General features: G+C 45.4%; 6 protein-coding genes across 6 annotated transcripts in view; 5 read left to right on the forward strand and 1 right to left on the reverse strand.

The window, feature by feature from the left end:
• The window catches only part of LOC123346561 (olfactory receptor 6F1-like), a 927-nt gene extending 286 nt beyond the window's left edge, over positions 1–641 (forward strand). Inside the window, exon 1 of the mRNA XM_044984037.1 lies at positions 1–641. This exon is cut by the window's left edge and continues 286 nt beyond it. Coding sequence (XP_044839972.1) covers positions 1–641 — 641 coding nt within the window.
• Positions 642–15229: 14588 nt separating this feature from the next.
• LOC123346742 (olfactory receptor 1009-like) lies at positions 15230–16189 on the forward strand. The gene has a single exon (XM_044984206.1). The coding sequence runs from the start codon at positions 15230–15232 to the stop codon at positions 16187–16189; it is 960 nt and encodes a 319-aa protein (XP_044840141.1).
• Positions 16190–26671: 10482 nt separating this feature from the next.
• On the forward strand, positions 26672–33462 carry LOC123346743 (olfactory receptor 14A16-like). Its single transcript, XM_044984207.1, has 2 exons — positions 26672–26915; positions 32597–33462. Exons 1-2 carry the CDS (start codon positions 26672–26674, stop codon positions 33460–33462), a joined length of 1110 nt encoding a protein of 369 aa, XP_044840142.1.
• Positions 33463–39366: 5904 nt separating this feature from the next.
• Positions 39367–40369, forward strand: LOC123346367 (olfactory receptor 14A16-like). Its single transcript, XM_044983730.1, has one exon. The coding sequence runs from the start codon at positions 39367–39369 to the stop codon at positions 40324–40326; it is 960 nt and encodes a 319-aa protein (XP_044839665.1). The 3' UTR covers positions 40327–40369.
• Positions 40370–52213: 11844 nt separating this feature from the next.
• Positions 52214–53170, forward strand: LOC123346744 (olfactory receptor 14A16-like). The gene has a single exon (XM_044984208.1). The coding sequence runs from the start codon at positions 52214–52216 to the stop codon at positions 53168–53170; it is 957 nt and encodes a 318-aa protein (XP_044840143.1).
• A 7020-nt stretch (positions 53171–60190) lies between these two features.
• Positions 60191–61150, reverse strand: LOC123346745 (olfactory receptor 14A16-like). Its single transcript, XM_044984209.1, has one exon. It carries the CDS (start codon positions 61148–61150, stop codon positions 60191–60193), a length of 960 nt encoding a protein of 319 aa, XP_044840144.1.
• Between the last annotated feature and the right edge of the window lie 10034 nt (positions 61151–71184).

A 71184-nucleotide genomic window follows, 5' to 3' on the forward strand; every position in this document is an offset into this window, starting at 1 on the left:
GCTGCCTCCTGCAGATGTACTTTGTCTTCTCCCTAGGCTGCACTGATTTTCTACTCCTGGCCGTCATGGCCTATGATCGCTATTTGGCCATATGCCACCCATTGCGCTATAGCTCCATCATGAACAGCACCTTGTCCACTCAGTTGGCCATTGGCTCATGGGTAGGTGGCTTCCTGACTATTTCTGTACCAGCATTTCTGATCACTAGGTTGTCCTTCTGTGGCCCTAGAGTCATCAACCATTTCTTCTGTGACATAGATTCTTGGATAGAGCTCTCCTGCACAGACACGCGCCTCTTTGAGATGGTGTACATTACTATCTGTTTTACTGTCATCCTGGGCTCCTGTGCAGTGTCCCTGGTCTCCTACATTTACATCATCTCCACCATCCTGAGAATCCCATCTGCCCAAGGCCAGAAAAAGGCCTTTTCCACTTGCTCTGCCCATCTCACAGTTGTGGTTATATTGTACGGCTCTGCCATCTTCCTGTACGTTGAGCCTTCTAAACAGAACTCACTGGACATGAACAAAATTGTCTCTGTCTTCAATACTATTGTGACACCATTGCTTAACCCTTTCATTTACACTCTAAGGAATAAAGAAGTCAAGGAAATCTTGAGAAAGGCTTTCAGTGGGACGTGATATTATTGTCCAATGGCCTGGATATCATTGATTTAGGCAGTCAGCGAAAAGAAATCAAGTGAACCATCAAAGCCTACTAATATTAAATAAATCTTTTGAGGTATCTAAATAAAATCAAATAATAATAATAATGGACAATTTGGCCTAGAATTTGGAAAATATATTACTGGAACTGAGTCTCTTTTACAATAAGACAACTTTCAATTCTTTGGCAGTGTAAACAGGCCTTAAAATGGGTGTGACTGTAATTTACAAGCTCTTAAAGACCTCTTTACACTGCTGGAATGATGGAAAGGGGTCTTCTTTTCAATGAGGATCAGGCCCTCGTTCTTTGATTAGGGAAACAAGCCTGATATAATATATTTCTCCATTTTACCCAGAGCTCCACAAGCATGGAAATCACATTGCTTACAATCCAGAAAATGTTGATAAGACTCTCTGAACACATGGAGAAGACGTGGACGTGACTGGAACGCTGTGATAATACTTTGTCACATCTGTCAACAAGACAATGCACATTGGACAGCTTCATACTATTTTTCACATGATTTGACATCTTTCTAGCTGTTACAACATTTTGACAAGGATCTATGGTGCAGAAGCCAAAGGTATTTAGATGCTAAAATCAGGCTGGGACTTTCCAGGGAGTCTAAAGGAATTAGGCACCAAGACCTCATTCAATTTTGATGAGATTTGTGGCCCTAACTCTCTTAGGCACCTTTAAAAATTGCAACCTAAACAACAATAAAATATAATCATGGGTCCAGGTGTGGGTATTTTGACCTGTGATGTTGACAATTTGTGTTTTAACAGCTTATAAAGCTTAACTTTTTGAATATGAATGTCTATTGCCATTACATATTTTCCTGGCCACTTCTCCTCCCACCCCCACCGCCTATAATTTCCCATAACTGTGAAAATTAAAATGGATTAAAATTAAAAAAATACTTAAAAGTAAACAGTGATATTACCCATCGAATTCTGCCAAACTAATGTATATAACTTCACCCACTCAGGGTAAAATTTAAGTCCGTGGTGCTATTCATGTGAGTAAGATCATTACAGTCTGGCCTAGTGAACTCCAGAGATTTTCTGCTTTCTCCTATAATGTTTTTATACTGTGAATTTCATGTTGTCTTAATTAGACTGTAAACTGTTTGGGGTAGGGACTATTGTTTGGTTAATTACCTAGCACAATGGGGTCCTGGTCCACGAATGCATGACTGGGGCTCCCCAGCAAAGCTGGGATTGTCACTTGGAAATAGTTGCTGGGATTTTCAAAGGGGCATCCAATTCCCATTGTAAATCACCATCCAGTTAGTCAGCCCCTTTGGAAATCCCTTTTGAGAAGTTGAATAAACCTTTTCCCATCTGAAGGATGATCCTTCGCTGGTCTAACTTGTTACTGGCATAGCAGGTTCAAAGACAGATTGGGTACTGCCCTAATCCTATCCTACGCCAAACTGGTGAACAAGTATGAATAAGGAACAAGGGGTTAGGTGGTGGGCCAGAAGTGGGTGTGCCCATGGGTGGGACTCCTGCCATCCAACCCTCAGTCCACAAATTGAGTACACTGGAAACAATCCCTATGTATTGGACTACTCCTGCTCCATTGAAGAAATAAATGAAGATTCTTTCCTGAGGTCAATGGATGGAGGGCTATGTTTCAAAAGGAATTTAGGTGCCTAAAGATGTGCACGGACACTTAGACACCTAACTTCCATTGCAATCAATGAGAGTTAGGTGTCTAAATGCCTTTGAGGAACTGAGCCTTAATGGCAATTTCAAAAGTGCCTATTCAAGTTAGCCACCTACCATCCAATGGGAGTTAGGCACCTCATCAGTTTAGGTGCTTTGGAAAATCCCATTAGGCTGCATCTTTATGTGCCTAAACACCTTTGGAAATCTGGCCTCAGTGTTTCCAAGATCAAAGTGTGAGTGGGCACCTCGAGGTCTGGTTTCTATTGCTCCTGCAGACGATGTCTGGTGCATGAGGAGGGAATGATAGATACTTTGTGCTTTATTTTATTTTCCTGTGTTTCAAGACAGCGAAACACTTTCAAACTCGATTGACTCAGGGAAACAAATCTTCTGAAAAAGGAAAGGGGTTTTTTAGCACTTATTTTAAGAAAGTAAATGTAAAGCATCTTTAAGAAGGAAACACAGTGTCTACTAGATTGCAGCCCAGAGCAAGAAAATGAAAAACTGGCATCTACAGTCCTTGATTTTCCAGGTCAAATTGAGTCAGATCCCCAGCAGGTGTAAACTAGCATTACTCAATTCAAATCAGTGCTGATTTACACAAGGAGAGGATCCGGGCCATGTGGTTTGACCACGGTTGTGATTCTCTCAGCTCCTCTGAAAATCAGACACATACTGTGTACACATGGGGCAAGATTCTGATCAGTGGAGTTATACCTGTGTCAAACCAGTGCAACTGAGTGGATGATCTGGCTCTGATGCTCTGTTTTGTGTTAGATCCACTGATTTTTAGGGAGAATTTTCCACTGAACTAACAGCAGGGAAAGAAGACTATAAAATGGCTCCAATTATGCCAGCATGAGTCTGGGGGAGAGAGGGTGGGGGTGGGAGATATTTACCTGGAGTCACACAAATCAAAAACTTAGAAGTGAATCAGAAATGCAGGCCCAGAACCTCAAAGGTATTTAGGTACCTAAGTCCCACTGATTTCAAAGGGAATTAAGTGCCTAAATACCTTGAAGATCTGGGCCTCAGTTCTTAAATAGGTATCAAGTGGAGTGCCCCAAGGGTCGGTGCTGGGGCCGGTTTTATTCAATATCTTCATTAACGATCTGGAGGATGGTGTGGACTGCACCCTTAGCAAGTTTGCAGATGACACTAAACTGGAAGGAGTGGTTGATACACTGGAGGGTAGGGATAGGATACAGAGGGACCTAGACAAATTAGAGGATTGGGCCAAAAGAAATATGATGAGGTTCAACAAGGACAATTGCAGAGTCCTGCATTTAGGACGGAAGAATCCCATGCACTGCTACAGACTAGGGACCGAATGTCTGGGCAGCAGTTCTGCAGAAAAGGACCTAGGGGTTACGGTGGACGAAAAGCTGAATATGAGTCAACAGTGTGCCCTTGTTGCCAAGAAGGCTAATGGCAATTTGGGTTGTATAAGTAGGGGCATTTCCAGCAGATCGAGGGATGTGATCATTCCCCTCTACTCAGCACTGGTGAGGCCTCATTTGGAGTACTGTGTCCAGGTTTGGGCCCCACACTACAAGAAGGATGTGGAAAAATTGGAGAGAGTCCAGCAGAGGGCACATGACTTATGAGGAGAGGCTGAGGGAACTGGGATTGTTTAGTCTGCAGAAGAGAAGAATGAGGGGGGATTTAATAGCTGCTTTCAACTACCTGAAAGGGGGTTCCAAAGAAGATGGATCTAGACTGTTCTCAGTGGTACCTGATGACAGAACAAGAAGTAATAGTCTCAAGTTGCAGTGGGGGAGGTTTAGGTTGGATATTAGGGAAAAACTTTTTCACTAGGAGGGTGGTGAAGCTCTGGAATGGGTTACCTAGGGAGGTGGTGGAATCTCCTTCCTTAGAGGTTTTTAAGGTCAGGCTTGACAAAGCTCTGGCTGGGATGATTTAGTTGGGGATTGGTCCTGCTTTGAGCAGGGGGTTAGACTAAATGACCTCCTGAGGTCCCTTCCAACCCTGATATTCTATGATTCTATGATTCTATGACCATTCAAGCTGGAAATTCATTCTAGATGTGGCTATGGCAGTATTATAGCCATAGGTATCTCCAGCTGCCGATGTGCCTCTGATTTATACAATGTGAAAGAGTTTCATCAGGAGACAAGGAGACAGGCCTGCTCCAAAAGTGAAGGCCAAAAGTATAAGTGGTTCAAAAAAGAACTAGATAGGTTCATGGAGGATACAACCATCAATGGCTATTAGCCAAGATGGTTAGGGATGTAACCCCATGCTCTGGGTGTCCCTCGCCTCTTACTGCCAGAAGCTGGGACTGGATGAGAGAGGGTGGATCATTCAGAATGTCCCTGTTCTGTTCATTTCTTCTGAAGCATGTGGCAGTGGCTACAGTCAGAGACAGAATACTGGGCTAGATGGACCATTGGTCTGACCCAGTATGGCCATTCTTTTGCTCAAAATACCTTAAAACCCAGATATTAAATCACTTTCCTTAGAGATGGGAGACCTAACTTCCCATCTCTGCTCCCCGTCAGGCAGAGAGGGAAACTAATCAACGGTCTCCCACATTCCAAGTGAATGCCCTCACTGCTAAGTTAAAGGTACTGGGGAGGCACTAAGGTTCCCTGAGCTGCTTTGTGAATTTACACTTTTGTTCATCTCCGGGTGAAACCATTTGTTGAATTTCTGTCCAATTCACAAATAGTATGGGGTTGACCAAAGCTGCAATTTTCGGCTATTGTCTGAAAAATGTCTCCCAGCTCTATACAGGGTAGCTACTCCTTTGTCTCATCTCCTATTCTGTCCTGACATCTGACAGAGTCTATCTGCTCTTTTCACATCCCTTAACCTGTGTATCCACCTATCGGTGATGCCTAAGGATGGCCGGGTATTTCCCATGCTGTCTCCTCTGCTGCCCACTAGTGGTGATTAGATAGTATGGTTAGGCTCTTCAAAGGAGTGTCAGGGAGATGAAATGATTTGCTATTTGGGTTTCTAGCTCCTTAGGCTGCTTTGAAAATCTGAGCTTAAATACCTGCCTTTGTATTGACTGTCCCTGAGATTTGAATACCCAATTCACTCTGGCTCTTTTGAGACTCCAAGCCTCAGTGATCTCATTCTTATGCATTACAGAGTGTTGCTTAAGGGCTGACACAGCGCAATGTTACTAGGAAATTTTTACAGTGAGTGAACTTCAGGGATCTTGTCCCCGGAGAACAGGACAACATTTAATCAGCTCTCAAGAAATCAGCTCTTTGTCTTGGAGTCTGCCAAAGAAAGGCTCTTTGCTTCACTCTCACTGATAAACTTACATACCCTGAAGGGTTTCGCTGCTCTGGGTAAAGAATATTGGATCTCCTTGGATGCTGTATGCAGAGTCAGAGAGGGAGAGAGAGAGAGATTAGACAGAGAGATCAGTAAGAAGGTAGAAAACAGACTAAGAAAACAGAAAGAGGAGATCACAGGTCAGAATGATCTCACCAGATTTATAATCCACTTTTAAAGGGAGGTGAGTTGATTCACATTTTATTCCTTCTTAGTCTTTTTTTTACCCTTTCCATTGACTCTATGAGACTTCTGCCTGGATGCAGCAGTGTGTTCACAGGACATGGAGTCAGTTGCCGCACAGGGGCCCTGGTTGGCAACACATTGATTTGAATCACCCATCTCTCTCTCGGCAGCACTGAGACAATTGGGATCAGTCGGTGCATGTAGCAGTATTATCTATTTTTGGTGTGTGTGTGTGTGTGTGTGTGTGTGTGTGTGTGTGTGTGTGTGTGTGTGTGTGTGTGTGTGTGTGTGTGTGTGTGTGAAGGCAGTGTTTCTCAACCTATTTGATATGAGGGACCAGCTTGTTGCCTTTCTAAACTGTGTCAGGGGGATCTTAGGGACCAGCGCAGGCCCACAGACTGGTCATTGAGAAATACTGTTAGGAGGTGGCAAGGTTAGGGGCAGGACATTCTCTGGAGCAGGGGTTTAGCTTTAGAATTCACTTTGCACAGAATCTGCCTCTGTTGACATTCAGGTTTAGCACAAGGTCCGTCTCTCTGCTTAGGCATTTGTTTGATTGGCTTCATTGCCATTTTCACTAAAAATCAAGTTCAAAATAGCCACTCACTTCCCTGGGGACAGGATAGATTCTCTTCTGTATGAACAGCCTGATATTTAGATGTGCAGGATACTGAGTCAAAAGTCCCATTGGGTGAGATTTTCAAAGGAGCCAAACTGATTTATTTACCAAAGTCCCATTAATTTTCAAACAGACCCCACTTCCCAATTTAGGTCACTGTACCCAGAGGATGTTTGCTGGACACACACACGTATTATGATTTTTATTATTCTCCTTCACTATTACATAATGGGGATTTTAAAAAATAAAATAGATTCAAAACATACAAGATCTTTAAGCTTAAAAAGGGGAAGCTACTGTCTAAAATGTATCCCCAGGAGTCATCAATAAATCCTGATGCCAAACTGACTCTGTAGGTTTGGATAGTCTGGAGTTCTGTTAAACCCTCCGCAGAATTTCTGCTTTTTAGATGCTCAAGTACATTTGTTCTCCTTTGACTTTCCTTAAAATCCTCACAATGCCAGTGATTGCTGTCTGCCGGAGGTCACTGACCATGATGTCTCGCATTTCTAACATGTTCTTGTGCTGCTCATTTAAACCCTGAGGGTCACTTCAAGTGCTCCAATAATCACTGGGAACATCTTTGTTCTAATTTTCCAAAATATTTCCTCTTCATGGCAAAGTTCTTGATACTTTGACATGTTCTCTCTTTGTTTCTTTTTTATGTGTCTGTCTGCTGGTCTGGCAATATGAGTCAGCATGGGCTTGTTTGTCTTCTTTTCCACAACTATGTCCAGCCTCTTTGCTTGCACTGTTCGGTCTGTGACAATTGCCAGATCTCTTCATTCTCTAGAGCACTTTCAATTTGGTGGTTGTAATAGCGCATGATTTGTTTAAATCCATACGTGCCACCGAGGCTCCAAGGGAGACACTTGGCAACCGCATTGTATCCATTCATATCTTCTCTCCCAGCCAGGCTCCTGCAAGTGCTCAACACATGCTCCTCTGTCTCTTCATTTTTGGAACACATTCTGCAGTTTTGTCATTCAATTTTGCTTTGTGCATCATTAAGCCATACGCATGTGCTCTCCTAATCATGTTCTCTGTCTCTCTTTTGAGGTATTTTTTTTCAAGCCGCGAGTTTGTTAATCTTCTCTCACTAACGGGTTTGATCCCTCTCCACCACTGGCTGTCCATTAATTTCTTTGTAAATCTTTCAAACCTTTCTTTGGCAATTATCTTTCTCCTTTCTTTCATGCTTTCTTGGGCTGCGATGCAGCTCAGTCATCGCTTGTTATCGCGACCAGATGATCTTTAAATTGGTTGACTCTGCATATAATTTGATGTTATATTCTTCATTGTCAATTGCTTCCTCCACAGATAGCAGACCATTTCCTCCATCACATCATCAGATGTGAATCCTGTCCAAGTCTTGATTGATATTCAATGCTCTGTGCATCACCAGGAGCTTGGTTCTCCCTGTCACAATCTATCCTGGACATCTGTTCTTCAAACTTTTACTGAGGTGTTCAAGTGTTCTTAGAACTTTCAGCCAGAATCCATGCATTTTAGTCTGGGTGCTTTCCAAGTTTTCATTCCTCTCTGTACTTCATCTATTTCTTCCTTTGATATACCTATGTATTCCTCTATTGTGTGCTTTCAAAATTTTTCTCTCACATTTTTATCTAGTCTGCTGTCTGATTATGCTGTACATCCTCAGACCTGATATCATTCCAATAGCTCTGAAACTCCTGCACATTATTCATTGACTCTCTATTTTTTCCTGTTCTGCTTTTTAACTTTCATCAGATCAAAGAATCTCCTAGGGTCTCTCATGAAGAGTATGTTCTCTTGCTACTGACAAATTTGTTCTGAATATCTTCAAGTCGATGACTCTGAGCAATCAGCTTCTGTTTACATTGTTCCTTCACAACTCTCACATCCCTTTCATTCAGCTGATATTTCCCTCCAGGGCTATTCGCTTGTCTTTTCCCTTCAAATGATTTTTGTCAAATTCATCCAGTAGATTGGTATCTCAACACAAATACTTATTTTTTCTGGTTTATCCTTCATTTCCATGGAGCTTCTTGAATATAGGAAGTTTTCTGGTAGTTCATATCCTCAGATGCTTGATGTTAAAAGGAAGATCTGCTATTGGCAGCTGTAGCATAAATGATAGAATTCAGTTGGCTAGTACTTGTTGGCCTTACTGCTTCCTTGAGCGCTTCATTCAATACATGCATGATATCAACCAGTCTTTGCTGGTCTACAGATTTCATCCTTGGTAGCGTTGCTCAGTGCTCCATGTCTCTTACATTCTGTATGATCTCAATCAACAAATCATTTATATTTCCTGTACTTTCTTCAGGTGCTGTTTCACTCATATTTGTCTTCAATATTTCTTTCATTTGTGGCTGCTATTTGTCCTGTATCGTTGCTTCTACCAAATGTTACACACCACTAATCTCCTTTTTCAGGCTTTCAGTCTCCATTTGTGTAGATTCTCCTATTTGGAAAAAGCTCTCCGCTCTCTGCTGAATCTATGTTTGGTCATTTCTTTTTTCTGTATTGTTATTGTTTCTCTCCTTCCACATTGGAACATTCATTTTCTCCAGCTTCTCTCTTCCAGTTTTGCAAAAATTCATCACGATTGTCTTTCTTTAAAACAAAAACAAAAACAAACAAGCAAAAAAAATTAAAAGATCTGCTCTAGGAACAATTTTGTGGATGTTCTATGGCCTGTGTTATCCAGGAGGTCAGACTAGAGGATCACATGTATCCCTTCTGGCCTTAGAGTCTATAAATCTATGAGCCATCGGATCCCTTCTTGCTTTACACTACTAGCCCATTTCACTTTTGTTGACAATGATCTCCTATTTCTTAGGTTGTTTTGGCCATTGTATGACATTGACTTGGGGTAACCCACCACCACACAATAAACCCTGCTGGGTAACAAGCCTGTGGGCGAGCTAAGTTCTGATGATGTCCCTCTTTATGCTGTTCATAAAAATGATTGATTTGCCTGTATTCTTCATATTGGCTTGGTTTGGCAGGCTATACCAGCTGGGTGCCAAACCAGTATGTCTAGGCCTTGGGTTTATTATTAATTAATTATTGTTATTAATTAATATTATTATTGAAATCCTATGCATTTTAATAGGGATAAATCCAATAAGACAAAACAGATCTTCAATAGGGTTTTCAACAATATCCTCTAAACAAACCCTACAAAATCTAACAGACAAAGAGATTGTTTTTATAGAATTGGTCAGATCCCCAGATTGTGCAAATTGGCCATAGCTATGCTGGAGTCAAAGGCCCAGGTCCCCAGATGGTGTAAATCAGCTGTATATCCACTGCAGTCAGGGGGGCAGATTACAGAGCTAGCAGGCCAGAGAGAGAGAGAATGACTTTATAGCCTGATAGCAAAAGCACTTTCCCCCAATGCCGGAGACCCAGAATTCGGTCCCACTTCTCCAATGCCTCTTTAATTATTTAACCCCAGTGGAACAGCTGGAGGACAAGTGCTATTAGTAGTAACAGGGCTCAGATTTTTCTGGATGTGATAGCTGATGGATTTCTTCATCAAGCAGTTGAAGAGCCAACAAGGGGGGATGCCATTTTAGATTTGGTTTTTGTGAGTAGTGAGGACCTCATAGAAGAAATGGTTGTAGGGGACAACCTTGGTTCGAGTGATCATGAGTTAATTCAGTTCAAACTAGATGGAAGGATAAACAAAAATACATCTGGGACTAGGGTTTTTGATTTCAAAAGGGCTAACTTTAAAGAATTAAGGAAATTAGTTAGGCAAGTGGATTGTACTGAAGAACTTGTGGATCTAAAGTCAGAGGAGGCCTGGAATTACTTCAAGTCAAAGTTGCAGAAACTATCAGAAGCCTGCATCCCAAGGAAGGGGAAAAAATCATAGGCAGGAGTTGTAGACCAAGCTGGATGAGCAAGCATCTCAGAGAGGTGATTAAGAAAAAGCAGAAAGACTACAGGGAGTGGAAGATTGGCGGGATTAGCAATGAAAGCTACCTTATTGAGGTCAGAACATGCAGGGATGAAGTGAGAAAGGCTAAAAGCCATGTAGAGTTGGACCTTGCAAAGGGAATTAAAACCAATAGTAAAAGGTTCTATAGCCATATAAATAAGAAGAAAACAAAGAAAGAAGAAGTGGGACCGCTAAACACTGAGGATGGAGTGGAAGTTAAAGATAATCTAGGCATGGCACAATATCTAAATAAATACTTTGCCTCGGTCTTTAATAAGGCTAATGAGGAGCTTAGGGATAATGGAAGGATGACAATTGGGAATGAGGATATGAAGGTTGATATTACCACATCTGAGGTAGAAGCCAAACTCGGACAGCTTAATGGGACTAAATCGGAGGGCCCAGATAATCTTCATCCAAGAATATTAAAGGAACTGGCACATGAAATTGCAAGCCCATTAGCAAGAATTTTTAATGAATCGGTAAACTCAAGGGTTGTACCGTACGACTGGAGAATTGCTAACATAGTTCCTATTTTTAAGAAAGGAAAAAAGAGTGATCCGAGTAACTATAGGCCTGTTAGTTTGACATCTGTAGTATGTAAGGTCTTGGAAAAATTTTTGAAGGAGAGGGTAGTTAAGGACATTGAGGTCAATGGTAATTGGGACAAAATACAACATGGTTTCACAAAAGGTAGATCGTGCCAAACCAACCTGATCTCCTTCTTTGAGAAAGTAACAGATTTTTTAGACAAAGGAAATTCAGTGGATCTAATTTACCTCGATTTCAGTAAGGTATTTGACACGGTTCCACATGGGGAATTATTAGTTAAATTGGAAAAGATGGGGATAAATATGAAAATTGAAAGGTGGATAAGGATCTGGTTAAAGGGGAGACTACAACGGGTCATACTGAAAGGTGAACTGTCAGGCTGGAAGGAGGTTACTAGTGGAGTTCCTCAGGGATCAGTTTTGGGGCCAATTTTATTTAACCTTTTTATTACTGGCCTTGGCACAAAAAGCGTGAAGGTGCTAATAAAGTTTGCGGATGACACAAACCTGGGAGGTATTGCTAACACAGAGAAGGACCGGGATATCGTACAGGAAGATCTGGATGTCCTTGTAAACTGGAGTAATAGTAATAGAATGAAATTTAATAGTGAAAAGTGCAAGGTCATGCATTTAGGGATTAATAACAAGAATTTTAGTTATAAGTTGGGGATGCATCAGTTGGAAGTAACAGAGGAGGAGAAGGACCTCGGAGCATTGGTTGATCACAGGATGAGTATGAGCTGCCAATGTGATATGGCCATAAAAAAGGCTAATGTGGTTTTAGGATGCATCAGGCGAGGTATTTCCAGCAAAGATAAGGAGGTGTTAGTACCGTTATATAAAGCACCGGTGAGACCTCATCTGGAATACTGTGTGCAGTTCTGGTCTCCCATGTTTAAGAAGGATGAATTCAAACTGGAACAGGTTCAGAGACGGGCTACTAGGATGATTCGAGGAATGGAAAACCTGTCTTATGAAAGGAGACTGAAAGAGCTTGGCTTGTTTAGCCTAACCAAAAGAAGGTTGAGGGGGGATATGATTGCTCTTTATAAATATATCAGAGGGATTAATATTAGGGAGGGAGAAGAATTATTCAAGCTTAGTAACAATGTGGACACAAGAACAAATGGATATAAACTGGGCACTAAGACGTTTAGACTTGAAATTAGACGAAGGTTTCTAACCATTAGAGGAGTGAAGTTCTGGAACAGCCTTCCAAGGGGTGTAGTGGGGGCAAAAGACATATCTGGCTTTAAGACTAAGCTTGATAAATTTATGGAGGGGATGGTATGATGGGATAGCCTAATTTTGGCAATTAATTTGGCAATTGATCTTTGATTATCAGCAGGTAAGTATGCCCAGTGGTCCGTGATGGGATGTTAAATGGGTTGGGATCTGAGTTACTACAGAGAATTCTTTCCTGGGTGCTGGCTGGTGAGCCTTGCCCACATGCTCAGAGTTTAACTGATTGCCATATTTTGGGTCGGTAAGGAATTTTCCTCCAGGGCAGATTGGCAGAGGCCCTGGAGGTTTTTCGCCTTGCTCTGCAGCATGGGGCACGGGTCACTTTCTGGAGGATTCTCTGCAGCTTGAGGTCTTCAAACCACAATTTGGGGACTTCGATAACTCAGACATAGGTTAGGGGCATGGGCGCCAACTTATATGGGCTCTTGGAGCTAAAGCCCCAGGAATATTCATAATCAGGGGCTCTGCTCCACCAATATTTGGAAATATTAGATTTTTCCCCCTCCCCGGAGTTTCCCTGCTTGAATGTAAAGAGAGCACACAGCATGTCTCTCTCTCTCTCTCCTTTGCTGCTGCTGCCGGTAGCCTAAGGGCTGCAGCATTAACATAAGAGGAATGTGCTAAGCATTAACATAAGAGGAATGTGCTAACCATTGCTGAAGCACTCAGGAGGGGGAGGGGAGTGGAGGGGGCCTCCCCTCCCCTCCCGCCCGTACCTGGAGGAGACACAAACGGACCAGGAGACAGACATCATTCACCTTAGCAGCAGTTGGGACTTTCGTGAGTGTTTGACCCTATGATTTTTTATTATGTTTGAGTGTTTGACTCTATGATTCCCCCCTGCCCCAGCCCCAGCCCCCCAGTGAGGCACAGCAGGCTGCACAGGGGAGGCAGGAAGCCACATGTGAAGGCAATGCCCCCTCCCCCAGCACCCACCAACCCACCCACCACAGGAGGGATGGGAGAGGGATGCTTCCTAGACCTGAGCAGCTGGGGCTTGGGTGAATTTTATGACACCCTGCTCCCCCACCCCATAGCCAGCCACCACCCTGCCTACCCCACTTCTGCCCCATGCTGGGCAAGGGGCAGCCCCATCCCCCATCCACAGTGAAGTTATGGTGAGGGGCAACATGGAAGGCCACCTGTGCCCCCCCCCCCAGTACCCATCATAGGGGAGGGGAGTGAGCTTTCTGGACCTGAGAGGGGCTCCAGGAGCATGTGCAGAGTGTGTGTGCCATGGGGGGCAGGAGGGGACCCTCCCCTGGAGCTTGCTGCTGCCAGTGGTGGTGATGGGGAGTCCTCTCTGGCCCTAGCCCTGGGGCAGCCTGTCTGCACCCCAAGTTCCTCATCCTCAGCCCTGCCTCACTCCAAAGCCTGCACCCCCAGCACCGAGCACGCTCCTGCACTGTGAACCCCTTATCCCCAGCCCCACCCCAGAACCCTCACCTGAGGGGAAAAACATGCAACTTAAATTTGGTGGTCAGTTTGGAGTATCATTGTATTTAGCACAATATTTGATTACTTTACACCCTTCAAAGTATGTAACTGGTCGTATACAGGTGTTTTCTCTGAATACTGTCTGTGTGCCTCAGTTTCCCCAATGCATTTCTTAAGGCTCTAGATGGTGGGATAAGGGGGTGTGATTGTTGTAAAGCCCTAGAGGGCCAGTGTGATGCTGTCTGCACAGAGAATGGCTGACACCCTGTCTCCAGGCAACTGATGGCCTGGGCCACTCTCCTGCAAGGTGCCAACTGAAGGTGTTGGAGAACAAAGAGATCAGGTGGCCTCCTAATGCTTGGAAAAGAGACAAAGGCCAGAGGAGGGAGTGTCAGTGCCTGTGCAGACTTCCGGGAAGCGCATGGTGTGGAAGGGGATGCTGGGATGCTTTGGAACAACTCCATAGAAAGCCAGTCAGGACTCTGGGGGAGCCTCCTCTCTGAGCATACTGTCTCCAGGGCAAGAAGCTTACACCTTCTTGGGTCTGACCTCGGAGCATTCAGCATGCCCTTCCACACTGTGCACTTTCCGCAGTGAGTCTGCCCAGGCAGGTCCTGGGGCAACCAGAGGTCCCTGCACCCCAACTCCGCAGTCAGATGTGACTCTCAGCCAGACAGTAAAACAGAAGGTTTATTAGATGACAGGGATACAGTCTAAAACAGAGCTTGTAAGTACAGAAAACAGGACCCCTCAGTCAGGTCCATCTTGGGGGGTGGGGAGCCCAGACCCAAGTTCTGGGCCTCTCCCGATTTCCCCAGCCAGCTCCAAACTGACACTCCCTCATCTGGCCTTTGTGTCTCTTCCGGACAAGGAGGCCACCTGATCTCTTTGTCCCCAACACCGTCAGTTGGCACTTTGCAGGGGAAACTGAGGCACCCACACAGTATTCAGAGAAAACATTAAGAACATTCCCACTTTGTCACAACAGGTGCAACAAAATTTAATACTGTATATTAGGTATTAATAGGCAAGTGCTGCTTCTGACTTTCCACTTTTAATTGACCCTTGTAATCTTGTGGTGCTGACGCATTGTAGCTTCATTTTATATCAGCTTACAGGGTGAGAGCGGGGGGGGGGGGCACCACCATTTTGGGCCCCACCAAAAATTATATGAACCTGCCGCCTATGGTTAGGGGTTTGTTATAGAAGTGGATGGGTGGGATTCTGTGGCCTGCATTGTGCAGGAGGTCAGACTAGATGATCATAATGGTCCCTTCTGACCTTAAAGACTATGAGTCTATGAGCTTCAACAGGAGAGACTGAGGGAGCCCCATATCACACTGTCCCATTCTCCCTGCTGAGCAGGGTTTTTGTGAATCCCAGTGGGGCCTGATTCTGGGATTTAGTCACCTAAAGTGGCAGTTAGGGGCCTAAATCCATTGTGACTCTAGTCTATTTTGTCCATTGAAAACACACATTTGGAGTAGGGCCCTCTTTACATTCATCCTACTGATCGGATATTCACCACAGGCCACTTCAATTTACCTTTATGATATGTGTTCCTTTCATTCTTGCAGGTCACAGTTTTCCTGAAAAAATATTAATGGAAAATCAAACCACAGTGAGTGAATTTATCCTCCTGGGACTTTCCAGTGACCTACAGATGCAGATTTTCCTCTTCCTGCTGTTTTTAGTTATTTACCTAGTCACCCTAGTGGGGAATGTAATGATCATGCTGGTCATAAGGGCTGATCCTCACCTACACACCCCCATGCACTTCTTCCTCTTCCATTTATCCTTTGTTGATATCTGCTATTCCTCAGTCACGGTCCCTAATATGCTGATGGACTTCCGAGCAAAGCAAAAAACTATTTCTGTTGATGGATGCATTGCCCAGATGTTCTTCTTTTTCCTCCCAGCTGGTACAGAAATTTTCATTCTCTCAGCCATGGCGTATGACTGCTACGCAGCCATCTGTGACCCATTGCATTATGTGCAGACAATGAGCAAAGCGATCTGTGTTCAGCTGGTGATTGGTGCATGGACCATGGCCTTCTTAGGTGCCACAATTAACACAGTTTTTGCCCTCAAGTTGCATTTCTGTGGGCCCAATCAAATCAGCCATTTCAGCTGTGAGCTCCCTCTACTATTACAACTGTCCTGCACTGAGATTCTTATCAATCAAGTGCTGCTTCTCACTTCTACTGTGATACTTGGGTTGAGCTCCTTCTTCCTCACACTGATCTCCTACATTCACATCATCTCCAACATCCTGAGGATACGCTCTGCGGAGGGCAGGTGTAAAGCCTTCTCCACCTGCAGCTCCCACCTGATTGTGGTCAGCTTGTTGTATCTGACAGCTCTTTTCCAGTACATAAAACCCAGCTCGGTCTCCTCTGTGGTTCTGGATGAAATATTCTCCATCCAGTACAGCGTCCTGACCCCCATGTTAAACCCCATCATCTACAGCCTGAAAAACAAGGAGGTGAAAAGGGCTCTAGGAAAAATGTGGGGAAATTCAAGTTTCTCAAGTAGCGATGATGTTTTTATTGTTTATAAATAAGAACGCATGGAATGATGGATAACCATTGTTCTGGAGGTTTTTCCGCTCAGATATCTCACTGACCAAATCCTCAGTTGGGTCTCCTTCATCCAGGGTGAATGCTATAAACACCAGACTATACAGTCATTCACACCTTCTCGCTCTTTCTGTCTTCTTCTCATCCCAATCTCTCTTTAATCTGGGACACTGACCGCAATAGAGGTATGACTGATTGACACCAGCTGGGGATCTGGCCAATTCTGTACAAGAAAGATCTTTGTCTGTTACACTCTGTAGTTCTTCTAGGATATTTTCTTAAAAACCCATATTTAATATCTGTAGCATCTTATTGGATTGATCGCTGTTAAAATCGCTAGGGTTTTCTAATAATAGAAATCACTGGAGCCAATGGGTGTAATCCCTAGCTCGGGCTATATTCACAAAAGGATTTAGGCTTGAACAGGAGAGATTGAGAAAGATCCACATCAGGTATCCTATATCCCAGTGGGTAGGTCACCCACATGGGAAGGGGCATATCCCAGGCAACTATCCTAACCACTGGGATAAAAATTATGAATGGTCTCCTCCTCTTAATTCCTTCTTCATCTCCCCCACCCCCAGCTTCTTGTAACAACATCTTAGATGGGGTTAGAGGGTTCCCAGCTGAGAATCTCAAGCAGGAGGTGCCTCCCCACAGAGAATATAGGAACTGAACTCTATGACAGCAGCAAGGTTTTCAATACACCCCTCTCCTCGCCATCTCTCATTGGCTAGGGAACCACTTCTCAAGCTGGTTTGTTAAAATCCCTTTCTTAGATACTTACCTCTCCCCATTCATTGTGGAGGGAGTCTGGGCACTGAACTCAGGTTTTGTGCATCCCAGTGATTTTCTAGGCAAACAAAAGTTAGCTGAATTAATGCTCAGCTTTCCCTTTGAAAATCTAGCCCTTGGTATAAATTGACTGAGACCCATTAAGGCAATGAAGCTAGATGGGTTTACATCAAGTGGGATTCTGGCTCGTAGTGTTCATATTCTCAAGTGATTTTGGTCTCCTCAAATTTCACTCACTGTCGAGTTGGAAAGACCCGTGTATCACTGAGTTTCCACTTAAGCACTAAACACAGTACGAAGTGGTGCTGGCGCTCTGCACACAGCTGAAATTCACCCTTTGAGGCAGATCCCCAGCTGGCGGAAAGCAGCGTAACTCCACTGAAATAAACAGGGCTACACCGAGGTATGCCAGCTCAGGATCTTGCCTAAGCAAATAAAGATATGATATGACTCAGAATCCACTTACTGTGAAAGTTTGACTTAAAGAGATATGGGCTGGGCTAAATGAAGAGTTAACCAATCGGCTGAGATTCTTAAAAGAGCTTAGGGCAGTTAGGTACCCAACTCCTATTGGATGGGGAAAACTTAGCCCCAGTGATGTGCCAAAGGTGAGCCAGAAAGTCTGTGGAGAGGAAGACAGTGAAGCCTGATCTCTTCTGTCCCTGTCCAATGCTTTTAACCACAATACCGTCCATGTGTCCACTGGGAGTCCCGTATCTCTGCCCATACCAGCCTAGTAGTGACAGAATGCACCGCCGGCCCCAGTTAACAAAGACACCACCCTCTTCTCCCATTTTCACTGGGATGATTTCTTTTCACATACTTCACATAAAACGAATAGAGCTGGTTGAAAAATGGGAATATTTTCATGACAACATGTCCCTCTTTCTCATAAAAATTCAAATCCTTTGCAATCAGATCAGTGAATGAAAAATAGCGTGACTTAATTACTTTCGCCTCCTGGTTTTGCAGAGTATCCTGCCTACTATGGCTGACTCCATTGGACTCTAATTTCTTTAGGACAGGAATCATGAATACTTCCATGTTTGTTAGTTCTGGTGATTTTTTTCCCCATAACATCTTTTTCCAATCTGAAAGTGTGATTACATAACAGAAAATTTCTGTCAGAGAATCTGTATGTTAACGAAAAAGAGTTTTCTGGGGGGGAAGGAGATTTCATTTCAAATTGACCTCTCAAAATGAAAGGAAAGTTTTTGTTTTAAAATGTCAAACAGAAATGAAGTGTTGTTATAGCCCTGTCACAGGGCTATTGTATGGGTAAAATCCATTAATGTTTGGGAGGAGATCAGATAGCACGAGGGCTGCAACCCAAAGACAGTGCTTTGCACTCCATTGTGTTCCACAATATAGCTCTGAGGCTGGGACGTTTCAGCACTGACCTGGATACATACAAGAGTGCAATTTTCCAAAAGCCGCTAAGCTATTTAAGAGCCCAAGTCCCAGTGACTCTAGCAATGAGAGTTATGCTGCTAAATCACTTAGGTGCTTTTGAAAATCCCACCCTAAGGGCCAGATTTCCAACAACCTGGCACCCACAACTGAGGACAGCTTTTCCCAAAAAGCTCCGCTCCCATTTAGGCAATGAAAAGAGCCAGTTTTTCAAAAACGTTCATCAGCCAGCAACTCTTGAGTGGCACTTAGAGACAGATTTTTGACACAGCTCATCACCTACCGTGCTGAACTGTTTTGAAAACATGGTCCTTAGTTTGTGCCCTCCCTTGGCCATCAGCCCTCAGTTCATGAGAACTAGCTGCTCTCTTTCTTCCTCTGCTCTGCCTCTCCATCCTGGCCTGAGAATTCAGGCCTAAATATACACATTATCCATTCACCAGCTCCCTCAGCTCTATGGGAAGACACGTTCATCCTCTCTGCCTGAGCCTGCAGACAGCCTGAGACAATAACTCTGAGAGACAGGAGTTGCCCTGAGAATTACCAATACCGCAACGCTTGACTGAGTCTGCACAGAGCCAGAGACAATCGTGCTCAGAGGGGACATCTGCCTTGAGTGTAATCAACGCAGCAACATCTGCCTGAGTCTGCAGAGAGCCCAAGATAGTAGCTCTTAGTGGAGAGAACTGCACCATTCATCTTAATGGAGTGTTGGATCCACTGGTTATGGGCAGACCCCACCACCCCCACCTCAGCAGGGGACACTGTGCTGCATTACAAGAGTGTTCTATAAATGAGAGATGTCTGTATCTACGTCAATAGTTAATAACTGAGGCATCAGTAGGTGGCGCTCCTGAATATGCACCTTTGTAGTAGTGAACAAACTTCTTGTTGTGCGTGCACTGCAAATGGCTTCCTCTCTGCAGCTCTCTCCATGGAGCTCTTAACAGCCATCACAGCGGAGGGTCTCCAGTTGATTGTAATGTGGACTTGGATAAACCACTAGGAAGCGATTGGCCCTGAGTTAAGCCCAGGATTGGCTGGGTACGCAAGCGGTAGGCAGTGCAAACTGGTGGTCCATTTCCTCATTGCACGTAACATTGCAAGTCCTAGGGCAGTGCCCCGCACCCAGGCATGTGACGTACATGCTTTCAAATAGCACAAAGTCTCCAACCATTAAGGCCGGCATGTGTGTGTAACTTAAGACCGCGCGGTAAAAAAAAAAAGAGAGGGGAGATGTCCTCATAAAACTTAAAGCTGTGGAGAGTTGAGACCACAGCATAAAAAAGTGGGAAAAGTAACTCCTCATAAAAGGCTGACAGGTATTTGGGGGGGAAGACATAATTTCTCCTCAAGCTCAGCAACCAGGGTGACTAAAAATCCATGGCATCAAAAGGAGAGGCAATAATCAGGCCTCGAAAGTACTTGGAATATAAACTTGTTAAAACTCGGCAGGCAGCAGCTAAAAAAGCAAACTACTCTGCAGCCGGACCAGAGACAGATCTGGTTACTTGGTGGAATCAGCAGAAAAGTGACAAAACAGACAAAGCAGTAATAGTTATACTGGATATTCTTAACATAAAGAAGAAAAAACTGCAACTTTAAGATCTCAAATCCAAGCTCTGAAAGATAAGAGCCTGTGCTCTAAAATATGTAACTGTCTGGAAATTGGAAAAAATCCCAAAGCAAAAGAATCACCATGCCTGGGAAACACCTCCAGACTGGGAGCAGGAGAGCACACTCCTGGCATTTGCCAGCCAACTGCTCCACCAATTAACTATCTGTGGGAAAACTCAGCAGCACAAAACAAAGGGGAGGAATCAGAACCCCTTCTATATGTTATATCCTTGGGGGCAGCTGGTTTAGGAAGAAATCACTTGAGGCCAGACAGCAGACAGCTAAAAAAACTACCATTTTATTTACAGACACAGAGCTCACCCAACTGGCCGAAACTGGCTGGGCTATCCCCTAATAAATCTAACTCAGTTGCCATAGCAACAAAAACCATGACAACCAAATACACAACATATTCCTCCCTCCCCCCCTAAAAAGAACATCCCCTAAATAAAACACACACTAGACTAGAGAAGGAGGGTAGACTGCCTCCATTCCCGGCTAAACCCTGGGAATTATTTTGCCCCATAACCGTGGGTTCGCCCTAGCTAAAGATCCAGCCGATGAGGAGGCCTTCTGTCTCTAGGTGGATTACGGCGAACTTCTGGTGTTGTTGCACCTGAAAGTACCATGGGCTCAGGGTCTGCAGCACGAACAGGTGAGGAGGTGGTATAAGCTCGTGCTGGGCAAAGGGGTATCTCAGCCGCCGGCAGTAATGGAGGAGAACAGTCAGGAACAGGTGATTTGTGATTCGGTGTCTCATCAGAAGAGGTGAAGGCAGACCCCTCAACTGCAGATGTGTCCTGAGGACTGGCATGACCTGGCAACAGCTGATCTACATGTCGCCGCCAGGTAAGATTCTCTGCAGTCCGGACTGTGTAGGAAACAGGTCCTGTTTGAGTGATGATTGTGGCAGGGACCCATTTAGCTCTGGAAGTATAATTCCAAGCCAAAACTGGCTGTCCCGGGCTAAAGGTTCGGTCTTTTGCTCTGGGTGCCCGTCTGATGACTTGATATTGCTGCTGATGTTGCACAATTTGTCGGGGTTCAGAAGGTTTCAGCAGATTAAAGCAAGTGTGCAGCTGTCGTCCCATCATTGGAAAGGCCGGGGATGCCTGGGTCGTAGCATGAGGGTGTGTTTCTGTAGGAAAGTAAGAAGGTATGCAGACGCTTTTGAATGGAGTGTTGTCCCCTTGCTGATTTCAAAGCGTGTTTCATTGTCTGCACAAATCTTTCAGCTAATCCGTTGGTGGATGGATGATATGGTGCTGGCGTGATATGGTGTATCCGATTTGCCTTCATAAAATTTTGAAACTCCTGAGAGACGAACTGCGGTCCGTTGTCGCTCACAAGTTGTTCTGGCAGACCAAAATGACTAAAGAGTCCTCGTAGTTTTTGGATAGTACTCTCTGCAGTAGTGGACTGCATTATAGAGACTTCTGGCCATTTAGAATGGGCATCTACTGCCACCAAGAACATGCTTCCTTCAAGGGGGCCAGCAAAGTCAATGTGAATACATTGCCATGGGTTTTCAGGCCAGTCCCATGGGTGTAGGGGTGCCAACTGGGATGCATTCCTCACACCCTGACATGACATACAAGGTTTTCCTTCTCTTCAATAGCACTGTCCAATCCAGGCCACCAAAAATAGCTTTGTGCAATTTCCTTCATGCGCACTATTCCACAGTGACCGGAATGTAGCTGTTCTAACATCTGTGATCTCAGTGGTGGTGGAATAATGACACGTCTCCCCCACAGCAAACAACAATATTGGACCGATAACTCCGTCCTCCTGGACATGTAGGTAACAAGGTTGGGTGAGACCGGAGAGGTTTGTCGAGATTTTCCGTGCATCACCAGGTCCATAACGTGGGACAATACTGGGTCAACGCGAGTTGCCTTGTTTATCTGAGTAGCAGTGATGGGTGTATTCTCTACCTGTTCAAAGTAGAAGATTTCCTTTTGGGCACTATCTTGATGTTTGACCAGCAAAGGCAACTTTGAGAGGCCATCTGCATTGCCGTGCAGAGTGGAATTCTGATATTTGATTTCATATGTGTGTGCTGAAAGTAACAATGCCCAACGTTGCATACGACTAGCAGCTAATGGGGAAATGCCTGTGTAGGGTCCAAAATTGACGTCAGAGGTCGATGGTCTGTGAGAAGAGTAAACTTTCGCCCAAACAGGTACTGATGAAACTTCTGAATTCCAAAAACAATTCCGAATGCCTCACGTTCGATTTGGGCGCAGTTAGTTTCTGCTTTGCTTAGAGTCGTGAAGCAAAAGCAATAGGTCTCTCTTCTCCCGAAGGCATAACGTGTGACACGACTGCTCCCACTCCATAAGGGGAGGCATCGCAGGCCAATTGTAGGGGTAAGGATGGATCAAAGTGCGTTAGAACTTCAGAATTTAGCAATGCATCCTTAGCTTTGTTAAATGCAACATCACAGGCTTCAGTTCACTTCCAGGCCTTGTTCTGCCCAAGGAGCTCATGAAGTGGTTTTAGCAGTGTGGCTAACTGTGAGATGAACTTTCCATAATAGTTCAGTAGTCCTAGAAACGAGCGCAGCTGGCTTACATTTTGAGGTGGGGGAGCCTCCACAATAGCTTTAACTTTTGCAGGGGCCTTATGAAGACCTGCAGAATCAATGATGTGTCCCAAATATTCAACAGAGGGCTTGAAGAATTCACACTTGTCTTTGCGAACTCGTAGGCCATACTCTTCCAGTCTTTGTAGGGTAGCCTCTAAATTCTTTAAGTGATCCTCTTCATTTCTTCCAGTGACCAGGATATCATCCAGATAGCACTGAACTCCTGACAAGCCACACAAGATCTGGTCCATAGCCCTCTGGAACAGGGCGGGAGCAAACGTTATTCTGAAGGGTAGGCGACAGTATCGATAAAGCCCCTTATGAGTCACAATAGTCAACAGCTCTTGGGACTTTTCATCGACGTGCATCTGTAAATATGCTTGACTCAGATCAATCTTACTGAACTTTTGTCCCCCAGCCAGGCCTGCGAAGAGGTCATCGATGCGGGGAAGCGGGTATTGCTCTGCACACAACACTGGGTTGACAGTGACTTTAAAATCACCGCAAATCCGGAGAGAGCCATCTTTCTTCACTATTGGAACGATAGGAGTGGCCCATGAGCTATGGGTAACTGGTATTAGGATTCCATTGGTGACCAGGAGCTCCAGGTCTGCTTCAACTTTTGGCCTGATGGCATATGGCACAGTTCGGGCTTTCAGATATTTTGGTGGACTGTCAGGTTTAATGTTCAATGTCACAGTGATTCCCTTAATACTTCCCAAATCATCTCCAAAAACAGCAGCATGTTTCCTTAGTATAGGGGTTAGACTGGTTTCTTCTTTAGTCATCCGGTGCACTTCTGCCCAGTTCAGTTGAATCTTCCCAAGCCAAGACCTACCCATTAAGGCTGGGTAGTTACCTCTCACCACAAACAGTGGCAATTTAGCCGCCTGTCCATTGAGCTCCACCTTAACATCAATAGTGCCCAACATGGGCACAGCTTCTCCCTATACGTCTTCAGAACCGTTTTTGTTGCCTTAAGCGGAAGATGCTGTAGCTTTTCTTTATACACAGTCTCAGAGACCAGCAAGACGGCTGCACCAGTGTCCAGTTCCATGCGTATAGGTTTGCCATCCAACAACGGGGTTACCCAGTATTCATGTGAGCCCACTGCCAAAGACAAAACATGCCGTGGCACATCCTCTTGCGAAGAGGTGTCACCTTGATCATCCTGGGTCTGCTCTAGGGTATGCAGGGTTCCTCTTTTTGTTGGCCAGACCACCGGCCTCTTTTTCTTTTGTTTACAGGCACACTCAATGTGTCCCTTTTTGCCACAGTGTCGACACACCAGGTCCTTACACCAGCATTCTGATGCCTGGTGACCCGGCTTACCGTAGCAGTAACATTCTTGACTCTGCACAGTTTTGTTGGTCGGTTCTGGTGACACTTTTTGCACCCTAGAGGATGCACCGATGTATTGCGCCTCCCTTGTAGCCAGTTCCATGGAGACAGCAATATTAACAGCCTTCTGTAATGTAAGCTGAGCCTCTTTCAGTAGGCACTTCCGTATAGCTTCACTGTAGAGGCCACACACTAACCTGTCACGCAGGGCATCATTTAACATCTCTTTAAATTCACAGTGTTCTGCTAGCTTTTTTAAAATTGCTACAAATTGTACAACTGTTTCATCTTCCTTTTGGTCTCTTTTTTGGAACCTATATCTTTCAGCAATTACCAGTGGTTTTGGGGAAAAATGGGACCCCAGGATTTCCACAATGTCACTGTAAGATTTAGTCTTAGGGTAGGTCCATACTTACCGCGCGGGTCAATGCGGAGAGTTCGACTTCTCGGAGTTCGAACTATCGCGTCTAATCAAGACGCGATAATTCGAACTCCCCACGCGCTCCGGTCGACTCCAGAACTCCATCACCACGAATGGCGGTGGCGGAGTCGACCTTGGAGCCGCGGACTTCGATCCTGCGGCATCTGGACGGGTGAGTAGATCGAACTCGGGTACTTCGAGTTCAGCTACATGAGCTACGCTATTCACGTAGCTGAACTTGCGTACCTTAGTTCGACACCCCCCCCCTTAGTGTAGACCAGGCCTTAGGCTTAACAGGGTGTAGTAAGCTGCGTAGCAGGGAGTAGGTTTTAGCCCCTACAACACTTAAGAATATTGTCACCTTCTTCGCTTCTGTAATGTCATTTGCAATAACAAAAAGCTCAAAACACTCAGTATATACATGCCACTGCTCTATATTCTCATCAAAAGGTTCCAGTGGCCTGGTCAGAGTAGCCATGATTTTTAGTTTCACTTTCACAGTCAGTGCAAACAAGCAGGTTTTTTGTTTGTTTGTTCTTTACCTTGACTTCTACTTCCTTCTGTTACTGGAGCAGCACCAGAATCCCATCCTCGTTGCCACTTGTTATATCCTTGGGGGCAGCCGGTTTAGGAAGAAATCACTTGAGGCCAGATAGCAGACAGCTAACAAAACTACCATTTTATTTACAGACACAGAGCTCACCCAACTGGCTGAAACTGGCTGGGCTATCCCCTAATAATCTAACTCAGTTGCCATAGCAACAAAAACCATGACAAACAAATACACAACACCATACATTTCTTTGCATAACAGGCCAAATTTGAGCACCCACAGAAATAATAAAGAAGCACCACAAGAATTAATTGCCCCAGGTAAGCAAGTACAGCATGTCGCTTCAATCAAAACACAGCTAAGAAGGTTCAGAAATGTTAATGCGGAGGGTGAACCAGTAAGGGGACTTAAAACAGAAACAACTGAAATTTACCGTCCCTTCACCCCCAGGAAAAACAGGCACTACTGTCTGATTTACCCGAACTCAAGCGTAATAAAAAGAATACTAAGTTCTGGGACAAGCTGGATGGCCTGATTGAAATACATGGCATCCATAGGAAGGTAGCAGCAACCACACCCTCCAAGGAAATTGTAGCAGTTCATGCAGTCAGAACCACTACCTGCTTCACTTGCAATAAGCCTGGACATCTGGCACGTGACTGTAAAAATAAAAATCAAATCAAATCATGCAGTAATTGTAAAAGGAGCTCGGGGAAGTAATCAACCCCAGAGCAAGCTGCATTGAATGGGCCAAAGGGTTCAAACAGGAAAGATCATCTCAAAATATAGCCATGATTGCCAGTAATAGGATAATAATACCAGAGTGGGGGTGGGGGAGGAAGACCAGTAAAAACCCCGTGTTCCCTTCACCCTGAAGTGTGAGCAACAGATAAAAAAAATTGTGGGCTAGTAAACATGAAGCCTATATCTGTAGAAAGACCAACTCACAAAGCTCACAGGCAGGACCCAATTAAACCAGAAGCCTTGAAGGCAGTTAAAGATCTAGTCACTAATTTGAAATCTAGAGGGATAATTAAAAAAAACACCTCCACAACTAACTCCCCAATTTAGCCCGTCAGGAAGCCAGACAGGACCTAAAAATTAACTACAGACTTCACCCACCTTAACTGGGTGACTCCAAAGGCACATCCTATTGTGGCAAGCCCTGCCACTATTCTTAATTTGCTCACACCAGGACACTCAGTATTTTCAGTCCTGGATGTAGCTAATGGATTTTGGAGTATTCCCCTTGCAAAAGAGAGTCAGGAGAAATTTGCATTTACAGTAGGAGACCAGCAGTACACTTGAACCTGAGTACCTCAGGGGTTCCATAATTCTCCCTCCATATTCCACAGGACTATGGTAGAAGTAATAGCACGAGTGCCTTTGGAAGGGGATACTGTGATACTGCAGTATGCAAATAATTTGCTAATTGCCAGTTCAAATGAAAAGGACCATCTAAAAACCATCTAAAAGACTGTTCATGTATCTTCGTAAGGCAGGATTTAAATTAAGCCCTGAGAAAGCTCAATTGCAACAGCAACAAGTTTTATACCTAGAGTATAACATCTCCAAGGAAAAACGGTACCTACTGGTGTGTGACTGCCCTGAACCACTCAATTGAGCTAAATGGAAAGCCCTGCCTCTCGAGACATCCATCCATGTGCATGTGCATGTGCATGACGGTTCCCTGAAGGTCAACCCTGACTGTTGACGGGACGCGGCTCCACCGTACTCCGCCAATGATGTGTGACCTAATATGGGATCCAGAATGGCACTACGGCAGTAAGTATTTAGAGGAGGGTCTACAGGGCCTGCAGGCGAAGATCAAGGAGTTGGTGGCCGAGGCCCAGAGGCATATTGGGGAAGGCCGTCTGAGGTACACTCAGATAGGGGAAACCATGGACAGGCCCAATGTGAAGTATTCGAAGGCAAGGAACCAGGCAGTGGAGGTTAAAGCGATCATTATGGGCAATGCCATCTCAGGTGACAAGGTCCCCTAGGGATGGATCTGGGTGCTATTTTGTCAAATTATGTGAGGAGTGTCTATCCTGACATTCTTGATGGTACTGGTGCTTTATCGGCGACTCAGCAGTAGGCTGGGTACATTATAATTACAAATTGGTATATTTAACCTGGCGGGTTAGGGAACCCTAGGGTCAAGAGGAGGGACTGAAGGGTTAAAATCCATGTGCATTTTATATAACAACCTGGTATAAGAATTGTGCCAGCTCTTTCTCAGACCCAAAGTCCAGAGTTTGGTCAAGAGACCAGAGGCCTAGCAAATAGTGATTAGCTAAGAGAAAACTAGGGTAAACAGATAATCTTGTTTATCTGAAATAGGCCTGGTCAGCAAATTGCCTGGTGTTGGAGCTAAGAACTAAATAATTGTGTCTTATTCAGAGTTGCAAATTGAACAAAGGATCCCTATTCCTATTGTGTCAGTCTCTTCTGTAGGGAATGTTCTTCCCACAGATCCAACCTTGAGTTTATGAAAAGTTGGCACGTCAGTATAAGATATGGCAGCCTTTCACCTCCCTTCCCAGGGACCAATGCCTGCCTTAAGACATAAAGGGGACAATCTTTATTGCCATATACTTTCACTGTTTCTTTGCTTTAACCCCTAGGAATGTACCTGTTGGACAATCAAATGAGTTGCTCCATTCCTATGGACCCCAAATCAGAATTCAACGTATATATTTTATACTAATAAATTTCATCAAAGTATTAATTAAATGTTAACTTGCTAACTTAAGACCATGGGCGGAGACATTATGTAACCTTTTAACCATTGGTTAATGTGCTATCTTGTCTTGCTGCAAAACCCTATCCCAGGGTGTGGAACTGCCTACCCTGTCACTTTCTCCTGCCCATGGAAAATCTATATATTCTATTGTAATCAATTGATTGACAGTGTCTCTGAGCCTAATAGGCCAGGTGACAGTCCGCCAGCGCTGTGTGTAATAAACTCCTATGCTTGGCCTCTACATGGTGTGGCTTTATGTCCTTCAACTTGTAGGGACATTATGGAAGGTAATAATTGGAGATATACCAATCTCCTAGAACTGGAAGGGACCTTGAAAGGTCATCAAGTCCAGCCCCCTGCCTTCACTAGCAGGACCAATTTTTGCCCCAGATCCCTAAGTTGCCCCCTCAAGGATTGAACTCACAATCCTGGGTTTAGCAAGCCAATGCTCAAACCACTGAGCTATCCCTCCCCCTGGGTGGGATAGTTTTGAAATTATGTAGTGGGCCAGATCCCCAGCTAGTGTAAACGAGCATACCTCCATTCAAATCACAGGACCAGATTCCCAGTTGGAGTAAATAGTCCCAACTACTCTGAAGTCAATGGAACTGTATCAATTTCCACTGGCTTTGTACCTGGCCCTTAGTTTTGAGTCTTTGCCTCTGGGTAGCTCCTAGTGATCAGCTTCAGGTAACCAGGTCAGCCTGAGCAATAGGTACCTCTGGTGGCAGCATCCCAGGAGATGCTGGTGCAATGCAAGAGACAAAAAAATCTCTCTGTTGGCCCAGAGGTAATTATGTGGGGTTAATGAAGGCTATTCTAGGCCAACTGAGGCTCTGGTGCCACTAGGCTCTTAATTATTGCAAGTCACATGTCTGTGCTGTATATTTTATTTCTGCAAACACCTTGGGGTACCATTTCAGCTTTTTCTGCTTTTTTTTAACCAAGGGTTCTTCTTCCAGGGTTGCTGCGATCATGCGAGATGCAGGGTGGATGCTGTTTCACCTCTGTGGGGTTAGGATTAGATAGGGTAGGTTGTCAGGATGATTTATTCCTGTGAGGAGATCAAAGCTGGGCTCACAGACCTGGAGACCGGATTTAGCTATTTAGCCCCAGAGCAGGGACATCCTGGGCTGTGACCATGTCTAAAGCCTACACAAGCTGGGATCATCTCTAGAGCTGGGAGGGGCTTTCAGTCCCTGATCCCATTTAGTCCATCACCTCTCACCCAAGCTTGGCCTAGGAGGGGAGCAGGAAGCTCCCACCTGTGGAGTAGATCCTGATCTGCTAGGAACTTCAGAGAGAGCCAGCAACTCAGGACATACAGCAAGGGGACAGCAAAGGGATGCTGGATAGATAGATAGATAGTGTCCAAACTATTCTGATGCTTGAGAATCGACTGCATCACAAGCTGAAAAAAATTCCACAAACACCAGAACAGTAAGTTTACTATTTCAGTTGCATATTTGGGGCTATTTTTATTTAAGAGCATAAATGTGAAATTACAATCTGATTTGTTTTAGGGATGGTCTACCGTGCTTAGTCAATCCGAGATACACTACTTATGTTACATAAACAATGTATCTGAAGTAAATGTAGCATAGATCCACTAACCACGGTGTCCACACTAGGCTATATCGAAGGGAGATGCTCTCTCGTCAACATAGCTTCCACATCTCGTTGAGGTGGATCACTGACATCGATGGAAAAGTGCTCTCTCATTGACATAGTGTGTCTTCACCAGACCCGGTAAATCAATGCCGCTGCATCACTTAGGAGTTTTGATAAATCCTGCTGGATGCCTGTCTCCATCTTTAGGTGCCTAAATCCCTTTGTAATCCTGGCCCACAGAAATAACAGAAGCTGGGCTTTAGTCAGGGTACCCTGTGGGAGATCCTAGGGCCTGTGCTATGCAGATATCAGACTGGAGGATCATACTGGGCTCTTTTGGCTTGAAAATCCATTAATTCATGATGTTTTGCCTCTGGGCCTCTGCTTCTGGGCTGTTTAGGCATCGTGGAGTGAGTCCCTGCAAGCCCTCAGAGATGGCTAGACAGCCTTCTACAGCAGCAGCCCTCTAGTGGCACGGAAGCTCAAAGTCAGCTCATCTACAGACAGCATCAAGTTTTCGCCTAGTTCTGTCAATTTGTTCTTAGAGTGATGGCTGAAAGGGCTCTTATGGAGCTGTGTCCTTGGCGTCTAGATACTACAGCGGTAGGGAAATGGAGATAGAGAAATTATGATCAAAGAATCCTGGTGCTGGAAGATCAAACACATCTCAAGTTGGGGAAAAAATCCACAGTGGGCAGCACAGTTAATTCACTATTTCAATTAAATACAGTTGTTGTTTAATATACAGAACAAATGTACGACCCTAAACATAAATTATTATTTGAACCCTTTAAGGCTTTAGCTATCAATTAAGTCAGAGAGCTAGAGCCAATCAGAAAAAAAATCAGTGTAAATCTTTGCCTTTGCCTTTGCCTTTGCCTTTGCCTTTGCCTTTGCCTTTGCATCAGATACCCAAAATCAGAAAAAGATTCGGGATTTGGCAACCAACCATGTATTTGTTTTTAGCAAAATACTAGTGTTAAGTGAAAATGTTACGTTGCCAACAAAAGAGAATTGAGGTTTTCAGTTTAAAAAAAATATTGTTTCAAGTATAGCAGAAACTTTCCTTGGACGTTTTTGTTTAGATTTAAATCCCATTTTGTAAACAAAAATAGGCAGAAAATCTCCGACCGCCCCTAATTGAAAATTGAGCTTTAAACAAAGTTGGGAAGCATTATTCTTATATTTAATAATACAGCCATTTCAAACCTGTTTCTTCTATTGCAACTGTGTTTATTTCTGTTTCAAAGGAATAGTTATGGAAAGGTAAAAAAAATAGCATAGCAGCAAAGCCTGCAGATTGTGTTTTGTACATTCTAGCACCTGTAAACTGTAAACTCAGAGTCAGCTTTTCACCAGCCACCTGAAGCCTGTCTATCTCAACCCTGCCCAAGGACACAGAGGAAATGAAGGGGAGAGCATCAAGACCTCCTGCTCTAGCCCCATATCCTCTGTCCCACACTGCTGCCACCTTAACACCAAAGCTGTAAACAGGTGCACAGAACATACACATAGTAAAACACAGCCCCTCCCTAACCAAGATCATAGTCCTAGTAGACAAGGCAGTGAAAGTGGGGGAGAGGAAACAGGCACGGAAAGGGGAAGCGACTTGCCCAAGGTCACCCAGAAGGTCAGCGGCAAAGACAAGAACATAACCCATGTCTCCTGATTGCCGCTGACCTGCACAGCGCAGATATGAAGGTAGAGAGGGAAACGATAAACCATAGCAGTAACAGAGGGATGCTCCTGTCCCATAATTACACAGAGACACAAGTGCAGCAGGTATCAGGGGCCATGAATCAGTCTGTAAGCAGGTAGCAGGACGTCTCTGCACAGAACTCAGTGTGGAATCATCACAGATGAGCTGGTGCTTGGGCCATTGGGTATGTCTGTGTCGTGTTTCCCTGGGAAGAGGGGATCAGGCTGTGCTGCTGGTTTAGAAGTTTAGTTTCCTGTCCAAGTTGTTAGCCTGCTGTTTGTCCTAAGAAGCAGGGACGGCTCCAGGCACCAGCATGCCAAGCACGTGCCTGGGGTGGCAAGCCGCGGGGGGCACTCTGCCAGTCGTCGCAAGGGCGGCAGGCAGGTTGTCTTCGGCGGCATGGCTGCGGAGGGTCTGCTGGTCCCGCGGCTTCCTCGGACCTCCCGCAGGCAGGCTGCTGAATCCACGGGACCGGGGACCTCCCGCAGGCAAGCCACCAAAAAGAGCCCGCCTACCGTGCTTGGGGCGGCAAAATACCTAGAGCTGCCCCTGCTAAGAAGATATGACTAGAAGGGACCTGGGTCACTGAGTCCAATCCCCTGCTCTCACTGGCAACCCAGTCATATAATCCCCATTCTAAACTGACACAGCTCAGTGTTAACACCAGTTAGGTTGTTTGTCCCCAATGGCTCCTATTGGGAGGCTGCTCTGTACCGTCCCTCCTCCGATGGGGACAAACTTTCTTCTCATTTCCAAGCTAAATTTACTCATGGACAATTTATCCCCATTACTTCTTGTGTCAACATTCTCCTTTAGCATCAATAGCTCTGCTCCCTTCCTCGTGTTTACCTCCTTGATGTGTTTATAGAGAGTGATCATAACCCCTCTCAGCCGGCATTTTGCTCAGTTAATTAGCCAAACACTTTTAGTCTACATCTACTCAGCAAGCTAGGGCTGTGATTCACCAGCTTGCATGGACAGTGGCACTCGTGTGCTAGCTTTGTGAGCATAAATAGCAGTGTACCTGCGGTAGCCATGCAGAATACAAACCCACCTGAACTCTGGGGCTATGTACTGTATTCAGCACAGTTTCCCCTTCTGCCATGGCTATACTATTTTCAGACTTGTGCTAGCCACACTCAAGGTATTGCAAGTAGTGTATGTGATCTGGGAATCACTTCCCTAGCTCGTAGTTTAGATGTAGCCTTATTCTTCTTTCCTAAACTAGCTCTCTATTGTCGCAATAGGATGACCATCATTCCTAAGATTGTTGGGTTTGGGTTGTAACTTGTTCCATATTTACATTGCATTTTATCAAACTTCATCTTGGACCAGATCCTCAGGTGGAGGAAACGGACGCCATCCATTGACTGTAAGGAAGCTGTGGCAATTTACACTGGTGTGACAATGCTCCTCAGTAGTGGTGTGATTGTCAGAGATGAGGAGGAGGGAGGACATTAGCCTGACCACTGCCCTTGCCCTTCTTTCCACAGACAGTCCATGATGTACTGAGAAAGAAAATGTCCAACCTAACCACCGTGACCGAGTTCCTTCTCCTGGGGTTCTCTGAGGACCGGGAGCTGCAGATTTTACACTCTGTGGTGTTTCTAGGGATTTATCTGGCAGCCCTGGTGGGAAATCTCCTTGTTATCATCCTTGTAGTGGTTGACCACCACCTTCACACTCCCATGCACTTCTTCCTGATGAATTTGTCCATACTAGACCTCGGTTCCATCTCCGTCACAATCCCCAAGTCCATGGCCAACTCCCTGTTGAACACCAGGTCGATTTCTTATTCTGGGTGCGTTGCCCACGTCTTTCTCTTCATTTTCTTTGCTGTTGTTGACTTTGCTTTCCTCACCATCATGGCATATGACCGGTACGTTGCCATCTGCCAACCACTGCACTATGAGACTATAACGAACAGGGGAGCTTGTGTCCAAATGGCAGCCAGTGCCTGGATCAGTGGAATTCCCATTTCTACTATGCAGACCGGGAACATATTTGCATTACCTTTTTGTGGTGGTAACAAAGTGGATCAGTTCTTCTGTGAAATCCCCCAACTGCTCAAGATCACTTGCAATGACGCATACCTCAGTGAAGTTGTTATTACTTCTTTTCTCTTGTTCTTAGGCTTAAGTTGCTTTGCTTTTATAATTGTGTCATATGTTCAGATCTTCAAAACCGTGCTGAGAATCCCCTCTGAGCAGGGACGGAATAAAGCCTTCTCCACCTGCCTCCCTCACCTCACTGTGGTCTCCTTGTTAGTTTGCACTGCCACCTTTGCCTACGTGAAACCCACCTCCAGCTCAACATCAGGTCTGGATGTCATAGTGGCTGTTCTTTATTCCGTGATGCCTCCAGTTATGAATCCAGCCATCTACAGCATGAGGAACAAGGAGATAAAAGGTGCCCTGAGGAAACTAACTGAGGGGAAGTTATCCAAAAAGAATAAAATTTCCAGATTTCTCCCATGACCATGTTTTCATTCTGTGCTTCTTTAAAGATATAATCAACTGATGACATTATTGTTTCCATGGGAATGTGATGTTCAGGCTTTTTATGCAAAAATGTTGTGTTCACAGTAGTAATAATGCAGACTAAGTTCACTGAAGTCAGTGGAGTTACTCTACTGTGAATTAGATAAGAATCTATCTATCTATCTATCTATCTATCTATCTATCTAAATTATGAGGGCATTTAATTCATTTCTGCATTTCCTTGTTAGAAGTGTGAGTTAGCTGAACTCGACCTTCTGGACAAGCACGAGCTGTCACTGGGAACATTAGCTCTGTGTTAATAATGTTTTTTGCCATTTTATTTCGTAGTTTTTCAACAGAAAGGAAGCTTGTTGGTCCGAGTTAGTGGTCATTGTGGCAGCTGTAGGTGGCCATGGATATGGATGATGAGTGAAGTAAAAGGCTCTTTTAAGAATCATCACATTGTTCTAGAAAAGAGCTGTATACAGTGCACTACTTGGTTATTCTGGGTTCCCATCAGCTTCACACCCTGAGCAGCTGCGCTTCCCCAGACCCTGTCACACATCGGGCGGGGTGATTAGGGAGAGGCTCAGTTCCCCCTCCTGTCAAAAGGGAAGGAGAAAGGCCCCAAGATCACAAAAGAGGGAGAGGGAGGGGTACCCGACACCATAAATGCATCGCGAGCCCCCTGATACTGGCACACACAAGGGAGGTGAATGTGGGGCTGTCAGGCGCCCTGCCCCTCATTCTAGTTCTGGATCCAGCAGCGTAGGAGATAGACACATAGGTGCAGAGAGCACTGATGGAAACACAGCTCGGTGCTGTGCTCGCTTTATTGTTCACGCTGCAAATCTGGACCTAACAGGAAAGTGAGGCTTTGCACTCGGGAGGGGAGAGAACATAGAGCCCTCTGAACATTGAAAGAGACAGGACATCACACCCCTCTGTTCTCCCAGTCCCCAACACTCACCCTCATGTCCCCTCTTCCCAGTGTCCCACCCCCTCATCTCCTGACCCCCAACCCATCTCCTACCCACCCACCCTATTCGTCCCTTTCCCAATAACCTCCCTCTCCTCGCTGCCCCCCAAACCCTACTCCCACAATTCCCACCAGCTCTTCCACCCTCATCATCCTCCTCTCCCAGCAGGTAAGTGTATTTCAAAAATTGTTTCATTACCATCTAAATATCCTGCAGTGCCCAGGTGACATTTCCCTACAGTTAGAAACCTCAGACAGAGCCAGGTGCCTCCTTATTCTTAGGTTCAGATTTCGGCTCAGGGTTTGATCTGAACTCAAAGTGCCCAGATGGCATGAGGGTTTGTCAGCCACTACTGGACATTCCCCCTTCAAGGACTCACAGCCTGTGAGCCAGAGGTAGCTTTGAACCTGTTCATCCTCTCTCCATGCACGTGCTCAGCGTAATCCATTCGGTTCGTCTCCAAGCCCTTCGAAGGCTGATGGGCCTAACTGAAAGCTAAACCCTTTGGCTAATAACACTGTCACTTTATTTCCTCCAAAGAGCTGGTGAGTGGCCCTTGAGCACTGGAAACACTCCCTGGTGTGCGGATCTGAGCCCTGGTTTGATCTCTGTCTGTGCACAATAAATCAACACCAAAACACACCACCGTTAAGAAAAGTTAGAAGTGACTCCTTTGGAGTCGATAGGGCTGATTCCCTCTCATTCACACTGATGTAAATCAGAAGTAACTCATTTGTACTGAATGAGGCTGATTTCCCCCTCACTCACCCCAGGGTGTTACAATGGAGTATGTCTGGTCTAAGGAAGAGGAGATTCAGGTCCTTTGACTCCAGTCCCTGCTGAGGTGTGGCCCTTCTGTGTGGTCCTGGGCCCTTCAACCCCAGAATCCGCTGGGGCATGGCCCTTCTCTATGAGGTGCTCTGCCCTTCAGCCCCCCCCCCACTAATCACAGCGTCTCCTACCTCATTTCACTATCCCTCTGCCCCCCCCCCCCGTAAACTCCCCATCTGGTGAATCTCAAGGAGCACCCACTGATATCAGAGTGCCTGCTGTACCGCATCAAGGACAGCATGACTAGATACCAGGAACGGGACATGCTGGGGTACGATGGGTGGGGGTGTCCAGTGCCCTTGGTCTGACTGGGGCCAGCAACAGATGCTGCATTACCCACAGCCTGGAACAATAGTGGTGGGATGGGGAGATCTGCCCCCAGTGCAGCAGCTGCCGCATTGTCTGCCTGAGTCTGAAGAGGGTCTGAGACAATGGCTCTGGGAGAAGGGAACTGCCCCAGGCATCTCCATGGCATTTGAATTCCCAGCACCAGTGCTCTGGAGCACCCCAAAAACCCCACCAATGCAGGGGGCTCTCTGTGCAGGGGAGGGGAAGAGCACAGCAGTCCTGACCGCTTCACCCGAGCAGACACATCCTGGCTGGGGAGGTAAGGCTTGTGGGTACCATGACTGCGCTCTGCCTGTCTGTGGGCACCTAGCTGATCCCAAGGGGTTGGGGGGACAGTCACCTGTTCCTCTTCTGGGACAGAGCAGGGTCCCTTGCCATTTTCCCAGCTTTTTTTGAAGCCCTCTCCACCTCCATGCATGGCCCTGGAATGTCTGAATCCAGCCCTGGGAGTCAGCAGAGCTTTATGGGAGTAAATGTGCCTCTTTCCACAGGCTCCTGGGAACAGCCCAGCTCAGAGCTGTGACTCTCGCAGGGACCACCACCAGCTGCTGAAAATAGAGGGTCAGGGACCCCCCTAGTGGACAATTCTGCACTGATCTCCATTTCAGGGAGGTTCCCTGTGAGTTAATGGCTGGCTAGAGACCTGCACCATGGCAGTTTAATTCATTCTCTGATCAAATGTAACCACGAAGGCTCTCGTGATCCATGCCAATGTCTCACCCCACTGACCTTTTTGTCTCAGCAATACCTTGTGGAAGTGAGTTCCCCAGGTTAGCTGTGTGCTGGTTGGCAGTGGGCAGAGGCCACCCTGGAAATACTGTTCCGAAAAGGGGCTTGGCCAGGAAGAGGAAGGAGGAGAGTGGGGAAGGAAGGAAGTGGTGGCCAGGGCTTCCCAATGGGGAGAAGGAGGAGAGAATGGGCAAGTGTTTGGAGCCAGGGGTGAGTGGCTGTTCCCTGGAGCTGGGGCCATGTCAGGGGAGTGGGGCTAAGCAGAGGAGAGAACTGGTCGGCAGAAGAGGGGACTGGTGGGCAGAGGGGTTAAGCAGGGATCTCTGAGGAAGCTGAGTCAGGAACTCTGGGTGAGAATTGACTGGGCCATGGGAGGTGGAATCTCAAAGAACAGGGGCTGGCAGGGTCTGTGGGGTGGGGGTTTTGAGAGGGGTGGGAGAAGATTAAGGGCTGTGGGTGTTTGCTTGGGGGTCTGGGATAGTTGAGGGAGAGGGAGAGAAACACTCAGAGTCTAGGGTAAGATGGGTTCAGTGGGTGAATCATGGATCATCTCTAAATAAATTTCTTTATAAAATTTTCATCCAGTCTCAATTATTATCCCCCAGATTTTGGTAAAGTGAGGCACAGAGAGTTGAGGTAACATAGCTGCATAGCTGGGCTTCCATCACAGGAGTTCTTAGCATCTCGACCTTCTTTCTCTAGACACCAGGCTGTCCTAGTTATCATTACAGGCTGAGATTCTCAAGGGTGTCTAAGGGATTTAGGAGCCCAAGATATACACGCCTTACTGCCATAGGCTCCTTTGCAAATCCCAGGCACCATTTTCAGCAATTCAGGGGAAGCCCAGGCCTTGGAAGTTAACGAGAGACACAGGGCCAGGATTAAAAAGGGGTCTAGGGACCTAAAGGAAGAGATAGCTGCCTATTGGGATTGACAATAGCATCTAAGCAGGTTAAGCTCCTCACTCCCACTGAATACCATGGGACTTAGTCCCCTAGCTCATTTAGGAGCATTGATAAATCCCCGTAGGTGCCTGTCTTCATCTTTGTGATCCTGGCCCACAGGTAACACAGAAGCTGGGCTGGAATCAGGGAACGCTGGGGGAGATCATAGGCCTGTGCTATGTTAGGGGCAGACTAGAGGATCAGAATGGTTCTTTTGGCTTTATCACCTAGGCACCTATGCACTTGCCTGTGGGCCTGTGCTGCTGAGCTGTGCAGGGCTCCAGGGAGTGAGTCCCGCTAGCCCTTAGGAAATAGACATGAATAAATCACCTTCCCGCAGCATCTGTCCTTTAATGCCGATGATGCTCAGCGCCAGCTACACACAGCTCATCTGTAGAGCCAAGAGGTTTGAGTTAAGTTCTGGCTGAGCAGTCTCAAAATAAAGGGGGAAAGGATTCTCAGATGCCTGTGCCTTTAGCTTCTAGATTCTAGTAGATAGTGACCAAAGAATCCTGGTGCTGGATGGCTGAATGGATCATACGTTGGGAAAAAAATCCACAAAGATCATCAAAGTAAGTTTTCTATTTCAATTAAATATGTTGGGGGATCAACATACAGGGGAAAATTAAGATGATAAATATGAATTACAATATGAACTTGTTAAGACTTTTACTCTCAATTTAATCAAATACCTACTGCTGATTGGAATTTTTCCATCCTTCAGGAAAATTTTGACTTTTAACTGAAAACCTCAAATCCATTTTTTTTTCAGGTTTTGGCAAATGAAAACTTTTTGCTGAAAACTGGATTATTTTTATCACAAACCCAAAAATGTTTGGGTTTTGAGTTTTCAATTTCTTTACAAATCAATCACAAAATGTTTGGAGAAAAGCAGACAGATTCTGAGATTTGTTGTTGTTTAGCTGAAAACCCACTTTCCATTAAAAAGAACACAGATGAAAATTTGCAACCTGCCTTAAACTTCAAATAAATTGGGGAACATTAATATTGCCTGATAAAACCTTAATTTCAAACCATTTTTTCTACTGCATCTATGTGATTTCTCTTCCAAAGGGATAGTTGTCCTAGTAGAGAGAGCAGAGAAAGCGAGGGAGGGAGGGGAAACAGAGGCAAAAAGAGGGGAAATGACTGGCCTAAGGTCACACAGCAGGTCACTGGCAGAGACAAGAGTAGAGCCCAAGTGTCCTGACAATCCCTGCACAGCACAGCACAGAGTAAATGATACAACATAGTGGTGACAGAGGAATGCCGCTAGTCCATTGTTACACGCAGGCCGACGTGCAGCCGGTAGTTGGTGCCATAAATAAGTTTGGAAGCAGGCAGCCGGCCATCTAAGCACAGAGCTTGGGGTAGAAACATTACAGATGAGCTGCTACTTATGATGCTGGGTGAGTCTACATGAGAATCAGGCTGTGTTGGCATTTTAGTCTATCCATTTCATGGCCAACCTGTGAGCTTGGTGACGGTTGCAGTAGAGGGACCTTCTTTGGAAGAATTGTTGGGTTTGGATTGTATCAGAGAGGTAGCCGTGTTAGTCTGGTTCTGTAAAAGCAGCAAAGAATCCTGTGGCACCTTATAGACTAACAGACGTTTTGCAGCATGAGCTTTCGTGGGTGAATGCCCACTTGCATCCGACGAAGTGGGCATTCACCCACGAAAGCTCATGCTGCAAAACGTCTGTTAGTCTATAAGGTGCCACAGGATTCTTTGCTGGGTTTGGATTGTACTTTGTTCCATCCTTCATAAAGATTTTAACAGGCCATATTTTAGGCCAAATCCACAAAAGGGGTAAAGTAACGAAGCTCCATTGACTTTAAATGAGCCGACCCAATTTACACTAATGTGATAAAGTGACTGATTGATTGTCAGAGGTGAGGAGCACTAACAATACCTCATCATTGCAAGTGACGAGTGCTGTGCACCTTTAACATTCATATAATGAGATATTACATAAAAAGGAATCAGGGCCATTCCCACTGTCGTTCTAACTCTGATCATTGTCCTTCTCATTCCCCCTACAGCCATCACACGATGTACTGAGGAAGAAAATGTCCAACCAAACCGCCATGACCGAATTCCTTCTCCTGGGATTCTCTGATGTTCGGGAGCTGCAGATTTTATACTTTGTGGTGTTTCTAGTGCTTTACCTCGCATCCCTACTGGGGAACCTTCTCATCATCACAGCCATAGCCCTCAACCATCAACTTCACATCCCCATGTACTTCTTCCTGATGAATTTGTCCATCCTAGACCTCGGCTCCATCTCTGTCACCATCCCCAAATCCATGGCCAACTCCATCATGAACACAAGATTGATTTCTTATTCTGGATGTGTCGCCCAAGTCTTTCTTGTCTTCTTCTTTGCTTCAGCAGATTTTGCCATACTGACCATCATGGCATACAACAGATATGTCGCTATCTGCCAACCACTGCACTATGAGAGAGTGATGAACAGAAGAGCTTGTGTCCAAATGGCAGCCAGTGCCTGGATCAGTGTTATTTTCTACTCTGCAGTGCACACTGGGAACACGTTTGCAATATTTTTCTGTGGAGGCAACATGGTGGATCAGTTCTTCTGTGAAGTCCCCCAGCTCCTCAAGCTTGCTTGCTCTAACTCAGACCTCAGTGAAGTTGGGTTTCTCATCTTTAGTGTGTGCTTAGCCTCAAGCTGCTTTGTTTTCATAATTGTGTCATATGTTCAGATCTTCACCACAGTGTTGAGAATCCCCTCTGAGCAGGGCCGGCATAAAGCCTTCTTCACCTGCCTCCCTCACCTCATCGTGGTCTCCTTGTTTATTTGCACTGGGACCTTTGCCTACTTGAAACCCACCTCCAGCTCAACCTCAGGTCTGGATCTCATGGTGGCTGTTCTCTATTCTGTGTTGCCACCAGTGACAAATCCGATCATCTACAGCATGAGAAACAAAGAGCTCAAAGGTGCACTGAGTAAATTGATAGGTTGGAGTTTATTCTCTAAGAATAAAATGTCCATATTTCTCCGTCAGTAACAATTTCATTCTGTGTTTCTTTATATAATCAGCTGATGACATTATTGCCTTCCTGAGAAAACACTGTTCAATCTGTTTATGCAGAATTGGGTATTTACACTAGGAAAAATCCAGACAAACATTACTCAAGAAAAAAGGAGTTATTATAGGTTTACACCAATGTAAATATGATTGGAACCTATCTTCTTATACTGCTATCCACCACCATACTATCTGAGCACCTTGGCATAAAATCAGTACCCATAGCAAAGTCCTTAGTGAGGTCTCTGGCTCTTCTTATTTTTGGGGATAATCTCTGATTGAGGTATCAATCCAATTGTTCTTTGTGTTTTTTGTTTACTTGTTTGTCAGATTTTTATTTATTTATTTATTTATTTTGTTTAACTTGTTGGCTGGTTTGGTTTGTTTCTTTGGAGGTGGGAAAGCCTGGGGAGGTGGGGAGTGTTTGGTTAGACAGGATTTTGGATGTTTGCCCTCTCTTGGAAGTGCCATTATGTCATCTCTCTGATGGGGTTTTCTGAGCAAGCTAAAGGTTTGCTCCCCACAGTGACAACCTCATTAATCATAATGATCGATTTCTATTTGATTGTGAATTATGTTAGCTAGCTAGCTAGATAATGAATAATCTATGGAGATTATTGTGCTTCTTTTCCTGTTAATGATTGTCTGTGTCCAGATCATGATTTTCTTATAAATATTCCTTATTAAACATTATTTAACGAACATTTTTATGGCTATATATTACCCTATCTGTCATTTACAAACAATTCATCCTAAAATACTTGGCGTTTGAACTTTGACCTGTTTTGACAGGATACGTTTTTAACATGCTCTCTTTCATTTCTCTGAACAAATGGAAGTGTCACACTCGGGATCCTTAAAAATCAAGGAGGCGGTCCTCAGCTGGTTTAAATTGTCATAGCTCCATTGAAGTCAATAGATCTTGGAGATTTTTCACCACCTGAGGATCTGCTCCAAACACTCATGATTATGAATTTCAAACTCACTCCCTTTGAATACTCTGTACAAAGGCCCTGATTCCACAGCCACTTCAGCACATTCTTTCCTTTAATTGTAGGTTTAAAGGGAAACTCATGCTTAATTCTCTGTTGGATATGGGTTAAGGATATGGATAGGGCTCAAGGCTAACACTAAACTGGTGACAGTCAAATAAAGCCTTACAATTGAGGCATTGGATTTACTCTCCCCTCCTTGAGTTTGAATTATTAACATAAAATATTTTTGTATCTCAAAGCTGGAATCACTGGGCCTTCTTCTCTAGACTTACCAGTCCATTATAACTCTTCATCATCAGCCTCTCCCTCCTGGAAATCCTGCTCACCAGCATGCTCATCACCAAGGTGTTGACCAACATGGTGTGCAGTTGGAAGACCAGTTTCTTCCCTAGCTTCCATGCAAGTTCCATTGCATGCCCTGACCAAACCACCATCCCATTTGCCTAAATGTCACTGTTTCCATAAATGTTCCTGTCTGCATGGCTGGAATGTTCTGCTGAATCACATTCCCTGAAAAAGCAAAATTATTATTCATGCAAAAAGAGTTAACTATATTCATTCTGTTTTGCCAGTGATACAGAGTAGGAGCTCACTTCAGCTTCCGGCAGAGATAAATCACAGGGTAGAACACAAGTAGAGCTGGATGGAAAATTTCTGATTGAAACAGAGTTTTGTCCAAAAATGCTGATTCATAGAACCCAAAATGATTCACAGAAACATCTCATGTTTGATGAGCTTTCAGGGAAGCAAGGTCAGATTCGCAATGGATTGCCTGCCTGCCAAGCTGAGCTGCTAAGGAGCAGGAAGTTTGAAGACCTTGGTATGGGCTTCCAGGGGCCGTGGCTCTAGGGCAATCTCAGCATGCAGACGACCCTGTCCCAGGAACACCAGGGCTTCCAGAATTCCAGGCCAGCTGGCTTCCCAAAATGGCCACTGAGTCACATAATATGGACAACCAGCTGTCCTTGGAGCCTGGAATCAGCTGTTGAGTGAAACTCACTTTCTGCTCCTATTAGCAGCCATGAAACTGACAAGAATGTCCATTTCACTCAGCAGATGCTGGGGTCCTGTGGAGAAAATTTTGTTTCAGAAGCACCATGTGTTGGTATTTCTAAAACACCCCTCTCCTCCAGTTTTCAGTTAGAGGGAAATTTTGAAATAGCAACATTTCCCACAAAGCGGAAATTCCATGTTTTGGCCAGCTCTGCTTTCAAGCTTTGTTTGTTCTTATGGCCTCATTAGAAAACATCAAGGTACAGTGTCCCTCCTCTCATCCTAAGATAGACACCAGGGCAACAGTAATCTGCTGAGGCACTTGAATAAACCAGTGGTGCTTCATTGACAGTGGAATTGTCTTCTGAATCTGCAAACCAAGTCTGTTAACCTTCAGGATGGGTTGCTGGCTTACCTGTTCTCCCAAGCTTTCCTTGAGGGCTTGGCTGGGTTGATGAGAAAATTATATGGAAGTTTCATTGGTTGAGGAGGGAGAATGTTAAAGTCAATGAATGGGTTATGATCTCCTAGTCAATGAAAAGGGAAGTAGTCTAGTTTGGTTAAAGCAAATTGTACGGATTGTGAATAGGGAATAAGGAGGAGGGAAGGTCTGTGATTGTTGTCAAGTGCAGAAGTCTCTATGTGGTGAAGGGTAAAAAGGTCTATATCTGGTTCTGCTGGAGAATGTTTTGGTGGGTGAATGGAGGATAATCTCATAATTAGTAGAGAGTAGACGAGTCTACGGGTGGGGAAGGACAGATTTGTCTGGTTAGTGGAGAGCAGAGGAGTCTATGGGTGGTTGAAGGAGGCGAAAGTTCTAGTTGACTTATGGGGGAAATTTTGCCATTGGTTAATGGCGAAAAATTACAGTTGGTTATTGGGAGAGTTTAATGCTGAAGGAAGGAGAATGTTACCCAGGATTTGGTGGACCAAGTCTGTGTATTTTGCATATATTCTTACAATACAGAGCAGAGGTCTAGCGTTTGGGCTTTCTTACCAGTCCAAATGAACAAATAATACAAATATTGCTGTCACTTGATTTTACGGCATTTCACATCTGAGAACTTGCAAGAAGTCTCCAGACTTGGAGCTGTGGGTCTCGCGAGGAACAGCACAAATTCAGCTCTTATGTAAACTGTCAGGGCAATGTTATCTACATTAATGTTGTGCCCTCTGACACCATTCTGCCACTCTTGCTGGCTTCTGTCAATAATTAGTATTCTGGGACCTGGTGTGTCAGTGACTTTAGACACCACACTGATGAATGGAGTAAAGAGAGAGATCATCATTGGCAAGGGCTTGCATAGAGAAAGGATCCAGTGCCCCGTCCATGTCAACAGTGTTAGGGGTATTCTGATGTGAGACTCCATTTGAAGCTGTTCCACTCTGTTTAAATAATAGTTAGTTTTTTCTGATTTCTTTATGGTAGCCTGTATGAAATGCACTGGGGATCTTTGTCCAATTCCCAGAAGATGTCTCCCCATCACACTAATATCAACGTTACTGGCAATAATTTGCCACAATCATTCTTGTGGTCCATTACTAAGGAAGCATGAAGGGATATGGAAAAGAGAATCTCCTTTTATGTACAGAAAGGGTCCTTCCAGGGCAGGGTAGAGGGGGAAGATTCCACAGCTGCCACTTTGGCTTCTGTGTGCTCTGTTTTGTTCTATGACTGGAGGAGTGTTAACGGGACACTTCATCGTGAGTAGTCTCTTGGAATATGTGTGAACTACTTATGCTAAACTATGTTTTCTACCTCATATTTAGCTGTGACACTGTGGCCTTGTCTACACTACACAGTATTTCGACAAAAGGAAGCTTCTGTTGACAAAACAGTGGCAGTGTACACACTGCAATGCTCCGCCCGGCGATTTAACTCTCCTGCTACGCTGACATAATAAAACCACCTTGGCAAGAGACGTAGAGCTTTTTACAACATAGATAGCACGACACAACGTCAGTGTAGACACTGCGTTCCTCACATCGCTGTAACGGGCCTCCAGGAGGTACTCCACAATGCCCACCATTACTGCTCTGTTCACCGTTTTTGAACTCAGCTGCCCTGCATCCAGCTACAAGAGGCATGCATCCCTCCTCTTTCAAAGCCACAGGAAGTTTTAAATTGTTCTTCCTGTTTGCTTGGTGTGTAGAGCTCACATAGCTGAGTATGCTGGTTTCCTGCAGCAAACAGGCACCTGCCTGGACTACATGGAAGGGGGTGGATCTCCTAGATCTGTGGGGAGAGGAGGCTGTGGGTTTCCTTAACTGTGGTGGGGCGACAGATGGACCGCATATCCCTATCTTGGCACCGGAGCACCAAGGCAGTGAGTACATAAACCGCAAGGGGTACTTTTCAATGGTGCTGCAAGCACTGGTGGATCACAAGGGACATTTCACTGACATCAACATGGGATGGCTGGGAAGGGTTCATGACGCTCGCATCTTTAGCAACTCCTGTCTGTTTGAACAGCTGCAGGAAGAAAGTTACTTCCCAGACCAGAAACTTACCGTTGGGGATGTTGAAATGCCTATAGTTATCCTTGGGGACCCAGCCTACCCCTTAATGCCATGGCTCATGAAACCATACACAGGCAACATGGACAGTAGTAAGGAACAGTTCAACTATAGGCTGAGCAAGTGCATAATGGTGGTAGAATGTGCATTTGGACGTTTAAAAACTCGCTGGAGCAGTTTACTGACTTAGTTAGACCTCAGCGAAACCAACATTCCCATTTTTATTGCTGCTTGCTGTGTGCTCCACAATATCTGTGAGACTAAGGGGGAGATGATTATGGTGGGGTGGGAGGCTGAGGCAAATCACTTGGCCACTGATTTTGTGCAGCCAAACACAGCTGGGCATTTTTAAACAGTGCATATGCAGCCAAAGGAGCCTTTTATTTTAGTGTTGTCTGCAGAAAGGATAAATGTTACTACTGAGAAAGAAAGAAAGAAAGAAAGAAAGAAAGAAAGAAAGAAAAGCTGGGTCATTCATCCCAGTAGAAGTTGAAGATCAGATACAGAAAATCTCCACAACACGGAATTCCTCCAAAGTTCTGTCCCCAGGGGGAATGAATCACTCTGTCACCCTTACAAATTACATTTGTAACTAATCTCAGTGGACAAGGCACTAGGAAAGAGCAGATTGATTACAAACTTTTGACTCTTCTTTGGTTCAGTTTCACAGGCAAAGAATATGGATTGGAAACTGCCTCATGGGACAGATCCCCAGATGGTGTAAATGGATGTAGCTCCATGGCAGCCAGTGAGCCAGATCCCCACTGGTGTAAAGAGCCGTTGTTACTCTGAAGTCCATGGAACTTTACACCATCAATTTACACCAGCTCAGGACCTGGTCCTTAGTTTTTAGCATTTGCTTCTGGGTACCTCTTAGTGACCAACTTCATGCAGCAAGGACAGCCTGAGCTGTGGGTTCCTCTGGTGGCTGCATCCCAAGAGTGGCTGGTGCAATGCAGGAGAAGACCATCTCTGCTCACTCAGAGGTAATTATGTTAACTGAATGAAGGAACAGGCCATTCCAGGCCAGCTGAGACTCTGGTGCCACGAGACTCTCAGCTATTGTAGGTCACATGTCTGTGCTACTAATTTATATTTTATTTTGCCATCCTGTGGGGACCACCTTTGTGACTCAGCCCTGTCTTGTTTTTAGCCAAGGATCCTTCCAGGGATGCTGCCATCGTGTGAGATCCAGGGCAGGTGCTGTTCCCCCTCTGGGGGGTTAGCACCAGCTAGTGCAGATTGTCAGGGTGATTTGCTTCAGAGGTGAGATCAGAGCTGGGCTCACAGCCCTGGAGACCGGATTCAACTATTTAGTCGCGGAGCAGGGACATCCTGGGCTGTGACTGTGTCTGAAGCCTGCACAAGGTGGGATCAGCTCTAGAACTGGGAGGGGCTTTCAGTCCCTGATCCCAATTAGTCCATCGCCTCTCACCCAAGCCTGCCCTAGGAGGGAAGCAGGGAGCACCCGTGTGTGCTAGGAACTGCAGAGACACACTGCAATTCAGAACATCCAGTGAAGGGGCACAACAACAGCTGTTGGATAATGCAGTGATGGGGGCATGGGAGAGAGAGAGAGAGAGAGAGAGAGAGAGAGAGAGAACCAAACAATCCTGGCAGTGGGCACATAGATAGATAGATAGATAGATAGATAGATAGATAGATAGATAGATAGATAGATAATGACCAATGATTCTTAACACTGCAAGATCAAATGCACTGCAAATTGGGATAAAGAAGAAGAGCAAGAGCATATTTGGATACAGACTGGCTAACCTAGTGAGGAGGGCTTTAAACTAGCTTCAACGGGGGCAGGTGACCAAAGCCCACAGGTAAGTCAAAAACATGGAGACCTGGGAGAAGGGTCGGAATCTGGGGGGAGCATGGGCTGCTATAGCAGAAATAAGGGAGACAAGACAGAACTGCGGGGGAGGGAGGGGAATCAAAGCAGTATCTTAGATTTCTGTATACTAATGTGAGAAGTATGGGGAATAATCAGGAAGACCTCAAAATGCTAGTAACTAAACACAACTGTGACATAGTTGGCATCATGGAGACTTGGTGGGATAATACACATGACTGGAATATTGGTATAGAAGGGTACAGTTTAGTCGGGATGGACAGGCAGGGAAAAAATGGAGGAGGTGTTGCCTTATATATTAAAAATGTATACATTTGGACATAGGTTGAGATTGAATTAAGAGACAGACTTGTTGAAAGTCTCTGGGTAAGCATAAAAGTGGTAAAAAAAAACAAGTGTGATATCATGGTAGGGGTATACTGCAGATCACCTAACCAGGTGGAGAAAGGGGTAAACAGTGAGGTGGCAAAGTTTGCAGATGATACTAAACTGCTCAAAATATTTAAGACCAAAGAAGTTTGTGACAAACTTAAAAAAGATCTCATAAAACTAACTGATTGGGCAACAAAATGGCAAATACAATTTAATGTGGATAAATGTAAAGTAATGTACATTGGAAAAAATAACCCCAACTATACATACAATATGATGGGGGCTAATTTAGCTACAACAAGTGAGGAAAAAGATCTTGGAGTCACCTGAAGACGTCCACGCAGTGTGCAGAGGCGGTGAAAAAAGCAAAAAGGATGTTAGTAATCATTAAGAAGGGGATAGAGAATAAGACTGAGAATATATTATTGTCCTTATATAAATTGATGGTAACCCCACATCTTGAATACTGCGTACAGATGTGGTCTCCTCATCTCAAAAAAGATATACTGGCACTAGAAAAGGTTCAGAAAAGGGCAACTAAAATGATTAGGGGTTTAGAACGGGTCCCATATGCGGAAAGATTAAAGAGGCTAGGACTCTTCAGCTTGGAATAGAGGAGACTAAGGGGGGCTATGATAGAGGTATATAAAAGCATGAGTGATGTGGAGAAAGTGGATAAGGAAAAGTTATTTACTTATTCTGATAATACAAGAACTAGGGGTCACCAAATGAAATTAATAGGCAACAGGTTTAAAACAAATAAAAGGAAGTTCTTCATGCAGCGCACAGTCAACTTGTGGAACTCTTTACCTCAGGAGGTTGTGAAGGCTAGGACTATAACAGCGTTTAAAGAGAACTGGATAAATTCATGGTGGTTAAGTCCATAAATGGCTATTAGCCAGGATGGGTAAGGAATGGTGTCCCTAGCCTCTTTTTGTCAGAGGATGGAGATGGATGGCAGGAGAGAGATCACTTGATCAATACCTGTTAGATCCACTCCCTCTGGGGTACCTGGCATTGGCCACTGTCGGTAGACAGGATACTGGGCTAGATGGACCTTTGGTCTGACCTGGTACGGCTGTTCTTATTTTCTTATGGTATGTTCAGGTAGAAGAGGTGGATGAAGCTTTTTTTAAACAACTAACAAAATCATCCAAAGCACAGCACTTGATGATGATGCGGGACTTCCCAGACATCTGTTGGGAAAATAACACAGCAGAGCACAGATTATCCAACAAGTTCTTGGAATGCATTGGAAACATTTGTTTATTTCAGAAGGTGGAGAAAGCTACTAGGGGAGGGGCTGTTCCAGATTTTATTTGACAAATAGGGAGGAACTGGTTGAGAATTTGAAAGTGGAAGGTGGCTTGGGTGAAAGTGATCACGAAATGATAGAGTTTATGATTCGAAGCAATGGTAGGAGGGAAAACAGCACAATAAAGACAATGGATTTCAGGAAGGCAGACTTTTTAGCAAACTCAGGGAGTTGGTAGGCAAAATCCCTTGGGAAGCAAGACTAAGGGGAAAAACAATTGAAGATGTTGGTAGTTTTTCAAAGAGACATTACCAAGGGCACAAAAGCAAACTATCCCACTGCATAAAAAAGATAGGAAGTATGTCAAGAGACCACCCTGGCTTAACTAGGACATCTTCAGTGATCTAAAACTCAAAAAAGAGTCCTACAAAAAGTGGAAACTAGGTCAAATTACAAAGGATGAATATGAAGAAATATCACAAGGGTGTAGGGCTCAAAATTAGAAAGGTCAAGGCACAAAATGAGGTCAAACTAGCTGGGAACATAAAGGGTAACAATAAAACATTCTACAAATACATTAGAAGCAAGAGGAAGACAGGGTAGGTCCTTTACTCAATGATGTGGGGAAAACAATAACATAAAATGTGGAAATGGCAAAGGTGCTTAAAGACTTCTTTGTTTTAGTTTTCACCAAGAAGGTGGGTGGCAATTGAAAGTCTAACATAGTGAATGCCAGTGAAAATGAGGTAGGATCAGAGGCTAAGATAGGGAAAGAATTACTTAAACATGTTAGATGTCTTCAAGTGACCAGGGCCTGACGAAATGCATTCTAGAATACTCAAGGAGCTGACTGAGGAGATATCTGAGCCATTAGCGATTATCTTTGAAAAGTCATGGAAGATGGGAGAGATTCCAGAAGAATCCAGAAGAAGGGCAAATATAGTGCCAATCTATAAAAAGGGAAATAAGGACAACCGAGGAAATTACAGACGAGTCAGCTTAACTTCTGTACCCGGAAAGATAATGGAGCAAATAATTAAGCAATGACTTTGCAAACATCTAGAAGATAATGAGGTGATAAGTAACAGTCAGCATGGATTTGTCAAGAACAAATCATGTCAAACCAACCTGATAGCTTCCTTTGACAGGGTAAAAAGCCTTGTGGATAGGAAAGAAGTGATAGATGTGGTAAATCTTGACTTTAGTAAGGCTTTTGATACTGTCTGGCATGACCTTCTCATAAACAAACTAGGTAAATACAACCTAGATGGAGCTACTATAAGGTGGATGCATAACTGGGTGGACAACTGTTCCCAGAGAGTAGTTGTTGTCAGTGTTTCACACTCATGCTGGAGGGACATAACAGGGATCGGTTCTGGGTCCAGTTCTGTTCAATATCTTTATCAATGATTTAGATAATGGCATAGAGAGTACACTTATAAAGTTTGCAGATGATATCAAACTGGCAGGGGTTGCAAGTGCTTTGGAGGATAGGATTATCATTCAAAATGATCTGGACAAATTGGAGAAATGGTCAGATGTAAATAGGATGAAATAGAATGAGGATAAATGCAAAGTACTCCACTTAGGAAGGAACAATCAGTTGCACACATACAAAATGCGAAATGACAGCCTAGGAAAGTTTACTGTGGAAAGGGATCTGGGGGTCATAGTGGATCACAAGCTAAATATTAGTCAACAGTGCAATACTGTTGCAAAAAAAGCAAACCTCTTTCTGGGATGTGTTAGTAGGAGTGTTGTAAGCAAGAAACGTGAAGTAATTCTTCTGCTCTACTCTGCGCTGATTAGGCCTCAACTGGAGTGTTGTGTCCAGTTCTGGGAACCACATTTCAGGAAAGATGTGGACAAATTGGAGAAAGTCCAGAGAAAAGCAACAAAAATGATTCAAGTTGTAGAAAACATGACCTAGGAGGGAAGTTTGAAAACATTGGGTTTGTTAATCTGGAGAAGAGAAGACTGAGAGGGGACATGATAACAGTTTTCAAGTATATAAAAGGTTGTTACAAGGTGTGGGGAGAAAATCTGTTCTTAACCTCTGAGGATAGGACAAGGAGCAAGGGGTTTAAACTGCAACAAGGAATGTTTAGATTGGACATTAGGAAAAACTTCCTAACTGTCAGACTGGTTAAGCACTGGAATAAATTGCCTAGGGAGGTTGTGGAATCTCCATCATTGGAGATTTTTAAGAACAGGTTAGACAAACACTGTGAGGGATAGTCTAGATAATACTTAGTCCTGCCAGGAGTGCAGGGGACTGGACTAGATGACCTCTCGAGGTCCCTTCCAGTCCTATGATTCTAAAGTCTATGAAAGTTAGTTTTCTATTTCAATTAAATATGTGAGAGTATTAATGTACAGGGGAAAATTTAATATCAGAAATATGAATTGCCATTAGAAATCTTTAAGACTTTAACTATCAAATTATGCACACATCTAGAGATGATCAGATTTAAAAAAAATCATCAGCAAAAATTTACTTTTCATTGAGGTTGTGAGATCCAAACAATTTCATCGTAAAACTATTGGAAAGTGAAAAATTTTAGTCATCACAAAAAACTGTTTTCATTTTTAGAGCTAGCAGAGACTTTCCATGAAAATGTATGCAACTGAAAACTCAATTTTCCTTTGAAATAAAGCAGAAACTGTCTAAGTACTCCTAACTGGAAACTTAGCTTTAAGCCAGGGTGGGGAACAAGAATATTGTCCAATGACACCACAGTTTCCAACTCATTCTCTCTATTGCAACTGTGTTTATGTCTTTCAAAGGGGTAGCTGCAGGATGGTGAAACTAAGAAGTAGCGAAGTTGGTATCCCACAGAATACGTTTTATACATACTAACCTCTCTAAACTGAAGCCCAGAATGTTGAAGCCCCCAGACAAAGCTTGTCTATCTTGATCCTACCCAAGGACATATAGGAGGTTGATGGAACTAGAACCCAGCTCTCCTCTTCTACCATCACTGTCTCTGTCCCACACTGCTGCCAGATAAACAAAAATACTGTCCACACATGCACAGAACATACACCTAGGAAGAAACAGTCCATCCCCAAAAGAGTTTACATTCAAAGTAGACAAGACAGACAAATGGAGGGAGGGGAAAGAGAGGCAGAAGTGACTGCCCAAGGTCACAGTGAAGGTCAGTGGCAGAGCCAAGAGTAGAACCCAAGTCTCCTGACTGCCACTGACCGCACAGTACAGACATAACGTTGCAGAGGGAAACAATACAACCTATCAGTAACTGAACAATGCTACTAGCCCATCATCACCCAGAGATGGAAATGCAGCTACGATTTGGTGCTATAAATCAATGTGTAAACAGGCAGCTGGCTGTCTGTGTGGTGTCGGGATGAAATAATCACAGATGAGCTGCCATGTGGGGCTCCAGATAAGTCTTCGCTGCATTTCCCAGGAAAGTGGGAATCAGGCTGTGTGAGCATTTTAGATTCATGGCCAAGTTATGAGCCCGGTCTCTGTAGCAAAAGGGGCAAAACATTGGCTAACATTGTTGGATTTGGGTTGTACTTTGTTCCATCCTCCATGCTGCATTTGATCAAGCCACATATTGGGCCAGATCCTCAGATGGTGTAAACTGAACAAGCTACATTGTCTTTAATGGAGCAATGGCAATTTACACTCCTGTGATAACAGACCAGAGTAGTGCTCTGTTTGTGAGCGGTGAGGAACACTAGTTACTCCAGCCAATAGAAGTGACGAATGCTGTTCACCTTTGACATTCACATCATGAGAGATTATGGAGAGAGGAATCAGGGTCACTCTGTCTCTCACTATAATCCTGACCATTGCTCTTCTCTTTCCCTCCACAGGCAGGACACGATGAACTAAGAACGAAAATGTCCAACCAAACCAACATAACAGAGTTCCTTCTCCTGGGATTCTCTGACATTCGGGAGCTGCAGATTTTGCACTTTGTGGTGTTTCTAGTGATTTACCTGTCAGCCATGATGGGGAATCTTCTCATCATCATGGTTGTAGCCCTAGACCACCACCTTCACAGCCCCATGTACTTCTTCCTGATGAATTTGTCCATCCTAGACCTCGGCATCATCTCTGTCACTGTCCCCAAATCCATGGCTAATTCCCTCATGAACACCAGGTCCATTTCCTATTCTGGATGTGTGGCTCAAGTCTTTTTCTTTGTCTTCTTTGCTATATCTGACTTCGTCTTACTCACCGTCATGGCATACGATCGATATGTTGCCATCTGCAAACCACTGCACTATGGGACTATAATGAACAGGAGAGCTTGTGTCCAAATGGCAGCCAGTGCCTTGGTCAGTGTAATTGTCTATTCTTCATTGCACACCAGGAACACATTTGCAATCTCCTACTGTGGCGGCAATGAGGTGAATCAGTTCTTCTGTGAAATTCCCCAGGTACTCAAGCTCGCCTGCTCTGACACGTACCTTGGTGAAGTTGAGGTACTCATCCTGAGTGCATGCTTATTCTTAAGCTGTTTTGTTCTTATAATTCTGTCATACACTCGGATCTTCCAAACAGTGCTGAGAATCCCCACTGAGCAGGGTCGGCATAAAGCCCTATCCACCTGCCTCCCTCACCTCATTGTGGTCTCCTTGTTTGTTTCCACTGGCATCTTTGCCTACCTGAAACCCACCTCCAGCTCAACATCAGGGCTGGATCTCATGGTTGCTGTTCTTTATTCCGTGCTGCCACCAGTGATGAATCCGATCATCTACAGCATGAGGAACAAGGAAATCAAAGCTTCCCTGAGGAAACTCATAGGGTGGAGGTTATTCATCAAGAATAAAATGTCTATATTTCTCTTATGAATATGGATTTTATCTGTGTTTCTTTTCAAACACAATCCATTGAAGATACTTTGTTATTGTTATTGTCGTCAACAGGCCAATTCACCTTGAATGGTCCCTTGAAATATGTGTTAACTATTTACACTAAACAATCTGTTCCAATTTGTATTTAGCTGTAACACTCTATTTGCATTTCCTAGACCTGAAGAAGAGCTCTGTGTAAGCTCAAAAGCTTGTCTCTCTCTTACCATCAGAAGTTGAGGAATAAAAGATCTTACCTCATTCACCTTGTCTCTCTAATATCCTGGGACCAACATGGCGACAACACCACTGCAAAAAGGAACATTTACAAGTTGAGAAAACAAAAATAAGACTAACACGCCTTGCCTGGCTATTACTTACAAGTTTGAAACATGAGAGACTGATTCAGAAAGATTTGGAGAGCCTGGATTGATGTCTGGTCCCTCTTAGTCCCAAAAGCAAACAACCCCCAAAACAAAGAACACAAACAAAAGACTTCCCTCCACCGAGATTTGAAAGTATCTTGTCTCCTTATTGGTCCTCTGGTCAGGTGCCAGCCAGGTTTACTGAGCTTCTTAACCCTTTACAGGTAAAAGAGACATTAACCCATAACTATCTGTTTATGACAGAGGCCTTGCCACATCATTAAGCTTCTGCATGGTGTGCAAGGGATATAACATAAGCCCAGGGATTCAGGTACTGATAGCAACCAAAGCAATCAGACGGAATGGGGAGTCCCCTAGGAAACCTTCATAAGGGTCACAGATCTGTGATTATCCCCAGTGGTCATTACCAGAGGAGCGAGTGGAAAACAGCTCAACAGCATGGGCCGAATATCTCCTGGGTACAAATCTGCTGATTTCTATGGAAAGGCACTAGAATGGGCTTGGCCCTATGGAGGGACCTATACCTGACTCGGCAGCATCCTGTGCAATTAGAGCAGGAACAAGGGACAGTTTGTACTGTAGAATCTGCAACAATACAGGGGACTCTTGCTCTGGCTATGAGCTAGGACAGGGATTTTCAGAGTGACTTAAGAGAATTAGGTGCCCAACTCCCATTGACTGTACAAGGGGAGATAGGCACCTAACTCATTAGACCCCTTTGATTATAGCAGCCTTGATGTACAGAAATTTGTCTTGTCTCATTATCTCCTAATTTTTTTTAGTGTCACCCTAACCCTAAATGGTCAGATCATTAGCACAAGTGTCTGAAGTATGACATGTGCCTCTACCCTGTGCAGGAGCGACCCTTTCTGTAGATGTCAGGATATCCTCTTCTCCATGCCCCTGGACCTTGCTAGAGTAATAGAGCACAAGGGTGCAAATATATTGCCAGTAATATTGATGTTTGTGTGGTGGGGACACATATCCTGGGTACAAATCCATCAAGGAGACTGGAAGCCCTGGCAAGGAAGGCTGCCCGGAGCCATGTACCGTTCAAGGCAGGGCTTCATTGCCAGTCTGCCTTTCCTTCACTGAAAGTTCATGAAACCTGAGATGTTTCCGTTAATCTCTGGGTTCTATGAGTCGGCAATATTGGACAAAATGCTGTTTCCTCAGAACATTTCTAACCAGCTCTACTTGTGAGATACCCTCTCATTTATCTCTGCCATAAACTCGAGTGAGCTCCACCCTGCATCATTGGAACTGAGTGAATATAGCAAAATCATCCCTGTATGAAGAGTCATGTTACTCTTACAGGGAACTTGATTCAGCTGAGGTCATGGCCCCTGTGTGAATATTCCAGCACTGAAGGCAGGAATGTGCATGGGATGGGATTTTCAAAGGTGCCAAAGGGAGTTAGGTGCTGAATTCCCAGTGCAAGTCAATAGAAGTCAGGTGTCTCAATACCTTAGGCCCAGTTAAAAATCACAGTGTCTCAGAGTGAAGTGACCCTTTAAGGGAAAGCAGCAAAGAATCCTGTGGCACCTTATAAACTAACAGACGTTTTGCAGCATGAGCTTTCGTGGGTGAATACCCACTTCGTCGGATGCAAGTGAAGGCTCATCCATGCCTGTGTCCTGTCATCTGATCCCAGGTGATGGGTTTGGGCTTGGGGCTGGGTTGGGTCAGTGAGCGGGCATGGGAGGGGGTAAAAGGTAGAAGAATTGTAGGGATCAGGAGCCTCCTGCAGGGGAACCAGACAGGACTCAGGGTCAGAGAGAACTTGGGAAGCAGATCTTCACAGCAGCCAGAAGGGAGGCCTGGCTTAAGTGACCTGCACTGCTGGGCAAGAACAAAACCCGCCAGAGGGAATCAGGAGCCCACAAGGGACATAATGGCCGGTGAGTCTGGAGAAGGCAGCCTGCAGATTCTGGCTTTCAACTGTTCTTCTCTGTTAATAAACCAAATCTCAGAGGGGACAGTAATTCCAACGCACCAATTGCAGTGGGCCTTTGGATGGGGAAGGAGAGGAACTTAGGCAGTGGCTGGATGTGACAGCAATTCGGGTAAGACCCTTTTATATGTAGCCTTTGACTTTACCACTAACCCTAACCCAGACCCTAATCCAGAAAAGTGCCTAAGCACAAGTTTAACTTGAAGCTTTTAAGGGACTACTCATGTGGTTAAAGTTAAGCATATACCAAAGTGGTTTCCTGAACCAGGGCCTTTGTAGAGAATATTAAAAAGTAGTGGGGTTTGAAATCATAATCATGAGTGTTCACAGTGGATCCTCTTGTGATATGAATTCTCATAGCGCTATTGACTTCAATGGAGATATAACAATTTACACCAGCTGAGGATTGGCCCCTTCATTTTTACATTAATACTTCAATTTGTCCAATCAAAGAAAACAGAGTGTTGAAAATATATCCACTTGAAAGAGTTTTAAATTCATACATCGAGTACATATGATGAGCTGATTGTGATGGAGTTACAGGATAAGAAATATTCATAGACATGCTTTGGAAAATAATGTTTAACCATGAATACTTATAAGAAAATTATGCTCTGGACATAGACAGTCATGGCAGGAAAAGAGGATCAATAATTTGCGTAATCTATCTATCTATCTATCTATCTAATTACTGTAGTTCACAGTCAAACAGAAATCTAACATGACACAATTAGGTTGTGTGTTAGGACAAGGAATGGTCTATCTAATCACATACCCAGTTTTATCGACCGCAGCAGTGTACACAACGATGCACAGAGAAGGAATAATAAATAAATAAAATAATCAACCAAACTCTTAAATTCTTTTTCAGCTTTGATGTGAGTAGATCGACACAGGATGCCACATGGAATGACAGATCAGTGCAAGTGATGGCACTTTTCTATTTACACCAAGGTTAGAAGAAAATGACCCCAAACAAGTAACTAACACCAGTGTTTATGTTATCACTGAATTGAGCCCAGAGGCACTGGGCCAGAACCTTATCAGTATTAAACCCTTGATGTTAATGTTAATGGAGTACGGCTGTCAGGGCTTCCAAGATCCCTACCTTTAAGCTGGGAGCCTAGGATTCCTGGGATGAGCTCCCAGGCTCCATAGCTCTAGGTCAGGGGTTCTCAAACTGGGGGTCAGGACCCTCAGGGGGTCATGAGGTTATTATGTGGGGGGTCGTGAGCTGGCAGCCTCCACACCAAACCCCACATTGCCTCCAGGATTTATAATAGTGTTAAAGATATTAAAAAGTGTTTTTAATTTATAAGGGTGGTCTCATTAAGAGACTTGCTCTGTGAAAAGGGGCACCAGTACAAAAGTTGGAGAATCACTGCTCTAGGGTAATTTCAGCTTGCGGACTGCAGCTGGGATTCTGGGACCTGGTGTGTCAGATACTTTAGACCCCCTCCACTGATGAATGGGGCAGAGGGAAGGATCAACATTGACAACTTTGACTGAGAAAGGATGTAATGCCAGCATCCAGGTCTTCAGGCAGCTCAGCACCTAAGTCCAGGCTGCAGGGACACCCCAATCTGTGTTTGAAATCCACAGCTATTTTCTTCTCATGCCCCAAATAAAATAAGTGAATGGCATAAGTCCCATTAGTTTGAATGGGAGCATGATCAAGTCCTGAGTCATGTAGTTAACATATACAGTGTGGGCAAGGCTGGGGGATGGGACCAGGAGGGACTCTTCTAAGGGATGAGAGAGGAGCGCAGCCCCAGATCTATAAGGGGACTCACAAGCTGCAATGCTGAGAATTACAGCAACTAACTTTCAGGTGCCTAGAAAATCAGTGAGGAATAATGGTATCCAAAAAGCCTGAGTTAGGACCCCTGACTCACACAATGAACTGGGAGAGACAGGCCCCTAAGAATAGGACCCAGAAAAGCGAGCATGCTAGGCAGAGAGATACCTAAACTAGCCAACAGGAGATGCTGACAAGAGGGGTGTGCTAATCCTTGCTCCTTATAAGGCACATCACAACCTAAATCCAGGTTGCAGGGATGCCCTTATCTCTGTTTGAGAACCACAGCTGGGAGCCCCTCTCCTGGAGTCAGCTGGCTAAGGCACCTAAGCCATTTCCTGCCAGAAGGAATCAGGCCAGGGGAAGCCTCCCTTTTTGCCTTTAGCCAGTGGATAGGGCACTTCCTGGGATGTGGAACAGCCCAGTTCAAGTCCCCTCTGCCTGATGAGGAGACGGGATTTGAACAGGGCTCTGCCACCCCTTAGCTGGGTGGCTTAACCATGGGATGAGGGGTGACTCTGACACACTGGTCTCTGCAGCAGGGCTGTGTGCAGCTGACTTTGCATGTCACTGCCAGAAAAAACAAGATGGGACAATGTCTGTTCTCTGAGGGCTTCCAGGACTCACCCCCGGGAGCTCTGCCCAGCTCAGACCCAGGCTTCTCTGCCCTGTGAGTTTCTGCAGTGTCGGCAAACTGGAGGGAGAGCAAAGACGCAAAAGCAGCAAGGCTGAGTAGGCTGAACTCAGTGGCTGGAGGCAGGAATCCCTAGGTGCTAACCCCATTCATGCAGAGAAGACACACATTTTTTCCTACGCATTGAGCTCTTGCAAGCTCCTTCAGCACAGGGGGATCACTGAACACCTCAATTATCTCATGGAATTCTTTGATTTTGTGAGCGAGAATTTTACATTGGAAAGCCATTCCAATGGAAAATTCCCAACCAGCTCTCCCCAGAAGATATGGAGAGCCTATGGATTCCAATGGGAACAAGACTGGCACACTGCTGGGATATAGCATCTAGGCTTAATCAGTGTGTGAGAAGAAACATTCCCCTTAACAGGAATGCATCCACATGAAAGAAAAGCAAAGATGGACCCAAACTAAGACTCTAAACCATGTTGGGATCTCTTCCCATTCCATGTCCCCATGGACAGTGGGTATAATAGACCAGGAGAGGATAAGTCTCCTCCGTCGCAGCCGCCGACTACCTACTGTCGGACACCTGAGCCATGGTGGGCCTCTCCCTGTCTCTGCATAGCCTCTTCCCTGATGCCCCCACCACCAGCTGCTGCCTGGCTGCAGTGATCCTCCCTTCCCCTCCACTCCCCTTCTCCAGAGGTCCCTGCTCGCCATGTGCGTCCCTTCTCTCCTTCACACCTCTCCCCTGCAACACCCTTCCGCCCGCCACTCTTGCAGCCATGGAACTCTCATGATGTACCACAGTGGCTCAGGAAAAAGGAATCCTATGGTGTAGATGTTGTCCAGCCAGAGAACCTGTTCATAGAGGAGAACAGGGGTTTGAAGCACACAAATTGCAACTCCCAAGAGACACGGCAGTGCTATTTCCAAATAGAAATTAACATTTTCAGCTGAAAGTTGGGGAGAGGGGTTGTTTGTTAATGTCAAAATTTTCTATAGAAAAAAAAAACATATTTTCTGCCCAGCCCTAGTCAATGGGGACACATTGTTCAATGGATAGAATTGGGGAATGGATTTAAGTGCACAAACCTCCCCTATGGAGGTTTAGGAGGAGATGGACCTGGGATGTAAATAAGGCCAGGTGCAGGCCTCAGCCAGGTTCTCCCCACGGGCCCCTTTTCCCTCCTCAGTTCTTTCTCCTGAGGTGTGGAGAGGTCAGCAGCCCACTCCTTGTAAAATCAAAGTGAGAATGTTGCTAGTGTAAAAGCCTGGGGTTTATAGCTGCTTGGAAAACAGAAACTTCTGTGAGAAATTCTGGTATTTTGATATTTGTTTTCATCTTAGCTAGGATTGATGAGTAGAAATATCAAACATTTTCACAGAATGAAAAGTTCTCAAAAGCTTGATTGGGAAATGTCAAAACCAACAACGCTGATTATTTTAACCAGAATGAAACGCTTTGACATTCCAAAGAAAATTCTTTCATTTAGAAATGTCAGCTGCAAATGAAAAAATGTCATTATGAATTAGACCAACTTCTGTTGGTGCAAAAGACAAGCTTTCAAGCTACACAGTTCTTCTTCAGGTTCCTCAGAAACTTCTCTCTTCCACCAACAGAAGTTGGTACAATAAAAGATACTGCCTCACCCACATTGTCTCTCTCATATCCTGGGACCAGCATGTCTACAAAACAATACTGAAAATAATCATTATGAATTGTCAGTTTGACTTAAAAATGACATTAAAATGATATTTTAAGTCAAAATGCCCATTCAAAACATTTCATTTATTTTTAAATGGAGTTAGCATTTTGAAAAGAAAAAAAATCATTGTTTTTATTTGGAAATGACATTTTGAAATAAAAAAACTTCTTTTTAAGTGGATATTCCAAAATAGGATATGGAAAAATTGCAATTAGCTTTTCCTGGGATTTTCAAAGGGGCCAAAAGATAATTAGACTCACACATTCTATCAAAAACTCATCGGGATTTGAGCACCCAAGAGTAAAATTTTCAGAAGTGTCTGAGTCTTACTTGAAAATGGGACTTTGGCTCCTGGGACACTTGGATGCTTTAAATATTTTCCCCATATTTCTTTCAAATCTTAAAATCTTTCAGCCAAAATCAGAAAATGCAGAACACCAAGTTCTAACCCTAACATGAACATAGGCTGGTCCTCATACAGAGTCAGTCTGTCCCATTCCATAAGGTAGAGCATGGGAACACTTCATTCCAGTCGGACGTTAAGAGTGCAGTGTGAGGAATTTGCTTTTGTTGGAAAAAAATATCCTGCCTATCATTTTCCACAGAGACCTTTTTATCTCTTTGTTTCTTAGACTGTAAATGATTGGATTCATTAGTGGTGGCACCACACAATACAATACAGCAGCCATCAGGTCCAGAGATGTTGAAGACATTGACCTGGGCCTCATGTACGTAAATGATGCTGTACTGATAAATAAACAAAAAACAACCAGGTGAGGGATGCAGGTGGAGAAGGCTTTGTACCTGCCCTGCTCAGAGGGGATTCTCATCACCGTGGAGAAGATGTTAATGTAGGACACAATTATCAATACAAAGCAGACCACATCTAGAAGTGATCCAAGGGCAGTCATGACTATTACATTAGCATGTGTATTAGAGCAAGAGATCTTTGGCAACTGTGGGATATCACAGAAAAACTGAGTGATAACATTGGACCCACAGAAATGTAACCTAAAAGTATTAGCTGTGTGTAATACAGAGCACATCATGCTGCTAATCCATGAGCCAGCTGCCATCTGGGCACATGCACCTCTGTTCATAGTAACCCTGTAATGCAGAGGGTGGCAGATTGCAATGTAGCGGTCATATGCCATCACCGTGAGAAAGGCCAGTTCGGCTACTGCAAAAGTTACAACCAAAAAGACTTGGGTGACACATCCAGAGAAAGAGATGAGTCTGTTGTTAGTTAGGGAGTCAGCCATGGACTTGGGGACCGTGACTGAGATGTAGCAGAGGTCTAGGAAGGATAAGTTGCCCAGGAAAAAGTACATAGGGGTGTGAAGGTTGTGGTCAAGGGCTACGACTGTGATGATGAGAAGATTCCCCACCACGGCTGCCAGATAAATCACTAGAAACACCTGGAAGTGTAAAATCTGCTGTTCCCGCACATCAGAGAATCCCAGAAGAAGGAACTCAGTCACAGTAGTTCTGTTGGACATTTCTTGTGTAACTATACACTGCAGAGGGAAGGCCAATGGGAAATGGTCATGGAATGAGAAACAGAAGGTAGATAGAGCCTGTCTTTACATATTATGCTGCAGGGCATATATTGCAGCTCAGGAAAATAACAAGACTCTTCCTTTTCTTCTCCATCACCATGTACAGGTTTGTAGAAATATTGGTGGTGCCCAGAACCCGCCTCCCAAGCTCCGCCGCCCCAAACTCCACGCCCCCACCACCTGCCTAAGTCTCTAGGAGGGAGTTTGGGTCAGGGAAGGAGGTCTGCGGTGCAAGCCCTGGGCTGGGGCAGGAGAGTGGGGTGCAGGATGGGTGAGAGGTTGGTCACTGGGAGGGAGTTTGTGTGGGGGAGGGGATCTGAGGTGCAGGCTCTGGGATGGAGTTTGGGGGCAGGAGAGGGTGTGTAGGGAGGGGGTGGGGGTGCAAGCTCTGGGACGGAGTTTGGGTGCTGTGTGCAGGCTGGGACAGGGGCTGGGGGTGCAGGAGGGGATGAGGGGTGCAGGGTTTGAGACTGAGTTTGGGTGCAGGCTCTGGGCTGGGGGTGGGGTGCAGGATCTGGGAGGGAGTTTGGGCACAGGAGAGGGTGCGGAGGGAGGGGTTGCAGGCTCTGGGAGGGAATTTGGGTGTGGGGGGGTGCGGAGGGAGGGGGTGCAGGCTCTGGGAGGGAGATTGGACACAGGAGGACATGTGGAGGGAGGGGGTGCAGGCTCTCGGAGGGAGTTTGGGGACTGAAGAGTAGGTGCAGGTTCTGGGATAGGAGTGGGGGTGGGGAGTTGCAGTGCTTACCTGGGGCTCCTAGGAAGGGCAGGCCAGAAGTCTAAACGCGCTACTATCCGCAGGCACTTCCCCCGCAGCTTCCTGTTGGCTGCAGGGGTGCTTGGGGCAGGACACAGACCCACCCCATCCAGAGGCTGCAGAGAGGGCCTGGCATCCATGTGGAGGGAGCAGGTGGGAAGTCACTCAGCTCCTCTGCCCTGCCGGTGGTGAATGGTGGTCCCGGGCTGTTTTAAATGGCCCGGGAGACATGCGGGGAGAGGGCGCCTGGGGGCAGGAGGTGGGGCCGAGTAAGAGACCTGGCCTCAGACAATGCTGGAGCCAGGCCCGTGGTGCCTGGATACCAGGAATATTCCTGGTGCCCAGACACCTCAGACGCATAGAACTCGTCGCCCATGACCATGTAATTGCAAGGTTTACAATACAGGTTCATGAGGTGCTACTTTAATGGCATCTTTTTATTCAACATACCTGCTGCTTGTGTTTATTTTAAGCCCTGTCTGGTCACTTTGCTTACTAAGTTCTTGATTCACAAAGGGGCTTAGGACCCTAAATACCATTTTAGGCACCTCAGTCCAACATTTATGCCCCCCAGACATTCACAAAACCCCCGCTCAGCCGCTGCCTTACCCCATAGATGGCCAGAATGTTAAAGGTGTTTAGGCATCGGGTGGGATTTTCAAAAGTATAAAGATGCCTTCCTGATGTATGTCTCATTGAAACTGGTACATTTTAGCAAAACAGTTTGATTTTGACAATCGGTGTTTTCCAACAAAAAAACCCTTTCATTGAAAAATTCCTGGCCAGCTCTAATTGGAGCTAATTTCCTCCTGCCACTGGATCACACAGTGGATCAAGAATGAAGGGCCAGGTTTTTAAAGGTGTTTAGGTGCCCAGTTGGATTTTCAAAAGCATCTAGATGCCTAACATTCATTGATTTAATGGTTTGTACGTGCCTAGGTTCATCTCAGAATCCCGCTAAGCACCTTTAAAAATCTGGCCCCAAGTGTCTAAGAGAATCTAGAAGACCAGAATCTGACCTCACGGATGACAGCCCTATCCCACTGAATTTAGTGAATTTGTTCCTGATTTCCACCCTTTCGACGCATGGGGAACAAGAAAGCCATGAATGTTAAGTCCCTTGCCCAAAATTACAGGACAAGACAAGACACTGGCAGTGCAGAAACTGGACCCAAGGTCTCCATTCAGATCCCATGTTCCCCATTATGTAAAAAAGATAAAAATTAAGCAAAATGAGTTTGCCCCTGGGTGCCATGGAATTAGCTATACCAAGCTGATTGAGCTCACAGTAAAAAGTGAGCATTGTTACTCACATTTATATGGCTAAATTCAACTCCTTAAATATCCCAGATATTTAATGACAACTGTCAACTTACTGTGCTGAGGAGTGCGGCTTTATTCCAGCTGAAACTGTTTCTTTCTCAACGTCAAGGTACTGCTCGGAAGGAATCACTGAAGTTCATCTATCTATCTATCTATTTATCTATCTACCTCTGATGCCCCTATCACAGTCGGATCTGGATGCCAAATGTTAGGTAGCCAAAGGACCCTTTCACTGTTCTCAGTGAGACTGAATATCAATAAACTCACACCTCTTGCTCACTGCCTATGAGCTGCGTGACCGACTCTGGGTTGCTCTGGCAGCAAAGAGTTGGCGCTGAGGATAGAAGATTTATCCATGTCTGTTCTCTAAGGGTGGTTGGTGAGTTTCTCCCTGGAGCCCTGTACATCAGATATAGCAACTCCTTCCCAGACCACCCTCTGTTGCCCTTAGTGCCCATTATACAGTATAGCTGCCCCTTCCCTGCCCCCACCCTCTGCTTCCCCTATTGCCCATTAACAGTAAAGTTATCAGAGGTCTTTGTCATCAGGTGTCTTTTTTTGCCAGCCAATGGCTATCATAGGAAATAAATACCCCCTTGTCAAGCCTTACCTGTTGCTTGCAGCTTCTGTATTATGAGGGGCAGAAGCAGTCATAGGAGGTTCACAAATGAGGATGGAGAGGATTTATAACCACATGGGGTGGAAGGATGGCCTAGTGGGTGGGGATCCACTTAGCTATTGCAATGCCTTGTATTGCAGTGCCTAGCTTTTTGGTAACCTGCCACCCAGGGGAAACCACAGATCCTCTGTTTGGTGCCCCAGATCGCCATACAATGCCTGGGAAGAGGTAGATGGCTGAGGGGGGATGCACAAAGCCAGCACACTAGGTGGGGAGCTGCCTAAGCCAGCCAGTAGCAGATGCCAAGGAGAGGGAAGTGTTCTAGCAGAGAGTTCTGCGTTTAAGTCCAGGCAGAAAGGAGGTGCCTAGCTCTTCCAGCAATTCACTGCCGGGAGCCCTTCTGGAGCCAGGCATCTAAGCTGTTTCTTGCAAGATTAGAGGTGGGACGTACCCAACCGCATAGCATATGGTCAAGGGGTGGGAGGGCGAGGGAGAGAAAGGTCTGCACCCATGGGAGTAGGACAAAGGACTAGGCTAGGTGTTTGAGATGTCCCATGGAGACCCCACCTCTGCGTGGTATGGAGCAGGGTTTGAACAGGTGTTCCCCACTCAGTGGGATGCCCCCACCACTGGGCTGTGGAGCGGGTCCCACATTCTCTCCGGACCAAGGCATGTTTAATTATGGATGCAGCATCAAACAGTTGGAGTGGGAGAGCTGGAGGAAGCCTCATGTCAGGCTATCCCATAGCCCAGTGGTTTGGGCACTCCCCTGAGAGGGGGCAGATCCCTATTCAGGCCCCTTCTCCTCAGGCAGAGGAGGGACTTGAAGTGGCTACTCTCATATCCCAGCTGAGTGCCTTAACCAATGGCTTGAAGGTGACTTTTGCCTCCCCACCCCACCAGCTGTGTTGGCTGGAGTGACGTGTGCTCTCAGGACACCTACTGGATCGGGCCCTGCAGGTGAACTTGGTGCGGAAAAGTCCATCTTCACCTACTTTGAGGTTCCTTCTGGGGCTTAGCACTGAGCTAGGCATCTGGGTGCCTGCCTGAGGCAGAAACTTAGGTGCCGACAGGGTTATTCAGCAGCTGAGCGGAGGCAGGGGTGGCTCCAGACACTAGTGCACCAAGCACGTGCCTGGGGCGGCAAGCCATAGGAGACAGCCTGCCGGTCACCGTGAGGGCGGCAGTCAGGCTGTGGAAAGGTAGTTTCCCTTTCCACTGTGACTGTAAATGATACATCTGTCTCTTTTATCAGCACCTTCTAGTATGGTGGCCTTTGAGGTGTGCCCCTTCTGCACCCACAGAAGGCCTGATCCTGTTGAGGATGTGAAAGAAGAGGACAAGGGAGGATATGTTGGACCACAAACAGAGGGCCTGGAGTGCCGACATGGCAGATGGCATGGGGAAAGGCGGAGTGAACAGGAGAATGGCCCAGGAATCCCAGCAGGAAAAGGAGAGGGAGATGCCCCAGAACACAATGGGCCTTCTCAGGCAGCAAACCCAAATGCTGCAAACCCTGGCTGACCTAACGATCTCTTGGGAGGGAGCAGGGGGTCCCATGCCACTGTCTCAGCCTCTCTTTGAGGGGCCCCCACCACTCCCACTCCATGTGGGGTACAGAGTCAAGGGGGCAGAGCCCCATGAATGGCCCTGAAGTGTATGAATCCAGCCCTGAGAGTCAGCAGTGCTTTTTGGGACTAAAAGTGCCTCTTTCCACGTTCTCCTGAGAACAGCCCTACTCAGAGCAGTGTCTCCTGGAGGGACCATCACCAGCTGCTGTAGAGGGAGGGGCAGTGCCTCCCAGTGAACAATTCTTCACTGACCTCTGTGTCAGGGAGGTTCCCTGTGAATTAGTGGCTGGCTGGAGACCTGCATCATTGCGGTTAAATTCATTCTCTGATCTGATGTAAATGTGAAGGCTCTTGTGATCCCCGTCAATGATTCACCTTGCTGGGCTCTTTGTCTGAGGGTATGTCTACACTACGGCATTATTCCAATTTTACAGAAACCGATTTTTGGAAACAGTTTGTGTAAAGTCGAGTGCATGCGGCCACACTAAGCACATTAATTTGGCGGTGTGTGTCCATGTACCGAGGCTAGCGTCGATTTACGGAGCGTTGCACTGTGGGTAGATATCACACAGCTATCCCATAGTTCCCGCAGTCTGCCCCACCCATTGGAATTCTGAGTTGAGATCCCAATTCATGATGGGGCAAAAACAGTGTCACGGGTGATTCTGGGTAAATGTCGTCACTCAATCCTCCCTCCGTGAAAGCAAAGGCAGACAATCATTTCACACCCTTTTCCCTGGATTGCCCGGGCAGATGCCATAGCACGGCAACCGTGGAGCCCATTTAGCCTTTTTTCACTCTCACCATATGTCTACTGGATGCTGCTGACAAACACAGTACTGCAGTGCTACACAGCAGTATCCCCTTGCCTTTGCAAGTTAGCAGAGACGGTTACCAGTCCTGTTGTACCGTCTGCCGCTTTGCGAGTTGGCAAAGACGGTTACCAGTCATATTGTACCGTCTGCTGCTGTCATGGGTGCTCCTGGCTGGCCTCGGTGAGGTCAGCCGGGGGCGCATGGACAAAAACGGGAATGACTTCCCAGGTCATTCCCTTCTTTATGTTTTGTCTAAAGGTAGAGTCAGTCCTGCCTAGAATATCGGGCAAGCCTACTAAAGAACCAGAGAGGACAGCCGTTCTGTGTCAGAGCCCCAGAGATCCTGCAGAAATGATGAGCTGCATGCCATTCTAGGGGGTGCCCCTGCAACAACCCCACCCGTTGCTTCCTTCCTCCGACACCCCTCCTGGGCTACCGTGGCAGTTATCCCCCCATTTGTGTGATGAAGTAATAAACAATGCATGAATAAGAAACATTGACTTTATTGAGATAAAACTGGGGGAGGCAGCCTCCAGCTGCTATGATATTCCAGCCAGGACTGAATCTCCATTAGACATTAAAGGGGAGAGTGGGGTAGAGGAGCTCAGCCTCCAGCTGCTATGATATTCCAGGCAGGACTGAACCTCCAGGAGACAAAGCTTAAAGAAGAGAATGACCGGGAGTCATTCCCATTTTTGCCCAGGTGCTCCCGGCTGAACTCACCGAAGCCAGCCAGGAGCACTCATGGGATGATGACGATGGCTACCAGTCCTATTGCACCGTCTGCCACCAAGAAGGGAAGGGGAGGGTATGCTACTGTTTAGCACTGTAGCACCGCATACACCAGCAGCATCCAGTAGACATACGGTGTGAGAAAGTTCCTCCTCTACCTTGGTGGGTCCTGTGCTTATTGGCAGATTAGCTCACCTCAGTGATCTTCCCCACAGTCTGGGTCAACTCCTCCAGTGTCTGATCAGGAGTTGGGAGGTTTGGGGGGAACCCGGGCCCGCCCTCTACTCCGGGTTCCAGCCCAGGGCCCTGCGGATCGCAGCTGTCTACAGTGCCTCCTGTAACAGCTGCATGACAGCTACACCTTCCTGGGCTACTTCCGCATGGCCTCCTCTAAACACCTTCTTTATCCTCACCACAGGACCTTCCTCCTGGTGTCTGATAACGCTTGTACTCCTTTAGTCCTCCAGCAGCACACCCTCTCACTCTCAGCTGCTTGTGCCTCTTGCTCCCAGCTCCTCACACACACTGCCTCTCCTCTGGCTCCTCCCCGCCTGACTGGAGTGAGCTCCTTTTGAACCCAGGTGCCCTGATTAGCCTGCCTTGATTGGCTGCAGGTGTTCTAATCAGCCTGTCTGCCTTCCTGATTACTCTAGTGCAGCCCCTGTTCTGATCACTCAGGGAACAGAAAACTACTCATCCAGTGACCAGTATATTTGCCCTCTACCAGACTCCTGTACCCCTACTGGTTTAGGTCTGTCACAATGGTGACATTGAAAAAAGGCAAGAAACTATTTTTTTCCCTTTTCTTTCATGGTGGGGAGGGGGGCGAGATTGACGACATATACCCTGACCCACCCGCAACAATGTTTTTGACCCTTCAGGCATTGGGAACTCAGCCAAGAATGCAAATGCTTTTCGGAGACTGCGGGAACTGTGGGATAGCTTGAGACCTCAGTCCCCCTCCCTCCCTCCATGAGCGTCCATTTGATTCTTTAGCTTTCCATTACGCTTGTCACGCAGCACCGTGTTGAGTCCCTGCTGTGGCCTCTGTCTATCATAGCCTTAGAGATTTTTTCAAATGCTTTGGCATTTCATCTTTTGGAATGGAGTTCTGATAGAACAGATTCATCTCCCAATATAGAGAATACAGAGACCAGATTCAGTATCTCCCGTACGGTCCATGATGGAGCTCTTTTTTGATTCTGGGACTGCATGGTCACCCATGCTGATCAGCGCCCCATGCTGGGCTTTTCCTGTCTACCTGGCCAGTGCATCCGAGTTCAGATTGCTGTCCAGAGTGGTCACAATGGTGCAGTGTGGGATAGCGCCCGGAGGCCAATACCATCAAATTGCGGCCACACTAACCCTAATCCGAAATGGCAATACCGATTTCAGTGCTACTCCCCGCATTGGGGAGGATTACAGATACCGGCATTAAGGGCCCTTTATATCAATATAAAGGGCTTCGTTGTGTGGACGGGTGCAGGGTTAATGCGGTTTAATGCTGCTAAATTCGATATAAACTTGTAGTATAGACCAGGCCTGAGTGATACCTTGTTCCCCAGCTTAACTGTGTATTGGACAGGGTTGGGCGGAGCCCACCCTGGAGTCAAAGTTCAGAAGATCAGAGCTGGGCCAGGCAGAGGAAGAAGGAGAGTGGGGAATGAAGAAAGTGGTGGCCTGGGTTTGCCAATGGGGAGATGGAGGAGAGAATGGGCTGGTGTTTGGAGGTGGGGTGGAAGGAAGCAGGGCTGTTCCCTGGGTCTTGGACCATGTCAGGGGAATGGGGCTGAGCAGAGGAGGGGACTGGTGGGCAGAGGGGTTAAGTAGGGACCTCTGAGGAAGCTGAGTCACAAACTCTGGGTGAGGAAATTGGCTCTGGCCCGTGAGAGGGGGAATCTCAAAAGACAGGGGCTGGAAGTGTCTGTGGGTTATGAGTGGGCAATGAGGGGATTAGAGGCTGTGGGTGTTTGTTTGTGGGGTCTGGGCTGTATGAGAGAGAGAGAGGGAGATACTCAGGGACTAGCGTAAGAGGGGTTCAGTGGATGCAGGACATAGACTCATAGACTTTAAGGTCAGAAGGGACCATTATGATCATGTAGTCTGACCTCCTGCACAATGCAGGCAACAGAATCTCACCCATCCACTTCTATAACAAACCCCTAGCCTATGTCTGAGTTTTTGAAGCCTCCAAACTGCAGTTTGAAGACCTCAACCTGCAGAGAATTCTCCAGCAAGTGACTCGTGCTCCATGCTGCCAAGGAAGGCGAAATACCTCCAGGGCCTCTGCCAATCTGCCCTGGAGGAAAATTCCTTCCCGACCCAAAATATGGTGATCAGTTAAACCCTGAGCATGTGGGCAAGACTCACCTGCCAGCACCCAGGAAAGAATTCTCTGTAGTAACTCAGATCCCATCCCATCTAACATCCCATCACAGACCACTGGGCATACTTACCTGCTGATAATCAAAGATCAATTGCCAAATTAATTGCCAAAATTAGGCTATCCCATCATACCATCCCCTCCATAAATTTATCAAGCTTAGTCTTAAAGCCAGATATGTCTTTTGCCCCCACTACTCCCCTTAGAAGGCTGTTCCAGAATTTCACTCCTCTAATGGTTAGAAACCTTCATCTAATTTCAAGTCTAAACTTCTTAGTGCCCAGTTTATATCCATTTGTTCTTGTGTCCACATTGTTACTAAGCTTGAATAATTCCTCTCCCTCCCTAATATTAATCCCTCTGATATATTTATAAAGAGCAATCATATCCCCCTCAACCTTCTTTTGGTTAGGCTAAACAAGCCAAGCTCTTTCAGTCTCCTTTCATAAGACAGGTTTTCCATTCCTCGAATCATCCTAGTAGCCCGTCTCTGAACCTGTTCCAGTTTGAATTCATCCTTCTTAAACATGGGAGACCAGAACTGCACACAGTATTCCAGATGAGGTCTCACCGGTGCCTTGTATAACGGTACTAACACCTCCTTATCTTTGCTGGAAATACCTCTCCTGATGCATCCTAAAACTGCATTAGCTTTTTTAATGGCCATATCACATTGGCGGCTCATAGTCATCCTGTGATCAACCAATACTCCGAGGTCCTTCTCCTCCTCTTTTACTTCCAACTGATTCGTCCCCAATTTATAAATAAAATTCTTGTTATTAATCCCTAAATGCATGACCTTGCACTTTTCACTATTAAATTTCATTCTATTACTTTTACTCCAGTTTACAAGGTCATCCAGATCTTCCTGTATGATATCCCGGTCCTTCTCTGTGTCAGCAATACCTCCCAGCTTTGTGTCATCCGCAAACTTTATTAGCACATTCCCGCTTTTTGTGCCAAGGTCAGTAATAAAAAGGTTAAATAAAATTGGTCCCAAAACTGATCCCTGAGGAACTCCACTAGTAACCTCCTTCCAGCCTGACAGTTCACCTTTCAGTATGACCCGTTGTAGTCTCCCTTTTAACCAGTTCCTTATCCACCTTTCAATTCTCATATTTATCCCCATCTTTTCCAATTTAACTAATAATTCCCCATGTGGAACCGTGTCAAATGCCTTACTGAAATCGAGGTAAATTAGATCCACTGCATTTCCTTTGTCTAAAAAATCTGTTACTTTCTCAAAGAAGGAGATCAGGTTGGTTTGGCATGATCTACCTTTTGTGAAACCATGTTGTATTTTGTCCCAATTACCATTGACCTCAATGTCCTTAACTACCCTCTCCTTCAAAATTTTTTCCAAGACCTTACATACTACAGATGTCAGACTAACAGGCCTATAGTTACTCGGATCACATTTTTTTCCTTTCTTAAAAATAAGAACTATGTTAGCAATTCTCCAGTCGTACAGTACAATCCCTGAGTTTACCGATTCATTAAAAATTCTTGCTAATGGGCTTGCAATTTCATGTGCCAGTTCCTTTAATATTCTTGGATGAAGATTATCTGGGCCCTCCGATTTAGTCCCATTAAGCTGTTCGAGTTTGGCTTCTACCTCGGATGTGGTAATATCTACCTTCATATCCTCATTCCCAATTGTCATCCTTCCATTATCCCTAAGCTCCTCATTAGCCTTATTAAAGACCGAGGCAAAATATTTATTTAGAAATTGGGCCATGCCTAGATTATCTTTAACCTCCACTCCATCCTCAGTGTT

Source organism: Mauremys mutica, chromosome 12 (assembly GCF_020497125.1).
Source record: "Mauremys mutica isolate MM-2020 ecotype Southern chromosome 12, ASM2049712v1, whole genome shotgun sequence".
Classification (NCBI taxonomy): Eukaryota; Metazoa; Chordata; order Testudines; family Geoemydidae; genus Mauremys; species Mauremys mutica.

What these genes read in the sequence shown, in the direction of transcription:
- LOC123346742 (XM_044984206.1), top strand. Translation starts at nt 15,230, where the DNA reads ATGGAAAATCAAACCACAGTGAGTGAATTTATCCTCCTGGGACTTTCC.
- LOC123346743 (XM_044984207.1), top strand. Translation starts at nt 26,672, where the DNA reads ATGATGTGTGACCTAATATGGGATCCAGAATGGCACTACGGCAGTAAG. An exon ending in TATGGGCAATGCCATCTCAG is followed by an intron (nt 26,916 to 32,596) that starts GTGACAAGGTCC and finishes TGGTGTTTCTAG; the next exon opens with GGATTTATCTGGCAGCCCTG.
- LOC123346367 (XM_044983730.1), top strand. Translation starts at nt 39,367, where the DNA reads ATGTCCAACCAAACCGCCATGACCGAATTCCTTCTCCTGGGATTCTCT.
- LOC123346744 (XM_044984208.1), top strand. Translation starts at nt 52,214, where the DNA reads ATGTCCAACCAAACCAACATAACAGAGTTCCTTCTCCTGGGATTCTCT.
- LOC123346745 (XM_044984209.1), bottom strand. Translation starts at nt 61,150, where the DNA reads ATGTCCAACAGAACTACTGTGACTGAGTTCCTTCTTCTGGGATTCTCT.